At 36.5% G+C, this 72,089-nt stretch overlaps 1 protein-coding gene and 1 long non-coding RNA gene across 9 annotated transcripts; one reads left to right on the top strand and one right to left on the bottom strand.

Annotated features, from left to right (window-relative positions):
* Positions 1-14,955: 14,955 nt before the first annotated feature.
* LOC106090733 (brain tumor protein) lies at positions 14,956-70,735 on the top strand. 7 transcript variants are annotated; one of them, XM_059365958.1, is made up of 3 exons: positions 14,956-15,119; positions 49,083-49,677; positions 62,754-70,735. In XM_059365958.1, exon 3 carries the CDS (start codon positions 62,884-62,886, stop codon positions 66,040-66,042), a length of 3,159 nt encoding a protein of 1,052 aa, XP_059221941.1. In that variant the 5' UTR covers positions 14,956-15,119; positions 49,083-49,677; positions 62,754-62,883; the 3' UTR covers positions 66,043-70,735. The 7 variants fall into 7 exon arrangements, with proteins under 7 accessions (XP_059221941.1, XP_013112470.2, XP_013112474.2 ...); XM_013257016.2 differs by lacking the exon at positions 14,956-15,119 and adding an exon at positions 19,136-19,491; XM_013257020.2 differs by lacking the exons at positions 14,956-15,119; positions 62,754-70,735 and adding exons at positions 19,136-19,491; positions 56,068-59,278.
* LOC106090735 (uncharacterized) lies at positions 39,478-42,297 on the bottom strand. 2 transcript variants are annotated; one of them, XR_001221882.2, is made up of 2 exons: positions 41,578-42,297; positions 39,478-41,500 (listed from the first exon to the last, which is right to left on the bottom strand). It is a non-coding gene; the product is annotated as an uncharacterized LOC106090735 (long non-coding RNA). The 2 variants fall into 2 exon arrangements; XR_001221883.2 differs by having other exon boundaries at positions 41,597-42,297.
* Positions 70,736-72,089: the final 1,354 nt, after the last annotated feature.

Raw genomic sequence — 72,089 nt, 5'->3', positions numbered from 1 at the left:
TCATTCCTTGAGCCTCTAGTGAGAGCAATTCTTATCCGATTTGGGTGAAATTTTGCACCCTATCTTTTGCAATGACCTCCAACATATGTGCTAAATATGATCTGAATCGGTCTAATACCTGATATAGCTTCCATACAAACCGATCTCCCGATTCTACTTATTGAGCCCCAAAAGGGCGCATTTATAATCCATCCAGAAATTTTACCGGAAGACTTTTCATCTGACTTCAATGTACGTGCCAAGTATGATATGAATCGGTCTATAATCTGATAGAGCTCCCATATAAACCTATATCCCGATTTTACTTCTTGAGTTCACAGAGGTCACAATTCTTAACCGGTTTTGCTAAAATTTTCCACAATGACTTCTACTATGACCTTCAACATTCGCTACACGTATGGTCTGAATCGGTCAGAGTTAACTTCTGGAGCCCCTAGAGGGCGCAATTCTTATACAAATTGGCAGACATTTTCCAAAATGACTTCTCCCATGACGCCCAACATAGTGGCAAGAAAGAGAACATGCTTACTTCAAGCAGTAGGATAAGAATCTACACCGAACGAAAACTTGATACCAACGGTATTGGTGGAAAAGAAATAACAAAACAATACCGTATGGAATGGATGATGTAAAGCATTATAAATATCATACGGTATTGTTTTGGTATTAATTCACGGTGATGCTTTACTACCAATACCATTGAGACCATTCGGTGTACCTAGTGCCCTTATTCAGAATAGTGATGTAAATACCTTAAACGGGAGGCGGTCATATTCTCCCTCCACAATAGCCATGTCCATCTGTCGACCAACTTGAAATTTTGCACATATACTTCTTACTACTTTAGAACAAAGACTTGAGTTAGGACTTTCAACTTCCATGACAAGTATAAACCGAATCGGTCTACAAACAGATATGGCCCCATATACAGCGATCCCCGGATTTGAATTATTGAGTCCTTAGAAGCCTCAATTTTCACCCGATTTGTCTGAAATTCAGACCTAAAACTTGAGTTATGACTTCCAACATGCACGCCAAGTATGGTACGAAACGGTCTGTAAGCAGATATAGCCCCATATAAACCGATCCCTGGATTTGAATTCTTGAGTCTATAGGAGCCTAAATGTTCACCCGATTTGGCTGATATTGGGAATAAAGACTTGAGTTAAGACTTTCAACATCCGTGACAAGTATAATCTGAATCGGTCTACAAACAGATATAGTCCCCATATAAACCGATCCCCGGATTTGAATTCTTGAGCCCTTAGAAGCTTCAATTATCATCCGATTTAGTTGACATTGGAACAAAAACTTGTATTATGGCTTTGAACATCCATGCCAGGTATGATCCGAATCGGCCTATGAACTGATATAGCCCCCATATAAATGGATCCCCGGATTTGAATTCCTGAGCCCTTAGAAACCTCAATTTTCATTCGATTTGGCTGATATTGGGAACAAAGACTTGAGTTACGACTTTCGACATCCATGCCAAGTATGATCCTAATCCGTCTACAAACAGATAAAGCTCCCATGTAAAGCGATCCTCGGATTTTACTTCTTGAGCCCTTAGAAGCCTCAATTTTCATCCTATTTGACTGAATTTTGGAACAAAGTCTTGAGTTGTGACTTCCAAAATCCATGCCAAGTATGATCGAAATCGGTCGATAAACAGACGTAGCCTCTATATAAACCGGTACCCGGATTTGAGTTCTTGAGCCCATAGAAGCCTCAATTTTCATCCGATTTGGTTGATATTTGGAACTAAGTCTTGAGTTATGACTTCCAACAGCCATGCCTAGTATGATCCGAATCGATGTATCCCCCATATTAACCGGTCCCCAGATTTGCCTGATTTTACTGAAATTTGGCCCAAAAACCCCTCTTATGACTTACAACATAAGTGCCAAGTTATATCCGAATCGCTCAATATGGTGATATAGGCCCCCCTAAGTACCGATATACCCATATGACTTCTTGAGACCAAAATAATTTAAATACAAACTCAGTTAATAAGGGTAAAATTTTAGCGGAATCCATAGAGGTGGGTATCCAATATCCGGCCCGGCCGAACTTTGAACACTTTTACTTTTTAAATTTCTATATTTGCGCTACCTAGGATTGAAATTACAAATATTCAGTGCAGGAGATCAAATGTTGTGATCTTATTTCCACTTTTTGACATTTGGAGCACTGAGTATACTTTATGTTCTATCATAAATGAGTGTCCTTCGATACTTTCACAAATAATTAAATGGCGATACTTTACGAATTAACTTAATTGTAAATACATTAACTGTACTAGTATTAGACTAAGAGTGTTTGAAGTGAAAAGTCGATTTCATCATCTCTCGGCTTTTATTTTGATGTTGTCCCTTTTTTCTTAAAAACTTCATTCGACATATACATCTCACATATTTATATTTTTACAGCGATCGGTATTTTCACATTCCTTCCAAGCGTACGGGCTCTTGTTCTTTTCTTCGTCCACAGTATAAAAAAAGTAAGATTCAATATTTGCTGTGTTTTATTTTAGTACTACTGTACAGGGCAATTTCCATTAATCGGTTATTGTTATCTGTTATCGCATGATATCGATATTTTTCCATTGCAACTTTGCACCGCAATTCTATCCAGAACATCTGACTTGCTCCAGATAGGCATTTGTGTGTCTGCTCATTCCGATTTTAAAGTCTTCGTATGTGTGGGTTTCACAGTATTAAATTGCATACATAACGGTACAAAACACAAAAAAAAAACCCCGTATGTAAACAAATCCTTTGTTTGAAATTTCATAATGGCAAAAGTAAATATTGTGGCTGCTACCCACTGACTGATTGGACGTCGTTATTCTTATGTTGATATTATTTGTTCTAGACGACAGACGCTTTTGTTTCATTGTCTTTTCTTTATTTTCAAGTTCAAATCCAAGACTAAACACAGATACTGATGATTGTGCAGGTTGGCGCTTCTGAACGTTTCCCATTGGTAGTGTGTGATAGTGCAATGAGCATAACAAAGAGAATTTTTGAAGGCGTTTACGTTTAGCACCATGGCAAAATCAGGGAGGTAGCACCATATATTTAAACCTCTGTGCACATGCCACAAAGAGAAAGTCCATGTCCATATAATATATATTTTTCCAAAGCGCCCGGATAGAACATAGGAATGATTTCCCCATATTGATATTTGAATTTGATTATGGTAGGATATGTTTATGACAAAATAGGAAAAATAGTCCGCCTGTGTTCTCTCTAGAGTCTGCTGTACCTCCAACGATATAGAACTAAAACGTGCACTCCCCAATTAGAACCGGGCTAAAGAGTAAAATAATAACAAATAAAAGCGTGCTAACGTCGCCTGGCTCGAATTTTATATACCCTCCACCATGGATCGCATTTGTCAAGTTCTTTGACCGATATCTCTTTGTAGGCAAACAAAGGATAATGGATAAGAAATGCTATGCTATTTGAGCTATACCAAGTTATGAACCTATTGGGGCCATACGTGGAATTCATTGTGCAAAATTTCGGCCAAATCGATGAGAATTGTGCCCTATAGTGGCTCAAGAAAGGAAATCGGGAGATCAGTTCATACGGGCACTGTAACAGATTATGGACCGATTCGAACCATATTTAACACGTATGGTAAAGGGCAAAGGAGAAGTCTTTATACAAAAATTTCATAAGAATTGATCCCTCTAGGGCAGTGAGGGGCAAATACACACACACCTATTTTTGAGTTCTGTATAAGAGTTCTGTAAAGAGCAAAAGGCTTGGAAATATAACGCACATTAGCACATGTGACCAACGCTGCTCTAGAGGCTCAAGAAGTATAATCGGGAGACCGGTTTATATGGGAGCTATATCAGAAACCGGGTTTGACCATTCTTGGCACAGTTATTGGAAGACAAAACAAACTACTTCACCCAAATCTCAGCCAAATCAGTTAATAATTGTGCCCTCTAGCGACTCAAGAAGACAAGATCCGAAATCGGTTTATATGGGAGCTAATGCAGGTTATGAACCGATTTAGACCGTACTAATCACAGTGGTTGATGGTCAAACCAAAACACTTGGTGCAAAATTTCAGCCAAACCGGATAATAATTGCGCCCGCTAGAGGCTCAAGAAGTCAAGATCCGAAATCGGTTTATATGGGAGCTATATCAGGTTAGGAACCGAATTGGAACACACTAAGCACAGTTATTGATGGTCAAACTAAAAAACTTCATGCTAAAGTTCAACCAAATCGGATCATAAATGCGCCCTCTAGCGGCTCAAGAAGTCAAGATCCGAAACCGGTTTATATGGGAGATATATTAGGTAATGAACCGTTTTGAGCCATACTTGGCCCATTAAAACAAAATAAGCAAACTTCGCGCAAAATTTGAGCCAAATCAGATAATAATTGCGCCTTCTAGCGGCTCAAGAAGTCAGTTCTGAAATCGGTTTATATGGCAGCTATATCAGGATAAGAACCGATTTGGAACATACTAAGCACAGTTATTGATGATCAAACCAAAACACTTCATGCAAAATTTCAGTCACATCGGGTATTAATAGCGCCCTCTTGAGGCTGAATAAGTCAATATCCGAAATTGGTTTATATGGCCACTTGGCGTATTTTATCCAAATCGGATAATAATTGAGCCCTATAGCGGCTCAAGAAATCAAGATCTGAGATAGGTTTAATCGGTTTGGACCATTAAAATAAAACACTTCATGCAAAGTTTCAGCAAATCCGATAAGAATTGCGCCCTCTAGAGCCTCAAGAAGCCACGATCCAAGATCGGTTTATATGGGAGCTATATTAAAACATGGCCCGATATAGCCTATTTACAATCCCAACCGACAAACATTAATAGGAAGTATTCGTGCAAATTTCAAGTGGCTAGCTTTATTCCTTCGAAAGTTATCGTGCTTTCGACAGACGGACAGACAGAGCTAAATCGACTTGAAATATCAAGACGATCAGGAATATATATATACTTTATTGGGTCAGTGATCAATATATATCGATGTGTTACATATGGAATGGCGAAACTAGTACACCCCCATCCTATGGTAGATGGGTGTAAAAAGGCACCAGGAACCAATGCGTTGCCAGCTTAGCAATTAATGAGCGGAGAGTATGCATCAGCTTGTTTGTAACATCAGGCAAAAAGTATGAACCAAGTACAGGGGAATGGATGCCAACGTAGCGCAGAGGTTAGCTTGTCCGCCTATGACGCTGAACACATGGTTTCGAATCCTGGCGAAAATATCAGAGAACAAATTTCAGCGGAGATTATCCCCTCCTAATGCTAGCGACATTTGTGAGGTACTTTGCCATGTAGAACCTTCTCCCCGAAGAGGCGTTGCATTGCGGCACAGACCCCTTATCATTGGGCCTAAAACTTGAATCGAACAGCACTCAGTGATATGTGAGAAGTTTGCCCCTTATCTTTAATGGAATGTTCATGGGCAAAGTTGCAATTAGCACTACAGGAGAATTGGCAAAGGTTTTTTGTATCCATGTCTAACTATGGCATCTCTAGATAAATTGGAAAATTTTTCAGGATGACCCTATCTGGTACTCCTATCTTAGAGCCATACAATATCAAAACTAGGTTTCTGGAGACAGTTTATAAATTTTTAGCGAGATCGAGGTCTTATCGTCGGGAAAATTATGATAAAGGGAGACCAAAAAGAATCCATTCGTTTAGCGATTAGCTGGAAAGTCTGATAGGGAGGCAAGGGTATTGTTTGAAACCAAACCCTTGATAAAGAGTAAGACATTCGCTAAATTTCACAGACACAACCTGTGTGGCTATTTCAAATGGCAATCGGTGGAGACTGCCCAGCACGAGGTTCTGCATAGGATAGAAGAATCCTTTTATGCCGTGATGTATACTTTGTCAGTCAGTACATCGAACGAGGATGGACACTGTTTTACCATCCTTAATGGTTTAAGGATTAAATTAGGTTCTTATGTTAGGTAAGGTTAAAGGAAACGCTCCTGGCAATCTTATTTGCCAGCCACTTCACTCGGATACCCTTGGCCCATTGTGTTCGTCCTAGATAGATATGAAATAAGAGACAGTTAAACGAAAATAAAGGTGGGAATACTTTGACACATGGACCAAGCATGTAGATGAAGAAGAGAGAAACGAAAGTTTTTCAGAAAGTGAAAAACCTCATGGACCGTTGCTCCGCCCTGCCAGCCACACTAGACCCTTACAGCAGTCCAGATTGACGAGGTCAATTGTCTGTATAGAGCTTAGAAAGGAAACAAGTCATGAACTTCATCCAACGCCTTCTTCCCACCATCGCGGGGAATTGGCACGACAGATGCTCGACCGTCTCCAACTCCTCCTCATCCACACAGACCCTACAGAAATTCTCCTCTTTTCGAGCTCAACGCGATGTCAGATTGCTGACATCGCAGTGGCCGGTCAGGACTCCCACCAACAGTCCACAGTTGCAGACTATTGGCTCCAGGTCAATCGACGTCCTCGTTCCCAATAACCTCGGCTACAGGGTGTTTGCTACCATGCATCCCACAGCGTCAGCGCACCTCAAGTTTGCACGATCGCCATAACACTAGCATAGTTCATCCGCGATACTTAACTAGCCAACCACCCTGGCCCGTGAAGCTGCACAATCTGACAGTAGCCCCAAACCTCCGAGACGCTCCTTGTATCTCCCGACAGGCCTCGACCGCAGTCAGGGCCTTCAGCGCTGCCGCTCACATTCCAAGGCCCTAAGGATCGCAAAAACCTCAGCCTGAAAGACACTGCACTCGTTCAGAATCTAAGTGACTCTCTAACACCTAGAAACCTAACAAACACCCCTGTGCCCCCATCCAGTTTGGACCCATCTGTATAAACAGAGGGACCCGAGAAGATCGGGATGCCTCCAGCCCAAAATTACCTCTCCGGGAGGACAACCTCCAAATCACCATCGAAGAAGGATACGCCAGGCGCATAGTCCGTCGAGTCGTTTATGCTACATAGTCGTTCCACGCCAGTGGCCTTCCGCAGAACAGGCAGATGCCCGAAATCCAAAGAACGCAATGTTCCTGGCGCCCTTACTCTAAGGGCGGTCCTCATTGCTGCTCACTCCACGTATAAGTGCAAAGGTCTCAGATCAGGGATCGCACTCAAGGTCTCCCTCGGAACAATACTCTTCGACCCCGATATCAGCAACGCCGCGATGTCCCACCAGGCACCTTTAGGTCAGAATCGGTCTAACCACAGCAGTTTAAATTCTGTGGACCGTTCCTGGTCTAAGTCCCCAACTCCTGCAAATCAAAATGCGACAAGAGTAGAGCACATTCAGCCAGTTCTACAGTTCAATTTCTCGCCTATTATAACGCACACCTCCACAACATCTACCGGACCCTTATCTCGCCATACTTCCCCTTTCTGGTACACAGCACCAGCTCAGTCTTTCTCAGGTTTATTACAATCGGGCGCCTTGATAATGAAGCATTGATTATTCTGCCCTTTAGCGTTGCAATTCAATAGAAGAGGTTGGACCTTCATATAAATCAGAGAACCATGCATGAACCCCAACTTCACGTCCCTTGAACACGTCACACTTTCTCTTTTTGGTGAATAGTACCAGCTCAGTCTACCTCGGGCTTATTATAATCGGGCTCTCAGCTAGTGAAGCATTGATTATTCTGCCTTTTTGCATGTCAGTTCATCAGGAGAGTGGGAACCTCATATCAATCAGATAACCATGTATGAACCCCAACTTAACGTTATAAAAAGCCCGTTTTATATCCAAGAAGTTCGCCAAAGTAAAGTCGGCTGTCTCTAGGATCCCTCAATGTCGATCGAACCTAGTTGCTGCCTACCAACGACGGGTTAAGAAAACGCTCTTGTAACGTTTCAGGGCCTTATATTGGTCCTAATCCGTACTCAGCCTGGTACGACTGGTAGAGATGGTAAACTATTAATATTTGCAACATTCGACAACAACAAATCATTTGATCGGCTTATATAGAAGCCATATCATTGCATGGACCAATTAATCATAAGAGAAATCATTGTACAAAATTTTAGTAAAATCTGATGAAATTTGCGCCCTCTATAGGCTTCAATAGTAAAATCCGTAAATTTAATAAGAAAGCTATATCAAGTTATGGGCAAATTCGAACGACACTTGAAATACTCAACAAGGACAAGGACGATCGAAAAATAAATGATTGGGATACATTCAGGATCGGATTGAAAAGTTTTTGTTCAATTTTGCAAAAAGTGGAACTTTGCCGATAGTATCGATAAGAAAATTATTCATCGATATTCAGCCAAAAACTAAAATATCAATAATATCGTTAGTACCGTCGATATTTTGCCTTTAATCCTCCTCAGCTTACTCAGTTTCCCATTCCAAAAAATTGGCTGTGGATAGTTGAGAGGGCAGTTCTATGCCGGGTTCTTAGAGACTGGATAAGCCATATACAAAGCAACAGGGGTCCCATAACATCAAACAGGTATGGAGTGGCACAGTGCAAGCCTGTTAGCTTAAAGACGTCACATTCACAGTGCTATAAGGGCAGCCCTATACTGGAAATGGGGCCTGAATTCCAAGAAAGCCCACTGGAGCGCGGTTAGACCAATACCAACTTACGCCTCGGGTAGTGTGGTGGACGGCGATGGAGAAAAGAGTGCAATGCAGGGACATTAGAACAGGTTTAGATAATGTGGAGTCTTGGTATAGGTCAGGCGATATAAACCCGTACTGCTACCGCACTGAAGCTAATTCCAGATTGCTGGCCGATTAACATACAGGTTAAATACAGTAAAATCACTGCGGCTATAGGAGCAGATCATACTCTCGTAGAATAATCGAGACGATGCTAGAAACCTAGCCGGGTTGGAAGAGATTTCAGATCGTTTACCTGAGGTTGAGCGACAATGTTGCCAGCGCCACTATCTTGGATTGGGGGTACTTTGATATTGCCCTCTGTTAGTTCATTAATGAATGGGCTTTCTCTTTCATTAAATTCCCAGAATCAATCAAATGGTAACAGGACTCGGAAACCGGAACAATCACTCAATGCCTGAGGTGGTACAATTGCTGTATTTTATTTTAGTACTGGTTAGACAAGACGAGCAAGTTTTCAGTACAAGTCTATTTGTTTGCCACTTCAGGAAAAAAGTGAAATTAATAGTAAAATTTATAAATACAATAAAATTAATAAAGCATGTCTGGACATAGAAGTCAAATAAAATGTATCAACATTTGTGCACGCAATTTTATAAATAATTAGTTTTAATTTAATTTTGCCATTCACAATAGAGGATTTCTGAGGGTGGACTTACTTACTTTAATTGGCTATGACAGAATATTTCTTCCACTAGCCGAACGTAGAATAGCGTTCCAAGCGCCTGGATCTTCTGCGCTCATTCTAAAATCTCTGACACCAAGTTTCAAGGTGTCTCCCACAACTTGATCTTTCCATCGGGCTTTTGGTCTTCCCGGTTTGCGTGTACCACCGTGTTTGCCTTCAAAAGACTTCTTTGCTGGAGCTTCTTCATCCATTCATCCAACATGACCTAGCCAACGCAGCCGTTGTATTTTGATGCGTGTAACTAAACTATCGTCGTCATACAGCTCATACAGCTCGTGGTTCATACGTCGCCTATATGCTCCGTTAACGCAAACTGGTCCATATATTTTACGAAGAATCTTTCTCTCAAATACTCCAAGCACTGCCTCATCTGCTTTCACAAGTACCCATGCTTCAGAACCATATAACAGCACGGGTAGTATCAGTGTCTTGTTTAGTGTAGTCTTCGTCTGTCGAGAGGTGGCCTTGTTTCTAAACTGCTTACTTAGTCCAAAGTAGCATCTGTTTGCCAGTATTATTCTTCCCTCAATCTCAAAACTGGTGTCATTCGTTTCGATTACGGCGGTGCCGAGGTAGATAAAGTTACTGACAATCTCAAAGTTGTGGTTCCCAACTTTCTCCATGTTCTTTATCTGCTCGGTTGTACAAGGCTTTTTGGGAGTGGAAACCAACCATTTCGTCTTATCTCCATTTACTGCCAGACCCATTTTCACTGACTCTCTTTCGATTCTTTCAAAGGCTGCAGTTACTACTTCAGGTGACCGACCTATCGACGATATCGTCGGCATAGGCGAGTAGCATGTGCTCTCTTGTGATTAGTGTGCCATATCTATTCACTTCTGCATCTCGTATAATCTTCTCTAGCAGGATATTAAAGAGATCACACGAAAGGCTGTCTCCTTGTCTGAAACCTCGTTTGGTATTAAATGGTTCGGAGAGATTCTTTCCTATTCTTACTGAGGTACGCATATCAGCAAGTGTCATCCTGCAGAGTCTTATTAATTTTGCAGGGATACCAAACCCAGACATGGCTTGAAATACCTTTGAACGTAAAGGAGTATCAAAGGCGGCTTTGAAGTCAACAAAGAGGTGGTAGGTGTTCATTTGTCCTTCTCCGGTCTTTTCCAGGATTTGGCGCAGTGTGAATATCTGGTCTAGGGTGGATTTACCTAGTCTAAAGCCGCATTGATAGGGCCCTATTATCTCACTGACTTTAGGTTTTAATCTTTCACACAGTACGCTCGAGAGTATCTTGTATGCGATGGGGAGGAGACTTATTCATCTGTAGTTGGCACATTCCGTCTTGTCTCCTTTCTTGTGTACGGGACATAGAATGCTGAGGTTCCAATCATCGGGTATGCGTTCTTCTAGCCCGATTGCGCAGATAAGCTGATGCATACGCCTTATCAGCGTGTCGCCTCCGGTCTTAAATAGTTCAGCGGGTAACCCGTCGGCTCCTGCTGCCTTGTTGTTCTTTAGTCGGGTTACTGCTACTTGGACATCATTCTGACTAGGAGGTAAACATTCTATACCATCATCAGGGATTGGTTCTGCGGTATCCTCTTCGCCGCCAACATCGGACACTAGCAGTTGGGTAAAATGTTCTTTCCATATCCTCAGCATGTTGTCTGTGTCAGTTACCAGATTTCCTTCTTTGTCTCTGCAGGAGGATGTGCCTGCACCAAAGCCATCGGTTTGGTGTTTAATTCTGAGGGTGGACACATTTGTGAAAAACATATCATGACAATCATGACAACAGATTTACTGCATAAGCCTGCACTGGTATTTTATCCAGAACTTCGTTGTTCTATATAGATGTAATTTTCATATAAATTTCATTGCACTGCACTATATAGTACTAAAATAAAACACAACTAATGTTAACGCTTCAAGTGTGAACATCTTAACGGACCTTAATTATCAACCCAGCGGGAAAACTAGTAAAGCCTGTTTATATCAAGACTGATAACAGCGCTTCAAAGATTTCCAATTAAAGCACCGTATGTCTTTTAAAATGAAGCTTCTAAAAGAACTACATTGCAACTTCTAAAAGTTTGGCAAGGGATATCACTGCCGTCTTTTTCTATTCCTTCTAAAGTACCCCTTAAACTAAATGAAGCACCTGTAGGCTTGCCAGGTCCTCAAAGTATGAAGTCGGGAAACTCTAGACAAGTCGGGATTCTCTAAAAACGAAAGACCTAAGTCAAAATTTAATTTTTATTTATAAAAAAAAAAAACTAAAAACTGACTAACTTCGACCGTGCCGAATATTGGACACCCATCATCAAGGATTCGTCTGAAAAATATTGGAACTTTATCTGTGACTTATTTTTAAAAAATACAATAGGATACTGCCGAGAGAGAACGGTTTATTAGGAATTATATGGTGTGTTTGTGGGATGGTATAAGTTTGATTCACGTACCAAATTTTAGCCAAATCAGATGAAACTTGACGCTTTTAGGGGCTCAAGAAGTAAAATATGGGAATCGGTTAATAGGAGGGCCCTACCTATGTGGGTGGAGATTCGTGAGAGTATTGTAGGTTATATATGTACGTTACGTATCGAATATCTTCCAAATCGGATGAAAATTAAGACATCTACGAGCTCAGTTAATCAAATAAGAGGATCGGTTTATATGGGCGCTATATCTATTTTTGGATTTATCTAGGGCATAAAAATACTTTATATACCACATTTCAACCAAATCGGATAAAAATGAATGTTTCTACAGACTCATTCCATCAAGTCCATTTTATATAGGAGCTATATCCATATCTCCCAGTGACCCACATCAAGAAGAAGTAACTTTTCGAACGTTTAAGAGGATACCTTCATTTGTAGAAACGCTGTCGTATTTTCGATGAAAGAGCTTTGTTCGAAAAAGGCTTCTACAACTTATAGTTCTAAGCTCCAACGAAAACGGATAAAAAATGGGACTAGCCTAAATAAAATAAAACGGGACCAAAAATAGACCTGTAACAAGTTTCAATCCGATAGCACAATCTGTAAAAACAGTAACCTGCTTAAGACAAACAGATAGACACCCATGGACAAGCGGATGTAACTGAAGTGCTTCGAATATATAGAATTGATTGATCAAAACGCCCTAGTAGTTATACTTCAGATTGGTTCAATATTTGTGTTGGGTGCAAATGACGGGATTTACCCACATTTTTTGTCGAATAGTCGAGAGTGGGTACAGCCCCAGAAAGTCGGGATAATGCCGACCATTTGGCAAGCTTAGACACATGTCAGTGTCTATTGAACTTCTGATGTTTGTAAGCAGCAATTCTGTCCAAGCCTCGCGGATGCAACAATGAATGATATCAAGCCTCGTAGTCGTCGATTTTTTCCGCTGGGTGTAACTCAAACGGCTTCGATGAGTATGGCACAATCCGCATCGTTTCGGTACGGGCTAGACAAATGTATACAAGATTAAGTCATTAGCCCAACAACATCGAAATCAACCATACAACCCTGTGGGGACGGTGGCGCAAATTTCCGCTAGGCTTCCAAATTTCTGGACACTTCCTAATTGACATTTGCATTATCATGTGTAGCAGCCACGATATCAAATGATTTATGATTTAAACATGTAAATTATAAATTGAAACAATAAAATGTGATAAAAGAAACAAAATGTGAAAACCTTAAAAACCAAACAAACCATTTCACGTTGTAGTGGGATTTGAATACAACTCTGAAATTGGAAAATTCTATCGGCTGGGCTAATGACTTTACGTTGTATAAATTTGCCTAGAGTACCGGATATAGCAAAATAAGGGGGAACAAAAACCGCAGATGACAGCTGTAGAGACCGGAGGATTACCAACAAGCAAAGTAATATTGGAAAAGAGCGTGGGCATGTAGCACTGTAAAACGGTCGGAAGGACGACGAAAATCCTATGGGAATTTATGGATCGTAGCAAGACTTTTGGTATCATTACCGGTCAACAAAAATACAGGCATACTTATGGAGAATATGTCACATTGCAGCGTGATCAGGACATGGGAGGAAGACAAAGAGATACTGGGAGCATTTTTTTGCCAATGCGGTGCTTACAAATCCCGACGATAAATTTCTGACAATTTGGCAGTTGAAAAGCTGCAAATTTTCACACGAGTTTTTTCCCAGTAGCAATTGGAACACTTGGAACAAATTTTCTTAAAAAGCAAGTGAAGTGCTTTCAGAGCAATTCCGTGAATGCAGCCATACATACATACATGCATAAATTAATTACCAGATAAAAATTTCAACGCTTTTTTCATACAAAGTCCTTCCACACGTAGCCATTTTAATTTATACATGCGTGTGTATGCCATTCTTGCATTTGTATACACCATAAATCTTACATTGTAAAGTTATCCTGTTTTGCTTCCCATTTGCCCCACACCCAATGAAATGGGAATTTATCCCTTTCTATTTTATTGTTAGCACAATAGGGCTGCATGTCCATGGGATGCACTCCCACCAACTTCGATACTCAACTAAGCACTAAATACAACAGAAAACAACAACAACCAAATTATTTAAAACCAGCCAGCCAGCCCTCCCGTAAACCATACTACCTATGAAGCAACGACTTCACCATCCCCCTCATGATATAGAATCAAGGAATAATTCGTAAGGAAAAAGGCAAAAATGCAAAAATAAAAGCATTGACAACAAAAACTTCAACTCCAATACGAAGGAACAAAAACATAATTTCACAACCCTGCAATCAAATTCTCCACAACCATACAACCTGGCAACCTTAAGTTTAACGACCTAGGAAATTGTTGTTGAGAACATATGCATAAAAGACAGGGTGTGTGTACGTGTGTATGTTTGTTTACAGAATGGCATCAGCGGCGACGGCGGGAGTGTGTATGTGTTTGCCATGGAGAATTTAAGTGAGTGTTGGTGTTTTGTCGTCATGTTGTTGCTGTTGCGGTTGAAGTTTTATGTTGTGCACAATAATGCCTGTCGTCCATTCGTTTCTTTTATTTGTTTTGCACACCAGTGCATGTGCACACTGCTGCTTGTTTGTTTGCCTGCCCGGTTTCGCTGTTACTGCCTTATTTAAACCCTTCATGTTGTTCAGTTCTCTAGTTTTGTCTGCACCATACACATACATGAAATATATTTTTGCGCTCCAACGAAAATCTGCACAACAAGGACCCCTGGCTTGGCTTTAACCCGGGATAGCAAAGCCAGTCAGCCATCCAACAATGCGACGAAGGAAAAAAAAACAACTGAGTCATCAACAGAGACATGCTCTCTAATTCTCATTCATGCTCTTTGGTATCGGGCAACTACTATTCTCGCATCTTGTTTTCCTTAACAGCAAACATACATACAACCACATACATATACATTTAGAAACATATATACTTACCAACAATGCCAACAGAAAATCAGGGGTTTAAGCCTTGAGGTGATGGATTTTTTTCTCAGATTGGCTAAGTGTATATGTACGTGTGTTCATGAGGCTTGACTTGGAATCTTTCTTCTTAGCCATGGCTTAAAAATGACTGATGATTTTTCGTTACTCTTTCTTAAATTCTTGTTCTTTAATTTTTTTCATGATTGTTGCTGGTGCTGTCTACATCGTCTTCTTCTTCTTCCACTTAATGATCTCTGCAGTTCACTGGTAACAATGATTATGATGACGGAGATGTTGTTGTTGTTCTTGTATATACATATAAGGTTGACTGAAGACGCAGACCGCTGGAAGGATGGATGGATGACCTGTTGTTAGTGATGATGATGATGGGGATGGTTGGTTGGCAGGTAAAAAAAATGGTTCATTTGGTTTCCTCTTATAACAATTTCTTTGTTCTTTGCTCGTTCTTAAGCGGACCAGTGTATCATGTGAACATGCACTCATCTATATGTACATACATAGGTTCATTTATAACTACACAGACAATCCAAACTCAAATAAAAAGTTTAGTTTTTGTTTTATTACATTTTTGCTACCAAAACCGTTGAACTCCCTTCATTTCCTTTAGGCCTTTAAATACTTTATACATTCATGCATACACATCCATTCCCTATATACGTTTGTAAGTCTGTATGTAGGTATATATGCTGTGTGTAATGAATGACAATCCCGCTTTTTGTTTGGTTTGGAAGGAAAGAAGTTTTCTCTCCATCTTTCTAACGCAACAGTGTTGCCAACTTTACTAAAAATGGTGAATTGCGAAATGACGATATTTAATTAAAATGTTTAATATGTGCAAATAAAAAAAATTAAAAACTGTTGGGTTGGGCTGAAGCTTATACACCCTCCACCATAGATTTCATTTGCCAATTCCTTTGAACTAATTCTCATTAACATTGCATTAAGGAACAGGGAATTATTCTCTTTTATAAATTAGTGCTGTTCGACTAAGTTTTAGCCGAGTCCGAATGGAGTGTTAATAGAGGAGGTATTTGGCTTAGATTTTGAAAAGACGTCATTCGAATTACGGTATTTAAGGGTTTCAAACCTCAAATCGGTTAATGTGTAATCTAAATCAGGGCATGGACTGATTGGTATTCTATTAGCCGAGGATGTTGGAGCCTCAACGGATTGGAATTGCGTTGAGCTTTGTTTTTGCAGAATGGAACTATGCTAACAATGTAAAAAAGCAACGCGTATTGCTTTTGTGGAATTTGTTTACCGAGTTGCATTTCTACAACGCAAAGCTCAAAAACAAAGCTCAACGCGCTCATTCTATTTTGGGCTAAAGAAATCCAAACGTCAAATCGGTAGACCGGCTTATATGAAAGCGTTATCTGGTTATGAACGGATTCGGCTCATACAAGGTGTGAATGTTGCAGTTAGCAAATCGGTAGATTGGTTTATATGAGAGATTCATTATGAACTGGCAGATTGTTTACATAGAAGCTGTAGCATACACCAAGTATGACCTGAATCGGTTCATAACGCAAGTTCTCTTTCAAACGATGTTCAAACCCACCACAGAAGTTTTCGTGTAAAATTTCAAACAAATCGGATTATAATTGCACCCAATAGGGAATAGAGAAGTGAAATCGTTAAGTTGGTGTAACCGGGGGCTATGAAGTCTTCATGCAAAATTTCGGGCAAATCGGATTAGAATTTTACCATTGACAGGTTCAAGAAATCAAATCGGAACATTGGCGAAGCTTTATCTAAACACGGTCTAATATTGTCCACGCGCGTTTGGAGACCCATCACCATAGATATCTTCAAAAAATTTTACAATTAAGATCTACATTGTTTTTTTGAGGATCAGCCCGACGGATTAGTAGGAAACTCGAAAGGGAAATCGAATAATTTTGAGGTTATAACAGCTAATGGGCGCGTCTGTGTGGTGTGGGTGTATGTGATCATAGCTCTCAATAGCCAAATATCTACCAAGTGGGCAAAAATCAAGTTTTCAAGGGGTTAAAAAATTCTCACAATGGGGAGTCAGTAAATTAAGAGGATTTTCTGCTTGTGAATATATCTAAGCCGTATTTGATGAGGTTATTCTAGGGGGTATACTCCAGATGCCAAATTAGCAAAAAAGAAAACAGTTCTAAGCACAGATCGCTTTACATGGAGCTATATCTGCTTATTAACCTAATTAGTGCTTTTTACTGTGGTATTGGGTCCGTTTATAAATTTCACATGCTAAATTCTTGGCAAAAATTGGGTCCATCGGGGAGAAGAAGTCATATTTAAGGTCTGTTTATGTGAAGATTATGTTTTAATTCTTATCTAAACCGTAATTGGTGTACCAAATTTCCAATTCCAATGCTTAAGACCAATGATAAGCTATCTGCTTTTTATAGCCTAAATCGAAAGTTTTGCAGATGGGAGAAACATCTTTGGTAAGAGGCTTTTTACTTTCTATCTAGTACTTCACAAGTTTCCCCAGCATTTGCAAGGGATAACAATCGCTGAAAACTTTTTGATTTTGCTAGGATTTGAACCCAGGCGCTCAGTGTCATAGGGACGTGCTAACCTCTGTGCGGCAGTGGACGTCAGAACAAGTTTAATCAATAAAAAGTTGGTTAGGTTAAGTTGAAAGTCCATACCATTCTACGCCCCTAAGTCGTTTCAAGTCTGGTATTTTGTTCCCAACTCATTTCTGGAGTCTACTAGCCGCAAAAGTCGGGCAATGACATAATAAATGTTCCAACGTCTCATCGTGTTTCCCACCTGTCACACATGGTATCACTTGGCGCATCTATTCTGCACAAGTCTGCTCGTAGTCCTATGTGTCCCGTTATTATACAGAATGCTATACTGATCTCCTTCTTACTCCCTTTCAGTAATAGCCTCAAATTTGACACTTCCAAATCAGTTTCCTCTCCAAGATAATTCCTAAATATTTGACCTATTCGTGTATCGACATCTTTCTTTTGAGGAAACATGGCGCGTCAATTTGAACCACATTCGTTTTTATCCAGAACAGGCAGATTTCTGTCAGGGTTAACATCCAGACCCGCTCATATGCCATCTCGGAGACCTTTTGGGCCTTTCTGCATAGTTAATTCGGATACCTAACCCTAAGTATTATAACAGACTGGTCTGCCTAACAGACTGATTAAAATTCCTTGCCCCTGAGTACGACTTTCTGCCTTATCTTAATCTCATGGGACACACAAACCATCCACCTGCTTCTGGTTTACACAGTCTCTAAGGACTAGGTCCAAACTGTGCTGGACTAACGATCAGTATGTCGGTCCTTATATTGTTAAAATTAACAAAATTTTCAATCTAAAAAGGAAATCGTGAAAATATGGATTTCTCGATTATTTTTTTTTTTGTAAATAGTAGATTGTGAAGCGAAAAAATTGCCGATGTTATTCTTTAGAGCAAAATTTTAAAATAAAAATAACTTAGTCCCGAAAACTAAAATTTTGCGGATTTTTTCACTATTTCTTTTATATGGGGTTTCACTGTGAAATCTGAACTTAATACTCACCATTATAGTGGGTACTATGTTCGCTTTTCCCGAAATTTCATGATTACTTTTCTTAGATAATAGATTTTGAAGCTAGAAAACTTGCTGATGTAGGACATTTTCCAACAACTTATGAACAATTTTTTATAAAAGTGTTATGTTATCATTGAGATTTGTGTAGTGTTTCAAAAAGTAACCGCGAAAAATATGTGTTTTCAATTGTGAAAAACGAACATAGTACCATTCATTACGCACGTAGAGAGCAATCTGTTTCATTTGCCTTTGAGCTACCACCATGTTCCCTAGTTTACCTAATAAAACACAAAAGTTTACTGTGTTCAAATTTGTCAGTGAAATTCAAAGCAAATACTAAAAAACTCTTAATGATAATATAATAACTTTTTTAAAATTTCATCATATATGACGAGGGAATGTCCCACTTTATGAAATTAGCATGCTTTTGCTTCGATATTTATTATCTTAAAAAGTAATCATGTACAAATGTTTATTTTCACTGTAAAACACGTTCATTATACTGGCCATTCATTTTAAACGTTTTTTCATTTCTATAACGCCAGATAGTAATAGAAAAGCAAGTAGTTGGCATCCCTGCTGGAAATAGTTCTTGTTTCTTTATTTCTCTCCCTCTTTGTTGTTATTTTTTTACTTCTGCTTTATTTTGGCTTGTTTTTGCCGCTTGGCTTTTTGTTATCATTGTTGTTGTTGCAAAGGAAGTCTGCTTTTCTCTCCGTAAGTCTGTTCTCTGGTTCTCTTCTTGGGAGAGCGTCTGGTTGATTTTGTGTGAGTGAGATGCGCGCTTATGAGTGTGTGCGGGTTTCTGGCTGTACAACAAATTTTTACCATTTTCTATATCATTCTGTTGTCGTTCTTCGTCGTCGTCGCGCGTATATTTCGTTTGTACGCCCGTTGTCCGTTGAATTTGTAGTTTTACTCTTTATTTTTTGTTGTTCAATCGGCGTCACCCCTTGGAAAAAGAATAAATGCCTAACTAACTTTAAAAAGAAATAAAAATTTTAACACCGAAAAAATTAAAACAGAAAAGTTAACAGTAAAACAAACATAAGCAAAATTTTTATTGAAAACAACGCAAAAAAGTTTAAACAAAAAGAGTAAAATTTGTTGATAAAACACATTCATATGTATATACATATGTATATGCATTTGTAACAATATTTGTGGTGAAACAAGAGCAAAAAAAGAAATAATCTTTACAAAAAAAGGTGAATAATAATATTTTTGATATGTATGTAATCGAATATGTAATTTTAAAATAGAAATTAAGGTAGAGTAAGTGTGAAATTTGAAAAAGAATATTAACACACAATGTGGTGGAAAGAAAGAAGTGTTTAAAACTGTGGTGCAAATTTCGCTTTGAAACTACATGATGAAACAAGCAAACCAAAAAAAAGCGCTTGTATATCTGTCAGTTGTTCTAAAAATTGGTGGCGATAACAACGCGCCGCGCGCTTACTGCTGCTGCCATTGTGAGTGAACCATACTTCTGCTTTTTTTTTTGTTTTGTTTAACCAAGCAACAGCGAACATCAACAACATCGTGCCTGCTCACATTAATCATGGATTAAAATTAAAAAAAAAAACCAGAAAAAAGTTCTCAAGAATTTTGTGATTTCAAAACGACTTGAACCAAGAAAACAAAACACAAAAAACCAAAAAAAAGACTTCAAACAATTTATGAGTGAAAAATCGCCGTCAAATGATGATGGCGGCGTTGTAGAAGAGAAGGTTGGATTATACAAAAGAATGCTGGATCAGCATAAATATACGTGTGTGTATGTGTGCATGGATAAAATTGTGAAATTTCTTATTGAGAATTAAAAAAGTATGCAAAATTAAACATGTATAGAACAGAAAAAAAATGTTCATACAAAATTTAATAAAATTATGTTTTATTAGAGTATAAACTAAAAACAATATCAAGAGGATTCTGCTGCCAGTAAAGGTGTTCTTTTTTAGCGATTTACCTAAATTGCCTAATGGTATTATTTGCTTTGTCCCCGTTTTGGATAAAATCCCAAAAATTTCCCGTTTGCTGAAATATGTCAATGCAGCGTTTTTTTTTTCGCCACAGTTAAGCTGAAATAACGAACAGTGAAAACAAAAACCATTTTCTTCGCTTATTTCATATGGTGCAATGAATATCAAATTTTAACAGATGGTAAAGGGAAATATGAGCTGCTCTTATTGTTGAACGAGAAAATGTATTGGTTAAGATGAATTATGTGGTAAACGTATCCATTTGGACAGTGTAAAGACTTAGATTGAGCAATTGCGGGGGTCAATAAACTTGGGATAGTGTTGTGCATGAACTTTTTGGTAATTGTCAAAAGAAGAATGAATCTATAACAAAGAAATGTTGTTAACAATTGCAGTCTTCTTTTTTAAAGAAATGCAAGGAAAAATTGCTTATTAATTGCAATATTTTTATTAAATAATTAATACAAAAGATTTTTTTTACCAAATTGTTTACAAACATCACAGTGAACATGCAACTACACTTGGTTTCCCTTTATCTGGAGAAAAAATATTTTTTATTTTTATGCTGCACATATTTTTATCTATTTGATTGAAAGAAAGTGTTATTGTGAACGAGTATAATAAACTTGCCGAAACGCTTATTTCTAATAATTGCATCCAAAATTGAGTTTTTGGTCGATACCGTATTTTTTTCATATATATATTTTTTTATTTATTACCATTCCCGTTAAACGGAAAATTTGCTAAAGTTTTTACCAGAACATTTGTTGAATTTGCAGTTACAAGGTTACTAAGCTTGTATGCAACATGGATCATAGATTACGCCATAATGTTTATAATTGTTTTCATAGCAAAATAACGAAGACGGTATCGATAGACCAAAACATGGAAAGGTCCCCATTAACATTTTGTCTTTAATAAATTTGTAGAACCCCACTTACAATTCTCCAAATTGTATTCAAAAGTTCAAATTGGCGTGGTTCAAGAAATGTGTTAAGTTTGTTAACAATACCTAAATTTATTTTGATTCGTTTATAAAATTCATCAAATGCATAAGCTCTTTTTAATGTTATCACCTCGCGCCAAATGCTTTATCGCATGATATGGATAACTATCCGTTGCAGCTTATAACGGAAAATTATCCATGACGTCAGGCTTGCGGAAATTGCACAAATACATTATTGTTATAAAAGATTTTGCTGTACCATTCACAATAGATGAATTCTTAACCTATTATTTTTTTTAACGTAGAGTGGAAATCATAGAAAAAGATTTGATACATCAAGGTCTGTACATCATTGATACATCAAGTAAAATCGATCGAAATCTCTATTGTGAATTATGCAGTTCTTTATTGAACAAATATTTTTGAATTAAAATTTAAAAATCGTAAAAATTTGACATTAAAGTGACTATAAAAGTGGTAAAACATCCATTAAATACGAGACGCATTCTCCTTCGCTACGAAAGCACAATCGATCACCTTTGCTTTAATTCGGCCCCTGGTTAGGAAAAAATGTTTATACCATGCGAACTTTACGCTGTAGATCATAAAGATAAGAGCTGGCATACTATTGATACTCCTCCCATTCCAAATTTTTCTTCAAAACTATCGATAGTAACGACACACTCTTTAATTTTAAAATATGCATATTTTCAAAGAAAACACATAAAAACTATTAAATTTGACTGGGCCGAGCTTTGATTAGCCCCATTCCTGAATACCTGTACACTGCCAATAAGCTATATATTGAGGTATTGGTTGACCCGTCTTCGATCAAGGATAAGTTATTGGGTTGCCCAAAAAGTAATTGCGGATTTTTCATATAGTCGGCGTTGACAAATTTTTTCACAGCTTTTGTCTCTGTAATTGCATTCTTTCTTCTGTCAGTTATCAGCTGTTACTTTAAGCTTGCTTTAGAAAAAAGTGTAAAAAAATATATATGAATAAAGTTCATTCTAAGTTATATTAAAAATGCATATACTTTTAAAAAATCCACAATTACTTTTTGGGCAACCCAATAAAACCCCTTCTGGTTTTTGCCCTTCTGACTCACTTAAAGTTCGAATTTCTCACACCTAAGGCTATGACCCACTATCTGTTCCGCAGTGTTATTAGCTCACAAAAAAATAAATTTGCCTTAAATTGGAAGAATTTCTACTAAAAAACATGCGTTTGACTTATGAGTTAAAAAGTTGTGAGCTAACCATTATTTTTTTTACGACAAAAGGGGGTGCAATTTTGACAAAAGAGTTATATTTTAACGATAGTATCGATAGTACAAAAAGTAATCAATATTAACGCAATAATTATCTCGATACTATCGGTAGTGCCATCGATAGTTTGCCAGCTCTTTTATATACTCGTTTATAAACAGGTCCTTTCCCACTGACTAAAACCTGAATCGGACAACACTCACTTATATGAGAGAAGTGTCCTCTGTTCCTTAATGGTTTATTTGTGGGCACGTTTTCAACATCTACAACAGGAAGTGTACATTAAATTCGACATTCCATTTGCAACAATGAAATATTGATCTAAGCCAGCATAAAGTATATTTCCTTGATCGCCATGACATACGTGCTAGAGGTTGTCACTCGAAACACACATATATTTTAGATTGATGTAGCATCATTTTGTATATAACTTCTTTTATGACTTTATTTAGTTTCCATATAAAGCAATTCCACGATTTCTTTTTAGTCTGAATCGGGGGAACAACCTGATATAGCTTCCATATTAATCGAGAATCTTGAGGGAGAATTGCAGTCGTAATTTTACAAGAAATTCATTTACACTGGTATTCACCAAGCTTAATGCAGCATTGAAGTAGGCTTATTTGACAGTTCTATAAAAAAATCCGTCAATAAACCTATTTTAAAGCTGCATACAATTTTCTGAATATGGGGACTAATGTTTATTTCGCAATTCACAATACAGTACCCCTGCAAAATGTTTGCTTCCAAAGATGTTGAAAATGTAGTTTTTGGGGATCTGCACCAAATCTTGTGATTTTAACATAGGAATATCGCACGAAAAATGGAACGTAAAGTCGGCGTAGAAAATTTGGCCATAGAAACACATTTTGTAAGGGTGTGGCGAAACTCATTTTTAAAGTCTATAATCGCACAATATATTTTTTTCTTATGACAGTTGCTATTGTTAAAGTTGTACACATAGTATGTATGTAATGAATGAAACTAATATTTGAAAATCACTATATCAAAATAGCGCTTTTAGTTTTTCGATTAGATCGGTGCTCTGTTCCTTCTGACAAAAACAAAAAGAGACCAGCTGTTGAATAAAAGCAACAACAAATTAAACTGTTTTCAAAACTATAGCAATTTGTGTGCATAAAATAATAAAATTTGTTCACATTTTTAGGTTATGTCATACAAAAATAACATACTATTGTGATAGCAAAAATGATGAATCAGGAGCCGAATTACGCATATGTGGTCGAGTGCGCATTAGTAGTGAATGAAATTTTATGTCAAATTTAATGTGTTTTATACCACTTTTATACTCACTGTAATATAAAATTTGTTATAAATTATAAACAATTAAAAAATTCACGTTCAATAAAAAAATTCACAATGGAGAGATTTCGAACAAATTTACTCGTTCACGTAAGCGGCCCCAGGCTTAAGCAGAATGTCAGTGTACGGGTTTGCCATGATATGTTTTTCACACTTAAGTGTGGCCACCTGCAGAAATACCTCTATTGTGAATGGCTAAAAAATGTATACCAATGATTTACAAAATTACATTCACAAATTTAGTTTGACTTCGAAAAAATAATTAGTACCGTTTTGTACTAGCCTTATTTCTGAACTGGTATTTATTTTAAAACCAATCTGTTATTAGTTAATTAGTACCAAACCGTTATTGATTATTCCCTAATGAACCAAAAAGAAAAACATTGAAAATAATTTTAATCTAATTTTATTTCGATTATTTATGTTAATAATAACAAAGAGTTATGTTACACCGTGTCCAAACTCAAACTATCGTGTTTTGATGTAGAATGACTTTAGAATATGTACTAATGCAATTTTCACCTCTTTCGAGTATTTGACAAGGTTTTTACGCATTCAAATTTTATTAAAACATTTTATTTATTTGTTTTACAAATATTATAAAATATTTTATATTTTATAATATATTTTTCAATATTCTAAGAACAAAGCACAAAAACATTTCTGGCGCGATGACAATCCATACGTATGTGACGCCGCCAATTCTAAATAGCCTCCTTTGGTATTGAATTAATACCAAATAATATTAAAAATCAAATTACCGTCATTTTTCTATCAGTGTTCGTTAACCCTTGTACTATCATCCGCAGGAAAATTGTCCAATAATTGGTTACGAAATATTTGGCGTTTTATTGGACTACGTATCAGAAATCAAAGTCATACAAAGACCAGGCATGGTAACGTCAATACTTTAGTACTGTCCGATTCATGGTGTCCCGTAGTACACCTCGACCCGTTTAGTATTTTTCCAAGACCAAAGAATTGTTTGAAAAATTTGGATGTTTTTCAAGCCTTTTTTATCTTTACAGGCGAGTAGTTCTAACTTTACGAAATCCACTACTGCAAAATATATTTCTTTATTCTTATTCGATTTGGTTATGATCGTTCGTCGCACTATCGAATTTGCATTATTAATGACGTTTGGGGATTGAAAGTGGGCAAATATCGACTTATGCTTAGATAAAGATACCATATACTATTATTATCGGCATTTCCATTGAAATTCATAGGTTGTTGTTGTTGTAGCAGTGTATTGTATACTGAGGCGGCAGCCCCAACCGAAGAAGAACTTCATCGGGTCAATCCGGTACATACAACCGGCTGCCATGGAATTGAAAATTCATAGGTGAAATCTTTAAGTGAGTTCCCACATTCACCCTCAATAGGATACCGATATATTCAGTAGAAGCTTGAAAATTGTTAAGAACATGTTATTGGTACACCTAACTTCGGTTCAAAATTCCTGTCAACATTTCTAAGGGGGAAAAAAGACCGTATTGTAACGTTTGAACAATTTTTCACGTCAAATAATAAGATTTTTTACAAAGCAGACTTTCTTTCTCCACTCGAATATTTTTGAAACCTTTATGCAAAACTTAATGTACTTATTCGGCCAACAAAGTACATTTTTAATACCACTTGAAAATGTGTATGTTCCATCCCTGCAAACGACACACAACAAAGGTAACTCCTATGAAACAGAGTTGCTTGTGACCCAGTTTTTAATTAGCAATTAACTGAAGCGTAATTTGTATTGACGCGGCGACATGTCGCTACTATTTTAACATATTTTTTTGTAAACAGACAAACATAATGACAAATTCTTCTCCTGAAAAAAGTCCTTCATTTCTTTTGATGCTCGTTTCCTTGGTCAAATTGGCTAGACTCTTTCCCTCTTTGGAAGAATAAATAACATACATGAAAATATATATTTTTTAAATATTTATATAAAATTACTTAAAATGGAAACTCTTTTTACACAAATATCTTAAAAAAGATTAACATTGGCCCCTTTGATTTTTATTCTATAACGTAATCTAAGCTCTTCAGCATAAAAGATTGTAGTCTTTAAACAGTCTCTACAACATTCTTATACTTTCTCTTATTTCCCCAAGGGGTTGACCGTATGCCTTGTTTTCAATATTTATGGCAACTCTTGCAAAGCCAAAGCTACGACGCACCAACACGTATAAACTGTACATATGAATGTGTGTGCGTTGCGTACGCTGCATGGAGAATATTCTAAATTTTCTGGAAATGAAGAGAAACAAACTCAGTTCTCTTACTGAGGCAAACGAAAACTCTTGTTTACTCACTCGGTCATAGCGCACTGCGCTTTTGCATAGGGTCTTGTTTCTATTTAACAATGATGTCAATTGATAGTACTGAAATTTTTCACCGCAAGTAGTAACACTAAAGGCATATTGTGTGTGTGTTCTTCTTAAAATACAGAAAACAATAATTTTATTATGTTGTATTAAGAGCTCTCCTCATAGTGCACCAAGCGGTTTATATATAATTTTCAGAATTTTCTATACCTATTGTGAAAAACGCGTCTTTCCAATACTTAAGAGTATGCATTACTCAAAGCCCTGAACATGCCATGCTGCTTTGTTGTCTTGTTTTGTTTGAATATTCGCTTTGCTACTTTTTTCTCGTTGGTAAAATTTCTTTTTTTTTTGTTTTGTTAAATATTTCGCGCAAAAACAAAAAAACTGCACGACTGCGAATAACAAACAGAAAAAAGAATGGGCAAAAAATTGTGTATGGACAAACAGACACACACACTCACGCCCATACACTGCGAATTATTCACAAACGTTGAGGAATAACTAACTTGAAAATAAACTCTGGCTGTGAGAAAACCTACACAATTTTTTTCCATCAACGTTCTTTCATTTGTTCTGTGTGGTGTACATTTTATACGTTGGCGGAGCTGGTGATGATGATGATGGTTGGTTATGAACTCTGTTTGAACTTTTTCCATGGTGTGTTGTTCAAGCAGCCGTGGCGGCTCTATGGCGAGCCTGTGAACGTCTCAGAGTATGTATGTATGACTATGCCTGTGTGCATGGCTTCAAGTGATGTGAACTCGACTTAAAAAAAGTACAACAAAAAAACAATGGAACAGAATTAAAGTGTTTCTTTTTTGTGTTCTAGCTACACTTTTTTTAATATACATGATTTTTGTTTGTGTTGATGGAGATGAATTTGGTTATTATTATTACTTTTTCTTTTCCTGTTTCTTCGATTGCATTGGAAGTTATGTTGGATTTATGGCCGTGATATTAAAATGCATCTTGGTCACTAATGGGAGAAAAAACACCTAAGTTAATATTTACTTGAATGCATTTCTGGAATAAGAAAATCAGAGTTGCCATCAGTTAATTAAACAAGTCCAATAAAAGGTATTCCAGAAAAAAAACTACCAAGATCAAATGTTTCCAGTTTTAGGATGGTTTTTATCCACCAAATTCATAAACGTAGGGTTGGAATTCTGTTGTAGCCACATATTTGCATGTGGAGGTAGCGATCCTCGAAAATCTTCTATAGGAGGTGAGCAAATTGTTCCAGCCCATAGGACCGATCGCAGCGGGAACGTCAGTGTCATTAGTTAGGTTAGGTAAGCCAAGTGATCAGCCGACATACAATTTTTTTAATTTTTGGCAGTACTTGGCATTAAGGATATCAACTTGTTCTCTTTTTACATTCATTCTTTATTTACGTTTTCTTCTATTTATAGACATCTTCATTCGGTAGACTTGACATCCTAAATGATGTTCATGAAACTATCCACTTTATGTATTCTTTCGCAAGTGACCTTACCTTCTATTAGTGTATCCTGGCTAAATAGGAATTGTCGTCACACTACCAGATGTTTCTCATTTTTACTGTTGCCAGATCTACAGTAAGAAGCAGATTCTTCGGCCAAGCTTAAGGAGTCTATTACTGATTGAAACTCAACTGAATATAGTTGCGTTGCCAGAAGATAAAACTATGAAATAAAAACTAGTATAAAATTGGCAATTTTTTTGGTCAGTTCATTCAATATCGGTTCGTTGAATGTTCAGCTGCTAAGTAAATTGTAAAAAAATGTGTAATTCAATACATAAATTGAAATTTCTATTACAAATATGCCCGTTGGCAACTCAACTGAAAGTGGTTTACAATACATAATCGATCCATAAATAATTGTATAAACAAAACTATCGACATAAGACAATAATAGACAAAAACACAAATATCATTATAATTTTAGTGTTTTCGTTTTTTACTATGAAAATTAAGTAGCTCCAGATCATTGGGCAAAAATTGTGTAGGGATATCAAAGTTGATCATGAAAATGTCTTTAACCCTTGACAGTCACCCTTCGTCGAAACGATGACGCGCGACGGTTATTATAATTGTAAACAAAATAAGGATGGCTTTTCAGGGTTAAGGAAAAATGGTGCTTTGCTGCACACCTTTCGGTCTCGGCAATTGGTGTCCAATTGAAGTTTAAAACTAAATGAAAACGGATCGACCTCTCTTTTATTGCCGAGACCGAAAGGTGTGCAGCAAAGCGTAGAGAAGTTTTATACGACCGGATACATCGCAAACTTCCGCTGTATTAGTGAGGGGATAGCCATCGCCGAAGTTTTCTTATATTTCTACCAGTGTCCCAACCTAATTCTTCAGCGTAATAGGCGGAGATGCTTACCATTTTATAGAGAAGTTTTATACGACCAGATACATCACAAAAATCCCCTGTATTAGTGAGAAGATAATTATCGCAGAAATTTTCTTATATTTCCAACAATGTTCCAAACTAAGTCTTCTGCATAATAGGCGGACATCGTAACGTCTTCGACACGGTGGAGTAGCACTTTGGCTTCATACGGCGAAAAACTTAAATATTTGCACATCTGTCAGGTTTGGTAGGGTAAACTTTGCCTACGGTGTGACTAAAAACAATTGGTATACCTAAATGCTAGTACCTAGCAAAGAATTCGTATTTATTGTTCCAAAAACTTATTCAGGGATTTTCGTTTTATTCAATTTGCCATAAAAGATTTTACCGATATGGCAACATACTTGACTGATACATGATTGTTTTTTTTTTACCGTTATATATAAAAAATAATCCAAATAAGAAGAGCGAATCTTTTTGAGATAAACTTAACTTTTTGATTAAATGAACCAGAAGCTTGTACGTACCGGACTGACTCGATGGAGTCCTTCATTGCAAAATTAGTATTTATTTTCACAATGATGGTATGACTTTTCCGGAGATTGGAGAAATGGTAGATAGATGTAGGCAAATCATATACACAAATATGTATAATTATAATTATCATACACAGATTTGCAAAGAGAACAGAATTTAGAATTTCATAAACGCCCCGATTGTCCACAAGCTTTGACTGACCAAGAACGCCAGCAAATTATTCGTAAAGTCATTTTGGACACCCAATAACAACATCAACTCTGGTGTCTCTAGAGAGGTGAGTTTTTGATTTGGAAGATTTTGCGAAGAAGCAATGACAATCAGAAGCGTACCTTATGATTTTAAAAACAGCGTGGATGTAATCCACTTTTTTCAAATATCAACCAATTGTTAATCGCTATATTTTTATTAAGAACTCTTCAGCGATAAGAGTGGATTGGCCATTTCTCCATCAGATGGATGACTAACCAGCAACCAAACACAACATATGAAAGACAGAAACTTGCACCAACTGCAAGTTGGCGAGTTGCAAGACCTAAAGCCCACTCACTCTCGGGTTAGAGATGGTATGGGGCTGGAGATCTTCTTCTGCCGATGATGGGAACACAATATGTATAAATAGCATAAAAGACAAAACTAAAGTTTAAAGGAAAATGCAAAGAGAAATGCCAAAAAGTTAAACCCGCCCACTTCATTTGACTTTAAGCTTGATAATGACCCCAATCATACGTCTAATATCACAAGAATGTGGTTTTTTATAACACATCATATTTGGTATGACACCCACTTAAGTCCCCAGACCTCAATCCATTGATCATACATAGGAAGTGAAGTGAAAACAGAACTAAATGAAGTTTTAGTGAAGAAAGGTAAAAGTCTGGATTGCCTCTTTCTGAGACGCACTTTTAAGTCGAATTGATATATATTGAATACGCATTTGACTCCAGTTCTAAAGGGGATACTCGTATTTCAATGATATTACACCGTGTGAAAGGTTGGACACAGTTTTTCTGAATGCCAAATTATCAAGACTTCAAAAAAGACTGTCGAATTCCATTACTAAATTTCAAACTTCTAATGAAACTATCTACTCCTCTCAGACATTAAAATTTCACACACCAAGTACGAATAACATTCACATAATTAAATAAAAGTGTGAAACATGCTTTTCGGACTGAGTAATTAAAATGAGTATCGCTGATGAAGAAAACATTCTTTTGCCACATTAAAATGTTATGGTCTGTCAGCTTTTCACTGAATTTTATTTGCCTCTCAAAAGGACTAAACCCCTTTTAAATGCTGTTTTGTAATCTTGGGGATTTTTATTGTTTTGTCCCTTTTTAATGGGTTAAACCGTGTCGCCTTTATTTTTAATAATACCATAGTCGTTGACTCATTAGATTTTGGGATTCATTTTGAAGAATGTCTAATGGTCCCCTTGCCCTTTATCCTTTACCTCACCAACCATACACAAAACCCTTAAGGATTATTTTCTTGTGAGAAACTTACGTACTCAGGTATGTACATATGTAACTGTATGGTGGATGTCAATGTGCACATCCTCACAAGATTATGTCTAACTTGCAAAGGTAACAAAAACGTATCATATGGAGGGACTACTTGCCTCTATTCATCTATTCTATGCTCTTACTAGAAATAAGGCATCGAGAATAATCTTGGCATAGAATAATGGCTGTATGTGTGTACGTGATAGGCCTTGTGGGGTTTGGAAAACCTAAAGGAATCTATTTATGAAACAAATTTTCTTTGAACCCTATTCTAGGTATTACTTTAGCTCAAGGCAGTAGAAAAAAGAAATTCAGGTAATAGTTAAGCAAGACGAATGTGTGGATAAGAACACACACTGGGAGATTGATAGTTGAAAATTTGTGTTGTTTCCTAAATGACAAAAGTAATGAAAAATTCACTGGAATTCACATTAAACAAAAAAACATGTTCCTAGAAAACTTGCCGCCACTTCATTATGGAGAAGAAAACCATAGTTTTACTCTTCTGCTGATAAAAGAAAAGGCGGTAAAAATAGTATCTTGGGGTTTCATTTCAAATACCTTTCTTGTTAGTTGCTGGCGAAGGGAAGAAAAGACAAAAAAAAAAAAAAAATAACCAAACGAAACAAATATTCAGTTGATAAAGTTCTTGAATAATGTTTTTGGTTGTATTTTGCAAAGTACCATTTAGGCAATGAGACAAATTCTGGGAATACAAGTAGGCCGAAATACCATATACAATCGAAGCTGTTTAATTGAAAACTGAAAAATTCATTAAATTTATTTCAATTGTCCGATGTTTTCAGTTATGCAAAGTCCGAATAATTGAAATGCTTTTCATTTAACCAACGTTGCTAGTATACATAATGTTTTCCATAAGCAGAACTACAGATAAATTAAAGATCTGTAATTATAAAAACTGTGAGGAAGAGATGATGTGAAGCTTGTTAGAAATTGTGCAATTAGTTAAATAACTTTCACCAAACGTAAAAATTTTATATTAAATGTTTAAAATTAAGCGGATTTGATATTCTTAAATTGGGACTTTTTGGCATACATTTGTATCTATTTCAATTAAGCGATTTTTCAATTAGGCTGAATGAAGTGTCTTTAAAAATCCTTAAAATCAATTAGTTCAAGTAATTTATTTCAATTAATCGATATTTTTTTTAAATGTTTTTAATTAAGCGGAGTTAATATCCTTAAATTGTGGCTTTTTTCAATTAAAGGGTTTTCAATTAAGCGGATCCGACTGTACCACAAAAGTTTCATTGCTATGTGTAAACGACCTATTACAATACTGTTACCGTTATATGGGAATTATAACACTATACACTAGTAAATGTTTTTATGTTTGCTGTTGCCAGATCTGCAAAGAGAAGAAAATTCAAAGTGCATTCAATGAAGAGGGTTTTTTCTGGAACGTAGTATATCGTGGCGGGTAGTATATCAGAAAATGTTTTTATGTTGCTGTTGCCAGATCTGCAAAAAGAAGACAATTCAAAGTGAATTCAATGAAGAGGGTTTTTTTCTGGAACGTAGTATATCGTGGCGGCAGCCATGCTTTGCCTGTAGTTTTAAGCAGATTTTGGAAAATGCCAGGACTCCTGCGGGGCAGGCTGTTTCCAGGAATATTTGAAACTTTGGAAAAAATTAAAAAGTATTACCTCTTTCACTTGTGCGAAAAACTTTTAGTGAATCAGTACCAATAATAATTTATTAATGCTGTTAGTTTAAACATTTTTCTTGATCTATTCAAATCGGTATAACACGCTGCCATTTATAAAGCTCATTGATTAAGCTATTATCAGCTGAAAATATAAAACCATCAAAAAAACTAAAATACAAATAAATTTGATTTGCAATGCGTTTAGAGTCACTTGTGGCAGATTTTATTTTAAAGACCTGTCTTCAGAATGTGCAAAACACACAAGTATGCATACCTCATACCTACCTGTCCACATTTGGGATGCTTCATAGTAGTTTGTATTTGGCAAAAATGAAAAATTAGATTATCAAATAATAGCCATAATGGTCATTATTATTTTTCAGTTTACCTGTCTATCTTATCGCATCATCATTGTGCCGATTTATTTGGAATAGTGAATTTCGTACCTATCGTCAAGAGATTCTCACCCCCTTTGTTATCCAACAAAACTAAACGGGTTTCTTATATTCTTTCAAAGATAAAAACAATTTCAGAAAAAGGCAGCAGATTTGCTTTGTCTTCAATTAAACGTTTAGCATAACAAAGACCATTGACTCCTCTTGACTGTTTTTTGGTGGATATATCACCAAAGATGACGACGACGCTAACGCTGACGGCAACACAATGCGAATGACTTGTGTGGTGGTGGTGTTGTTAGTGAAGAAGTCACTTTTTCTCCCCAAATGAAGAACGTGCATTGTTTTTTTAATTAGGTACAATTCTTTTTTTTCTCTCTCTTCTTCTTCGTCTTCTGTTCTTGTATAAACAAATATTATTGTTGTTTATATATTTGTGTTAAAAATAAAATCTAATTATTGTGATTTCATTCGACCACTAAGACACTATAAGCAAAGGTTTGGGGGGGGTTCTTTTTATTTTCTTGGAATAAATGAAAAGAGGGTTCAGATAGTGAAATGCAGAGGTTCTTGATGGTAAATAAGTTTATTGTGACATTTTTTTTCTTCAGTTGTCAAAATTTGAAAGAAACAAATTTGGGTCTTCAATTTGGCGCCATGACAGTGGCAAACGCAAAACCCAATAATAAATGAATTTGGGTCCCAATATTAAATTGGGATCAAATTGCGAATTAGAATTTGGAGTGTATTTTCACCTCAAAAACCAACATGCAAATAGGCTCCAAAGGCACCTAAATATTTACAAAAATCTGGCGATTTTACGAAAATATTTTTCTATATTTTATAAAGCGCCGTAGGCGCTTTTTTCAAAAATCGCTCGAAATTCACCCTGAAATTCACCAAAATATTTTCAAAAATCGGGCAACGAAAATATTTTTTAAAATTTTTTTAAAAAAAGGAAAAGAACGCACAATGCTCAAAAATTAAAAAAAAAAAAAAAATAGAGGGATTTTTTCTTCTGGAGTTATTTTTTTTGAAAGAGCAAAAAATATTTTTCACATTGCACTATGGGCAGAATGATCGCCAAGTCGGATAGGAATTGTGCTCTCTAGGGGCTCAAGAAGTATAATCGGAAGATCGATTTATATGGGAGCTATATCAGGTTATGAACCGATTTTAACCATATTTGGAGTGACTGTTGGCATAGGAGAAGTCATTTTGTAAAATTTTAGCCAATTCGAATAATGTTATTGTTTTGGCGATCCTTGTCAGCCTCTTATAGGTGGGCAAGCTCGTTCCGGATTATACGACCGATCGCCGCGGGAACATGATGGCCATTGATTATTTAAAGGCGCCAATATCTCGCCTTGCATCGAACACAATAGGCAGTTGCAGCTACTCCGTAGGGAGAATTCCACTATACGCAACCTGTGGACGCGCATGGTAGCTAAGCTTCTTGTGGCAATGATGAACACCACATAGATCGGAGCTCCCGTGCTGTACCGTGTCAATTCGGACTGTAATTGCGCCCTGTAAGGCTCAAGAAATCAAGTTCAACCACTAAGGAAAGACAAAATTCGGGCGGTTCCGACTGTATAATACCCTACACCTACCCTATATATACAAAGTAGGATCTATATCTAGTTCTGAACCCATTTTGATGGACCTCGGCGAATGTTTTTAGATGGGTTATTAAACAATCCGTATCAAATTTCGAGCAAATATGTTCAAACTGTAAAAACTGTGGTTGACAAATCACAGCATTATTGCAAATAACCCAAAATCTGACATACATACATATGGGAGCTATATCAAAAACTGAACCGATTTTGAGCAAACTTCTTAGATATCGTGTTAGTCGCCGAGGAAAGCGTTGATAATAGCACGGTTGGTCGATAAATGAGCCTGCAGTGGCTCTAGAATTGAAAATCGGGCTATATACATATATAACAGCTATATCTAAATCTGAACCGATTTCTATGAAATTCACCATTAATACCAAGAGTCATAACAAAATCCTTCCAGCCAAATTTCAAGAGAATCGTTTAACAAATGAGCACTTAGTGCAATATTTCTCAAAATAGGACGAACATATATATGGGAGCTATATCTAAATCTGAACCGATTTCTATGAAATTCGCCAATAATACTAAGAGTCGTAAGAAAATCCTTCCCGCCAAATTTCTAGAGAATCGGTAAATACTTTTTAAAAACCGGACGAACATATATATGGAAGCTATATCTAAGTCTGAACCGATACTCCAATTTCAATAGGCTTCGTCTCTACGCCGAAAAAATGTATGTGCCAAATTTGAAGCCGATCGAACAGGCAGGCAGACGGACATTTCTAAATCAAATCAGAAAGTGATTCTGAGTCGTTCGCTATACTTATCAATGGGTCTATCTCTAAATGCACTAAGTTATAGTAACCTGAACTTTCCCAATTTAATTGGAAAAGTTCAGATTTACTTGGGGAAACCCCAAATTGACCCCAATAGTTTCATGAAAAAGCCCCCAAACATATGAAAATGAGCCTCAAATGTTTTGTTGTTGTTCTCCATATACCTGTCTGGGGCGTATTTGCATTTTGGGTTTTGGGTGTAGTGGCGTAAATTTTCATCATATCTTGAATTCTGGTAGCAGCCCTTGCCGATGAAGCACTCCATCGGATCAATCCGGTACATACAACCGGCTGCCATGGGATTGGATCGGTCTGTATTTGGATATAGCTGTCCTATACACATACCGATCCCACGATTTAAGCTAGGTCCATAAAAGCTGAATTTTTTTAACAGATGAATTTGTTGTTGTTGGTTGTAGCAGTGTGTTGTACACTGAGGGGGCAGCTGTTGTCGATGAAGGACTACCTCGGGTCAATTCGGTACGTACAACCGCCTGCCATGGGATTGATAATCTATATGAATTTGGTATAATTAGTTGTGTTGGACCCTTACATTGCCTTCCTGAATATGGTGAAGATTGGATCATATTTAGATATAGGTGACAACAAGGTCATCACACTTTTGTTATGCCCTTGTTGTCAGCCCTAGTACAATGAAGAGGTAGCGTCATAAGAACAACAGAAAAAAAATGTTAATTGAAACTGCTTTAATTACGAAAATGATAATATTAATCACAATTTTTTAAAAGGTGATTAAAACATTTTCAATTAAAAAATTGTTTGTTCGATAAAAAAAAAAATTATAGACAATTTTTGCAATTCCAATTAATTTTTTAATTGATCCCAATTAAAATGTCAGAAATTTTCAATTAATTTTTTGATTGGATCAATTAAAAAATTGATTGAAAACGAGATAACTATGAGCATCACACAGACCGGAACTTTGAGCTATCGATCATCATGGACAGTCAATATTTAAGCAAGAGGCGATGCCGCCCGGCCTCTCACTGAGACTCTCCATGGGATACGGCTGAGGTATACACCATTGCGCCTAAACCACTTCATTCTCGTCCCATAGTTATTCGAAGATGTTGTCTTTTTGATGACATTTGTGAGGTATTATGCCGTTTAAAAAAAACTCCGCAAAGAGGTGTAGCACACCCTTCGGACGCGACCATAGCTTGAATCGGACAGCGCTCATTGTTATGTGAGAAATTTTCCCCTGCCCCTTAATGGAGCCATGCAAAGATTTAAAATCGGTATTTCTCTACTAAGAAAATGTTTTCACTTTACAAGTCCTTACTAGTTCGAAGGAATTTGTATCTGGCATAGACTAAAGTTTTGAAGCTGAGTGTTGGCAAGTGTATATACAGTATTTCATAACTATGGTATGATATAACTATGGTAGCTGATGTACTAAATAATAATACAATTACAACCTATTTTGATAATTTGCATGCTTTAGCATTTGTGCCATTAACCGAACATAGAATAGCGTTCCAAGTGCCTCGATCTTTTACGCCCCTTCTAAAATCTCTGACACCAAGCATCGATGTTTTGTACCTATGCCTAAATGTAATGCAAATCCGGTAGCGGACATTACATTAAGGAATAACGCGAAGATTTCTCTCATAAATGTGCGCTGTTCGACTCAAGTTTTAGCTCAGGGCGCGAAAAGAGACCTTTCGTAGTTGAGGCTATACGGCGTAACTATATATGTCGCATGGCTGAAGACTTCGAAAAGATCCCCAACATTAGTGGGGCGATAAGCTCCGCTGTTTTGCTCGTCATGTATCAAGCCCTGGGTTTCAGCATCATATGCGGACATGCTAACCTTTCTATGTTCCACAATGGTCTTCAAATGCTGTACCTATATAGAAATTTGTATTCAACGGACTATTATTAACCTAGTCCTTTTATAGTAACCCAAATTTAAAAAATCATGTTCAAAGTAGAGAGCCACATATTAGAAACAGTTCAGATTTCTTAAATGTTTTTTTTTCTCATTTCAAAAACATTGTTTGCTTCTCTTGCATTTCCTTACTCATTTTCCAAAAAAAAATTAGCTTCAATGTTTTCCCTTCGCAGCAATAACAAGCAAGAATTTTAACGTTTTATTTTCTCTTCCCCCCTAAAAACAAACAGAACGAAAAAAGTAAAGAAAATCATTAAAACTTTTCCCCGATGAACGTGCCCGCTCAATTATTCCGACTTGTTCCACTTCAATGGTCTTTGCCTTTGCCTGGGTGCGTGCGTGTGTGAGTGAATGACATGGTAGGGCATCTTGTCCCGTTTAAATGTTCTCTTGTACCTGACAATAACAAAATACGAGGATTGCGTTTTTGTTCTTCATTTTTATTTGTTAAATATATAAATGTGGTAGCCGCGCCTAGCCTGACGGGCAGGCTACTAATGGAAATAATGCCCAAAAATAGGGGTTACATTTTTTATGATGTCTTGTTACACAAACATGCATAGAAGAAACGAGTATCTCTCAACCCCCCATTAAAGTAACCAGGAGAATGGTTGGCGGCTGGCAAACGTTTTCACACCGACAACAGACTTTGATGTAGAATTTTTGCTACAAGCAAACAAGATTTAAAATTTTGATTTGGTTCTCAATAAAATATGTAAATTATGCATAAAATTACATGCATACATAAATATGTTTATATGTAGGCATGTAGTTGTAAAATGTCCTGGGAAGTTGCAACAACAACGACGGCATTTTGGCAGCAATAACATGGGCAATAACAATTCCACCACAACTTAAAAAGGTGCTTTAGAACCTTTTTAAGTTACCTACCCTTACCATTGCACATAAACATATGTAAATATGCATGTTTATAATACAAATGTATTTTGGGATGTGTATTTCCTTTTACAAACTGCTGGTGTATATTTTTTCGATTCCTTCCAGACTTCCTGTTTCGAGTTTAAAAGTTTCTTCTACCGTATGGGTGAGAGACGTAATTATATATGAATTTGTATACATGTGTGTGTTTGTACATTTTAGCATCTATACATAAATACAAATGCGTATACGTATATATGTATGCCTTTTAAAAGGCACCAAATGTAATTGAACTCTATATTTAGACTGAACCAAACCACCTGCTTTTTCTCTTATAGGACTTCTCTCTTATGTCGCAATCTTCTGCTGCTTCAAAATTGTGTGTGTTCCCGCACAACTTGTGGAAGAGGGGTAGCGACTCCTAACCAGCCTCTGGGAAGGCTGGATCGTTCCGGCACAAAAACCCTATCTCAATAGCAACGACAACTTGTTAAGTAGATGAGTAGTGTTGCCGTTTTTTGGTTATTCTTTTCACATTGCGAAGGATTTGGATAGCTAGCATAATCAGTTGTCAGTTAAGGGAATTACTAATTTTGATGTAATTTTAAAGGGAAACATATTTTCACCAAGTACACCAACATTTCATCTGCATAGACATTAATATTCACAAGTTTATTACAGTTTGCATTATTATTGGGATATAACATTTTTTGTAAGATCAATATAGTCAAATATTAGCGATTTTGTTCACAAACAATAAATTCCACCACCTCGTCACCTACATCTTTTTGGTGGTTAGGGCTTGATATGTTTGAAAATTCTTTTGTAGATAAATCTCCAGACCTAACAGGCAAGAAACTTGAAAATTAAAAAATTCGGCAGAGCCCGGCCGGTATTTGAACCAGGGCACGCAGAGCAACAGCAAGAGCCGTTGCCGTTGTCTAGCGTTCGAAGCCATCAATACAACTTCCAACAGATGCACAAAATCATGTGTACCACGGAACTAGTGTAATTGTCGCAGAAAAAAAGTCTCATTATACAAAAACACATGCATTGGGAAAAATGTTCAGCTAATAGACCAGGTTTTCGAGCGTGGTTATTGTTGTAATTGTATCATCATAGAGGCGTTTTCGCAATTAATATGATTCAAATACAATGAAGAATAGTGTTTGATGTGCGTTGCTATCTCTGGCGTTTTCCATTTGCAAAGAAAATCTCCGATCATTGAGCTCGAAAGAGAAACAAACAAAAATTGCAAAATTTAATGATCTTCGCCCTAACAGGCAAAAAAAAACTATATAGAAAAGAATTTCAAAAAATCTAGTGTTCTTTGTTGAGTATAAATAAATAATGGTCATTCACAATAGTATTTATGCGTTAACGATGTGCGTTCTTTGTTTTATATGCATCAACTAACCAATTTGTGTGTATTTGACCATTTTATCATATAAAGCGTTTTCCGTTCACTATGATAGCGTACTTGATCACGTATTAGGTCATTCGGGCCCAGGTATATATATAGTATAGCTTCTTCCTGAATTTATGCGATATGTTTTTCACACATTAGTATTGCCAACAGAAGAAATACCTCTATTGTGAATGTTTTTCAATTACGTGCACAAATAATAATTATTGCGAAGAAAATATATGTATTTTAGATTCGGCATTAGATCTGAAACAAATGTGTAAAATATATAAATCCTCTTTTGAATTTTTACATCGTATATATTTTGGTATATTTCTACAAAAGTGTAAAATATATAAATCCTTTTTTGAATTTTTACATCGTATATATTTTGGTATATTTCTACAATATCTGTTTAGCGGCGATAATGTTGGTTTGTTACCCGTTAATTTTTTAGTCAAATATTACAAATAAGCGCCTAAAATACAGCAATCATTTGTAGTTGTTTTAAAACAGCACGTGCATAACACCTTGAGCCTGCTATTTAGTCTTATGGCAGAGCTGTTTATTTTACCCATTAAGCGGATTTTCTCTCTTAGTTTGTATGGGGAAAAATGCTATCTCCGATTAGTTAGGCTAATCTTATTGCCGTTTATTAAAACATGTGGTATTATCATTCAATTTGATTTATTCAATGATTTAACGTTCTGGAATGGCAAAATTGCTTTGGATTTTAATAAAAATTTTATTTATGAACTCCGCGAAAAATTAATTTAATTGTAAAATGATTTAATTTGTTGGCTTTATTGATATTTGATTATTTCGGATGTGTGTCAGTGCTGCCAACGTTAAAGTACAAAGCATTTAGCAGGAAGAGCTTTTTATTTATTCATAATAAAACAATCCAAGTGTGTGACTTGTTTTTGGTTATTGCCACTGCTGCTGCTACACATCAACTGTAGGACTTTTTAATACATCCTTTGAAAATGGTCCCTTTGCAGGATGTGGTGGTTTGTTTATATGCGGATGTACCTTATGTACTTGGGTATTATCTCCTCTATTTTCCTCAAACACACATACATACATACATACACTGTCTGTACACTTTTGTTGCCTACATAAATATGCGTAAAAGCAACAGCATTTTTAATGTATTTGGCTTTTAAGCCAATTTCTTCCTTCTTCAGGTTCAGTCTATTAAAATGCTAAACCGTTGGTTCTCCTTTCGGCTGATGCCATTGGAAATACCATAATTGCCGTTGCGCTCTCTGTGAAAATGAAACATTTTTTCTCTCCCCAACACCATTTGGTGGGAGTTGATTTGAGGTCTGCATTTGCAACCTGTAGCTTTGAGGTAAATAGCTTTTCTAGGCTAAAAAGAGTGCCGTATCAAATATCCCAGTAAAGAGTGGAAATTTTACTCTTCGTAGAGCTTATTATTGCGTTTGCGTAGTTGCCCGTTTTTGGGTTCCAAGGTGTTGCATGCTGCTATGGTGTAAAATTGCTTGTCCTTGTTGCTTCTCCTACGACTCACTAATCTCTCGTTTTTCAATATACAAAAGTTTTCCATGGGTTTTGTTGTGTTTTATTATTATTATTCTTTTGAAGTTTCCAAATGCTGCATTCAACAGTTCGGCGGCGGTGGCTGACGTCTGGGCCGCTTAAAACATATTGTTGCTTTAATTCCTCCTTTGGGGGAGCTGAATGGGACCAGGCAGATTTTATTTTTCCCCAAACTGCTAGAAGAAGGGATGAAATAACCGTTAAGGATGATGGTTTGGAATGGGGGGTGTGAGATGGAGTAGTAGTCGTTGTCGTTGTAGTGAGTGACGATAAGAGTTCTTTAACCCAGCGCAACCCCCCGGAATGGATGGGTGGATGGCTATAAAATATGTGTGATTGTTTGTTTTTGCGTTAATAAGGGCGGATTTTTTGCCGTTATCTACAAGTGGTGGTTGGTTGGTTGGCTGAGTTCCCACCACCCACTTTTCCTGCGTTAGCCTTACTGCGTTTTATTCTTCTTCCTTCCTTATGCATTCGTTAACTCTTGTGTTCGGAAGGTGGTGGTAGAAAAGGAAGTTGGGGGGAGTTTGTCTTTGGCGGCGACTGCGGCCTGTGTTATCCATGATGGTTTTTAGTGGCGTACGTGATTGCTGTCGAACGTCGTGCTTGTTCGTTCTCTTTATTCTTTGCATTGCGACAATGGCGACTTCCATATTGTATTTGTACACAATGGCATCGAGGGTGGTGGTCTAAAGTTTAGGACGACGAGAACTTAACGGATTTGCAAAATAATCCCCATGACAGTTCAAAGAATCTATTGGGAATTGTAAGGAGTAGGGGAGAAAAAGTTTTGCAAAACATAAAGACTTAAATTTAGAAAAAGATGTTTACATGTCACATAGTTTTTTACGTTTTAAAATGAGACACAAGTGTCCCATCACAAGCTGTGGTAATTTTTGTCTGGACTCAGGAATTCTTCGGCAGTGGGGTTGTGTCATTTCACGAAGATCCGATAATATAGAAATACAACTTATCCAGTCCAATGAAGTCAGCGCAGGTTTTTGTAGACATCTGTTTCAGGGATTACCATTCACACTAGATGCATTTTTTTTGCTGGCCGTATTAATTTGCGAATAAAATAAATCTTCACTGTGGATACTTGCCTAAAACTTAGTAGAACTTCATTCAAATTCCACAACACTGTACTCAACTTTAATAAAAGAAATCTATATAACTAGACTTTGTTAAAAATATAACCCATGTTAAGCCAAATTGTTATTTTCACAGTTTTGTAGCAGCTTGTGGCGTTGCCAATCATTTATTATCATAAAGCCAATTACAAAAAGAACGTATCGTAACGCAGTGCGGTAGAGGCAGAAGTCCAGCCGTTTTCAGTAAACAAAATGCAAATTTAAACAAATAGTAAAATATAAAATGATATATTTTCAAGTTTAAGATTATTTACATAAATATATCAGTATTGGGCGCACTAACACATGTGCATAAATTTTCCAAGCCCATGGTCTTATGTTCTTGTACACGTGTAAAATGATGTGCAATAGCGTGAGTATATTTGCCCACAAAATTATAAATTTAAAAGAGTGCTCTTTTAGCCACATGTGAGGTAGCGATTTCCGCCAAAGCTCCATGTGTGAGCAAGATTGTTCCAGTCTACGAAACCGATCTCTGAGGGAACGTCATGGCAAAAGGTGCCAAGTATTAAGGCAAGATCCGGTGCCACTGTACCGTTCACAGTTCTACACTCGATTCGCTGATCGTCCGCGACTGCAGTTGCAGATACGCCGTATGGACCATTCAATTAACCGCAGTCTATGGACGCATCCGTTAGCTCTTAGATGAACTGCTCACGATAACAATGAACACTACCCAAACCGGTGCTCAGAGTTCCAGCGCGTTATAATCGCTATAGTTTTCGAATGTTTTAAAACTTTTGGTTAATACCTCTCGCATTCTTTTTGTTTTTAAGAGGGGGCATAAGTAGAACTGTTTGCTTTCGTAAACAACACGTTAGCGAAAACCATGATGCGAACAGCAATATCTACCTACCTTCCCGCCTGCCTCTTGAACCTTTTCAACTATACCAAAACCATGTCACAATCTATTCATTCATTCATAGGGCAACCAACCCCATATCCATTTATTCATCAACAAAAACAAACAACACCTTGGCGGCGGCAGCCGACTGTTGCCAGATACGAGGAGTCACTTTCACGGTAGATTCTCCTCATGGCTCTCCTCGGAAAACACATTTTATTGATTTCTTTTCAAAACTGCTTTCCGCCATGGGTGTGTATGTGTGTGTGTTTTCTTTTTGTGCATTTAATATGGTAGAATGTGTATTGTGGTAATTTGCTGCTGTTATAATAGTAACACCTTTTCTAAAATGCTATCGACAATGACGATTAAAGACAGTACTTATATGCCTATGACTACTGTACAAGTACAACTCTTCTCTTTAAGAAGTATTGTCTTTAGACGAAGGAGCATACATACCGATACCTTTTAGATTCCATGAGTATGCTATGGTAAACTTTTGCTGGTGAGTATCAGTTACATCCTTTTTATTAAATGGCTATGACAGAACATTTGTCCCATTAGCCGAGCTAAGAATAGTTTTCCTAGCGCCTCGATCTTCTGCGCTACTTCTAACTCTGACACCAAGTTTCGAGGAGTTTGTCCCGGTTTGCGTGTACCACTAGGCTTGCCCTCAAAAGACTTCTTCGCTGGAGCTTCTTCATTCATTCTGACAACATGACCTAGCCGACACAATCGTTGTATTTCATACGTTTAACTATTCTGAATTCGTCAATCAGCTGGTACAGTTCGCTACAACCTCATGACAAATAAGCATACAAACATATTCTTCACTGCTTCTCATCAAGCCAAGTAAATCTAAATACATACTTCTTACTGACCGAAAACAAAATATAACCTGTGAATTTCCAGTTTTTTTTTGGAGACCAGCAAATAGTCTGGTATCGATAGATATCGGCAGAACAATACTGATCGTCCCGAAGAAACATTACCTACAAGTGTCTAAATGGCATTTCTTTTTTATTTCAATCCGTCTATGGAACTCTTTACCAACATTAGTACAACTTTAAATCAACGCAAACAGTTTAAAAAATCACTTTTCAATATGTATTAAATAAATATCTGTATGCAACTAATAATTTTTTTGAAATGAGAATAACAAATTTGTATTTGTACTTATAATAATTTAAATTAACTTGTTATTTATCCAAATTGGTTTGACATCAGGTGGTAACAACGTTCCCAAGTCGAACGGTTCACTAATTTGTGCACGTATTTTCTTAAATAATTGGTTTGAATTCTGCTCAGCCATTCACAATAGAAGCATTTCTGAAGGTGGCCACACTTAATTGTGGAAAACATCGTGGCAATCCTGAAGGCAGAGGTTCCAAAGAGGATTGAAATAACAGAAATTGTTGTGCTCTCAAAATTGGACAGCAAATATCAAGCTTATAGGTGTCGGTAATTATTTTACTTTTCTTCAAGGCAAGCAGCTCTTTGGTTCTACATAATCCTACATTGGCAATTTATCGAAAAATTTTCGTACAAATTTCATTGCACTGCACTACATAGTAATAAAATAAAACACAGCTTTTATTTCCTTTCAATTGAAAATTTAATTGAATAATTTTTTTAATTGACTTTTAATTGAATCTGATTTTTTTTTTCAATTACGATCGTGATTAAAATTATTGAAATTTTCTATTAAAAAATTATTTGATTCGATCATTTTTTTAATTGAATCTTAAAAAATTTTAAATTTAAAATGTGACTAAAAATGTTATCTAATGTTACAATACGCGGTCTACACTACTAACTTTTTTCTTTTTGTCATTCGACTCGTTCGCCAATTAATTCAAAACAGTTGATTTGTTTAAGGAAAAACACTTGTTCTCATTGAATTAGCAAACGAATCGAGTAAAAAAAATGGAAAAAATGTTAGTGGTCTCGACAGTAAATTCTTCAAAAATTTTTATTGAATGAAAAACCTAGCCGCTCAAAATTTTAATACCTACTTTAACTAACTACTATATATAGAAGGAACAATCCATCATAAACAGTCTTTAACGACATTTTTAAATTCCTAGACGCAATTCTAATCTTATTAATGATCAAAATATGCATATTAATGACATAACGGCTTCTTTAACATTGATCTAATTATAACATACGAGGGTTGCCTTTTATATTTCGGGAATAGAGAACACAAAAACAAATATTAATCATCGAAAATCGTTTTTCATTAAGATCTATATACTTTTGCATGCGTTTGAACCAATTGTCGTAGCACTTTTGCCACTCTGATTGAGGTATCTTCAAAACATGCATTCTGACACCGCTTCTTCACGTGTCGAAAAACGTTGATCTCTCATTTTATTTTTTATATACAGGAATAAAAAGAAGTCATTCGGTGCCAAGTCAGGACTATACGGCGGATGACTCATCAAATGGATGTTTTGAGTGCTCATAAATGTAGTTGTTTCGTTGTTTGTTTTTGGAGGATTTCTTTCGACCAATCGATTTTGAGCGATTGACAAATTGTGTGGTATCCAACGAGAACAAATTTTTTGATGGTCAAATGTTCATGCAATATTGAATGAATGTATGCTGGTCCCACTAATGCCTAAGGTTGTCTCAATCTCACAATAGGTCACATGACGATCTTGCAATATCAGTTGGCGCACAGCATCAATGGTTTTTGGAACAACAACTGATTTTGGACGATCTTCCCGAAATTCATCTTTGAGTGAATTGCGACCTCGGTTGAATTCACCATACCATCGATAAACACTGGTCCTTGATGGAGCTTCATCGCCAAAAATTGAATTAAGTTCATCGATGAACTATTGTTGAGTTAATCCACGTCGAAAGTTGTAAAAAATAATGACACCAAAAAGTTCACGATTTAATTCCATTTTTTGGGCGAGATGAATCTTTTAGGTTACTGTAAACAACACAAATAGCGCTCGTTCGTCAAAACGTTCTGAGCACGTATAACCTCAAAAATGTCATGCTTTACGATAGAGCTGTCAGTTGGCAGATTGCATCACAAGGGTTGTCTAATCCCGAAATATAAAAGGCAATACTCGTATTCTAAATATTTGTTTTCTGTTGGGTTTATTATTCCAATGCTTGTTATTCATAAAGTTACTGTCTCGTTAACCTCAAATTCGTGTTTCAAAAGTTTTACATATGTGCACCACGTTGTAACGAGGTGCGCACTATACAGCCCGCTATTCGCAAACATGTTAATATTTTAAAATTTTCAAGTACATTTTAAATTGATCCAATTAAAAAATTAATTGGATATTTCGAAAACTTCAATCGTTTTTTTTTATTTGAATCAAATAAAGATTTAATTAAAAATGTAATCATTTTTTTAATTTTTTTTTTATAGAATATGCAATTTTTCTTAATTGAAAATTTTGTCAAAAACTGTTTTTATCAGTCTGCACTGGTAATTTATCCAGATATTTGTAGTACTGGATAGATGTCTTTTTTTTTTTTTTTTTTTGCTGCACTACACTATAGCGTTATAAGCAAAATATAACTTCAAAGATTGTTCAAAATAACGCTCGAAATGAAGGTTCACTTTCGGCTAGAACAAATGTTGCAGTATACTTGAACTTTGTGGATATGGCTGTGGTGAATGTGCTATCTAATTTTTTATATTGTCCAAGTGTCTATAAAGCATTCGCTTTTACGTTTTCCTTAAAATATTCTCCAGTCATTAGTTTTGATTTTTTCTTTGGTTTTCCCCTAATCGACCCATATAACTTAACTTCCTTTGGCACCCCACTCTCTTATTTGGGTACTGCTATTCCCTTTTCACATTATTGTTTATTTAGGTATTTTATTTTGGCTTTTTAGACTTATAAAATGTATGTATGTATGTTTATCATTAAGTACTTGTGGGCTGCCTGTTGTGCTCCCCATTTTTGCTTTATTCTCTTGATTCTGCTCCAACAATTTGTTGCGAACCAGAATATATATAAACATATATACATATATATATGTACCTAGAGTTCTCATCGCAACAGGACAAAACGTGTCTTCACAAAAGTATGGTGGTGATAAAGGTGGTCGTGGGATAAACGTAGAGAGCAACAGATTTGTTGAATGCTATATTGGAGGTTTTGCTCCTCCTTGGAGTGCTTAATTAACCCATTAAAGAGTCATTATAAATGTCTTATGTATGTTTTGTAAATATTACCATGGGTGTCTGCCAGAAACTGAATATGTAATACTTAGAAATTCATTATGACTGTTTAATTTTAGAAATGTACAGTGGAAAAACTAATACAATTATAAAATGATTTGATAGTACAACATATACCCTGGCATAGACTTCTAGTATTGGCCCGTCTGTGACGATGTTATAATACTTCTGAGGGGTAGGGATCCGAATCAGCTATGCAGAAAAACATTGGATAGAGCATACGACTGGATTAGACCTAGGGGTCTGAATGTTAACCGAGAGAAAACTCAACTGAAATCTACGGGTTCACCAGGAAAAGAAAGGTGGGCCAAGTGAATGCGCCACGTTTCCAATTTCGATACCCGACGAAGGGAAGTATCACATTCGGGACTGTACCTAGACGCTCACCGTTGGGCTGTAGGATTTAAATGGGTCCGAATTCGAGGATAGCCCACTGGCTGTACATTAGCGTAAACTGCGTACATTAGTAAACTGCAATAGAGAAAAAGTGCAACATAAGGGTAATGCAACAGCGAGGATGTTGCCTTGGCATGCGGGGACTTCTTGAAATCCGACCCATAGACATTTAGGTTAAGTATGGGGTAGCCACGATGCAGAGGAGCTTGATAGAAAACCTGTATGGAATAGAAGATGTTTCGGATCGGATACATGAGACGATCATAGTTTTAAGTACAGGGTGAGTCAGAGAAACTTACTTATTTGAAAAAACTCCTGGGCGGTGGCAAGAATTTCAAAATGACATCGCCATTTACCCGATGTCATTTTCAAGACTGCACGAAAGAATTGGTATATTTTATTCTCAAATAAAAAAAGAGTTAAAATAATAACTAGAGTACTTTTATTTTCATTGCGCTTTCAAATAATTTTCTCTGGCGCACCCGGTACATTTGCTTGTTCTTGTAAAATAACGACCTATGTCGTGCAAAATTGCACAAATTGTTACTGGAAGTCGTTCCCGTACTTTATTTGCCAGCAAAAGAGTGCGAGAGAATACGTGAGAGTCATTAAGACGCTAAGCTAAATTTTGAGAGTTTGGAAAATCAGAGCTTGCCAATTTCTTCTAGTTGGTTTTTTCTAGAATTTTTTTAATTAATTTTTTTTTATTTTATTTAAATCTTCCGTTCAATTTTTCCATATCTAAAGTCTTCTTTCATTGAAAAACCTAAAACGAACTATATTGCGTTCTACAAATCGAAAATTAAACGCGAAATGTACTTGACTGTCTCTTTGGAAAAATGCTTACCCTGCTTTATTAAAAGTGCACCCTAGTACCAAGTGAAAAGTTACTTTCCTGGCCAGACTGTATATTAACTGCATAGTTGTGTCATAATGCATTTACGCCCAACTACAGTTAATTGTTTTGCATTCGGCGAAAGCACAATTCGAACAACGGACATTATGTTTTTGATTCTTTCTTCGTTATTTTTGCGTTGCTGCTGCTGCCTTTAGTAAGTGGTAGTTCTTTACTCGTTGCGGCTCTATATATTCGTTATTTTTTTTTGTTTTGTTATGATAGTCTCTTTTGTGTGTGGTGAGTTTTTATGGCATATGGATGAAAAGAATTCTCTACGTTTTCCCGGGTCGTTTATTAGTGTATTGGTGCACAAACGAAGCTGCGCATATTTTAAAACGGTATAAAATAGTTTAACGACCGTGTTTCACAAAAAAAAAAACGTAAAAATACTAAAGTGAGAAATAAACCCCATTAGAAGTTGCATATCCTGATATGAATAGATAATTTTTCCACAACACAAAGAACAAACATTGTGCCGGTTATCGTTAAAAGAAACAGATATTGGATTACCTCTGTGCAAAAGGTTTGACGACGGTTCTATACCATGTTTATAAGATTCATATGTACATCCTGTATAACTAGCAAACAGCCATGTTTATGTACTTGTGTCGTTCACTTGTATACCCGTTGTCTGTCGTTTCCAAAAACATATGTTTCATGAATGTAATACAATTTTATTTTTAATTTTATTATCAACTGAGCTTTCTCCCACTACTAACCACCCTAATTTAATATGTACTCTTGTGTATTCCCTTATTTTATTACATGATTTAATTAGTATTAATTGTTTTTAATGTGTTTTCCTTTTGTGTTGTTCTTTTCTTGCAGGATTTCTTTTGGTGTCTCTTCATTTACTTGAGTATTCGTATTCAAGAGAATTGAGATAGTCAAAAACTGAAAACAACAAAACAAACTATAGAGCTAAAACTCACAAGACAACCAACAACAAGCAGAGCGCAACAATAACAAAGCAACAAATTTTATAACTTCATCCAGCAACATCTCATTGCGCGCCGCCAAACATCCGCAGCAGCAGTGTGTGTGTACCGTGTGTTGTGCTTGGTTGCTTGCGTGTGTGTGAGCACGCGAGAGAAAGCCCATCACCTTGACAGCGAGAGAGTGAAAGAGCAAGTAGCAGAACATCAGGACGAGGGAATTCACTTGAACTGTTGTATTCACTTACAAATGGGGATTATCAATTACAAAAAATTCCATCAACAGAAAACACCTAATCAAATCATAACACTAACAAAACAAACAAGCAAGGAATAATAGTATTATTTAAACATTATTAAAATCTTTGGGAGATCATCAAGACGCTGCATAGCAAAAGGACAATTTTAAGACAAAAGTAAATATTGAGCACAAGGACCACAAACCCTACAACAATATAGTTTTTATAACGTAAAACTATAAACTCTAGGTAAGATATTGCTTTCAGAAAATTGATTTTTTTAACAAATCGCTTTAAGTAGTTGTAAAATGTTCTTTGTAAACTTAACATTACATAGCGATTCATAAAATAGAAATGCTGTTATTTTCAATAAGCACTTTTACCGCTATTTTGTGCTTCATTGATTCCATACGGTAGAACGTAAAGCTATAAGCACGTGCTGAAAACGAAGTTTTGTAAAACCAAGAACAAGGTACCAAAATGGTATTTTCATAAGATATAAGCGTCCTTTCCATAATGCGATATACACATCTACAATATGTTTAGGGGGCTTTTTAAATTTTTCTTAAGCAAAAAAATATTAAATTCTAATGGGTGAAGCATAAAGGGGGAATTATGTGTGGAAGATGGTATAGAATTTGAACAAATTGTAAAACGTTTCCTACTATTCCTTAATTCAATGTTTATGAAAATATTTGCATTTCTTCAAGGTTCGAGGGTGGTCAAACTATGTACAATACTATAATCATAAATACAAGCCAAATCTGGTGAATTGAATGTTTTGATTTTGTCCCTCGCAATATAGAACTTATTTTTGTTTTGGTTGTTAGCAAATCCTCTGCAAAGTTCTCTAACCGTTTCATGAGTGCTGAAAACAATGGACGCCTTATAAGTCATGCCTTCTCAGGTAGAGTATCCATCATTTGTCCTGTTTTATTTCAATACTATACACTACAGTGCACACATCACAACGAGGTTCTCGAAAAATTATCAGTGCAGGCTTATGTAGAACATCTGTTTCAGGATTTTCACCAGCAGCTCCGATCTGTGTAATGGTCATATGTAGTTATCACGAGAAGCTCAGCTGAGAGCTACCGGGGTGTCCACATGTTGCAGATAGTTTGATGCTTCGTATAAGGGCTAGCTGCAACTGTAATCGCAAACAATCAGCGGTATCGAGTGGAGGGACTCAGTGAAAGTCATGCGGCATCGGCTATTAACTGAATAGTGGGTGACTATGACGCTCGATATGGCGAGTTTCTTTTGCGCCTTTAAATAACCAATGACCATCTGGACCGGATCGAGCTCACTCATCATTAGGAGTTTGACCAGAATCTACCTCCGCATGCAATGTGACTACAACAACAACACAAACAACCACCTCCGTCACGGGATGACTATGAGCATCACAAAAGCTGGAAATTTGAGCTCCAATCTATGCGTTGTTCTCCGTTATCACGAGAAGCTTAGCGGGGTTGCGGACAATCAGCCGTATCGAGTGGAGAGTCTCAGTGAGAGGTCGGGTGGCATCGCCTCTTGCTTAAATATTGAGTGCCTATGATGCTCGATACGACAAGGTGAGATATTGGCGCCTTTAAGTAATGGATGACCATGTTCTCGCGGTGATCGGTCGTATAAATCGGAACGAGGTTGCTCACCATTAAGAGCTGGACGAAGATTGCCAACTCTACATGAAATGTGGCTACAACAAAAACAACTCAACAGAAACCATACCTCTAACCACATCCTTGATACATTTATTCCACTGCATATTTTCCTTTTTATAAAAATTTAAGAGGTGAAACTGCATGTTGTTTTTATTGTAGCGGTGTGTTGTACACTGAGGCGGCAGCCCTTGCCGATGAACCACTCCATCGGGTCAGTTCGTAACATACAACCGGTTCTATCATTCATCTACTTGATTCTGGTAAATATCCAAATCCACGAACTCTGCAACTAAGGTGGAGTGCGTCCAGACGGATCTGGGCCTGCGTCAAGTGGGTCTGGCTAGGCAGTGGTCCCAGGTCAATTGGTACACATCCAGCACGTTGGCTTCAAGCCTTCCACTGTAGGAGTTGAGGCGGCTACATCTGCCGAATCGAAAATGAGGCAGAACTATTCTGGTTTGCCGTGGGAGGTCAATTTCTTGAGGTGCAATGGGAGGCGTTCGTTCTCCAAGAACCACATTCACCCGGTAGCTATTCGCCGTATCTGAAACCGTGCTTGCATGAATGTTATTTGGACCCGCTTGATATGCCGATTGATCTAGAGGTTCGCTCTTGTAGTGCTGGACCTCATGCTCTAGATCATGCAGATCCACTCTAATGCTTCTGGGCGTTGGACACCTATCCACAAGATGATAATTTGGATCGTCCTGGGATAACAGCCCAGAAGGTATTGCTTGGACAGAATGTAATAATGTCATCGCACGGGTTGGGTCTTTATGTCATGATAGAGTGGCACACGTGAGAACTGGGGAGACAGCCCGTCGCATTTCGTAGATCGGTATGCTGACAGATCTGAATATAATATCACTTAGTTGACGAGACCACTCTGGCGCTGTATAACTTACCGCAGACCGGCGTTTCAGGCCTGATTGGAGGGCGATGTCCTCAAATAGTTTGGCATGGCTGACCGTATCGAATGTTTTCGATGGCTACTGCACCTCCAATAATTCTAGTGAGGGCATCCTCATTCACTGTGTAAAAAATTGGGTATGGGGTGTTGCCGTTGCATATATTGCCGCCGCCAAGGTGATAACGACAACGTTTGCCAACCACTGACAAATCGTCATCATCCCCTTGCAACATGTACTGGGCGATTTTACTTCCGTAATGACATAATACCAAATCAAGGTCGGAAATGCACCCACTCACTTACACCTCACTGACACCGACCGATGATGGAGGCGGTTCTGCCAAACCGAACAGAACCTGGGTCCGGGGCAGTGTTGCCGTTGTGGGCTTTGTCTACATAATTTGGTCGAACAAATTTATAAAAATTTTAGGACGGTCCAAGTATGGTTTGAGTCGGTTTAAAACCTGTATAAAGCGATCTCCTGATTGCACTTCTTGAGCATCTAGAAGGCGTAGTTCTTTTAGCTGCAATTTTGCACAACAACTTCTCCTATGACCTTAAACATACATGCCATATACGCTCTGAATTAGACCATAACCTATATATAGCTCCTATATAAACCCATCTCTTGATTTTATTTCTTGAGCCCCTATAAGGCGCAATTGGCATCCGATCTGTCTGAAATTTTGCACAAAGAATTCTGCAGTGGTCTCCAAAACCTGATATAATTCAAATAATATAGCCTCGCAAAGAACTTGATAAATGCGATTCATGGTGGAGGTTGCAATATTCGACCCGGCCAAACTTAAAAACTTTAAGAAAGCAACGGTCATTAAAATTTCCTACAATACGACTATTCTGCTACGGGTATTTAAAAATGCAGTCAGCTTGCCTAAGACTGTCCTACTTAACATGAGCAGGTTTTTCGTTTGTTTCACGTTCACATCGAGCTTAATAATCGATGATTTTTTGCAATGGAAAAGGAAAGCCAAAGATCACAACACACCAACCATATTAGATGTGGAGGCTTCAAGGGCCTTATATTGGTAGGTTGTACATATATGTAACATACCTTTAAAAAGGTGTCTACGATATAAGCACATCAGTAACTATATAAGACTCCTTCACACTAGCTGGTGAGAGATTTTGTAGATTTTTTGAAAAATGTTGGTCGATATTTTTTTTGTGGCAACACTGGTCCCGGTTTCTTTTAAATCCCGACACGGGCCAGAGGCTTGCGCATGGGTTCTTTTCTTTCAACAATTGGCTTATTTTCCACACGACTACATGGCCTGCATGGCATACACAGGTTAATTGTGCATCTTTTAGAAATTGTATTGATGGCTGGTTCGTTTGTATGTGAAAAACATGGTGATCAATTCGGTTTTTACAAACCAGTTTTTTGACCTGAATATAGAAATCGGTTTCTTCACTAAATCCATTTTCCGATTTTTAAAGAGTCGGTGTGTGCATTGAGGGAATTTCTATAAAATTTTTTGTGGTTTGTCTTTAAAGAGCGTTTTCTCAATATTTTGTTTTTGGAGAAAAGTTTGTGGTTGATTGACATTTTCTCTTTAGAGATTTTTTTTAACAAAATGTTGTCTTTTAAGCAATTTTTCCACATTTAGAATTTCTTTTTTCGAAATTTTTTCTTTAGAGAATATTTTATTGAAAAAATTGGTATTTAGTAAAAATTTTATCAGAAATTTAGTCTTATTGTGAAAATTTATCAGAAATTTTGTCTTATTGTGAAATTTTATCAAAACTTCGGCTAGTTGGAAATTTGGTATGTTTTCAAAAATGTTTGGTCCGAAATTTTTTTGTTGGCCGCTATATGCTTCATGCTGTCATGCTAAGATTTCTGGGAGTCTTTTTAAAACGTGTTTGCGATTTTTTTAAATTGGTAGGTAATTTTCTACCGAACCGGTAGCATAGTTTTTGGGGAGCTCGTATTATCAGTGCGGATGTCGTGGGTTCAAGTCCCAGAAGAGGCTTTGGTCTGTCGCTACTGTGGTATTACAATGTGGACGATTACGACCAGGGACCGCACGATACACGTCACCTGTTTAACTACACTCAGAGTCAGATCCCCCGTCACGGGATAGCTGTGAGCACCACAAAGGCTGCAACATTGAGCTCCAATTTGTGTGGTGTTCATTGCTGTCATGAGAAGCTTTGCTACGAGCTACCGGACGCGTCCGGTCGAGCGCAGAGTCTCAATGAGAGGCCAGGTGGCACCGGCTTTTGAACAAATACTGAGTGCCTATGATGCTCGATATGACACGGCGAGTTATTGGCGCCTTAAAATAACTAATGGCTATCCTGTTCCCGGGGCGATCTGTTCTTTGGACCGGAACGATATTGCTCACCTACAGGAGCTTAACGAGGATCGCCACCTCCATAAAAAAATGTGGCTACAACAACCACAACAGGCCCAAATGGTAGTAGGGTAGTAAGGGTAAGCTGTGTGGGGTTGTGGGTTAAGTAATTTTTGAAATTCTAGGCACTTTTTAAAATTCTGGGTAATTTTTAAATTTAAGGTAGTTTTTAAAATTCAAGGTAATTTTAAAACTTCTTAGAATTTTTTAAACTTTTAGAACAAACAAGATTTATTTTTGCCTTAATATTTGTATATTCAATTTGCAATAATATTACCTTATGTCTGCAGAGGTCTAATTATATTAGAGTGCAGAAGTATTTTTTCCATTTTAATCGGATCCAAACACAATGAAATTTGTCGCAAAAGAAACCCCAAACATTAATGTTTGTAAGCGCCTGGTTGCTGAGTTGGTAGCGTGCTCAGATAACAGTAAAGGCTTGTGGGTTCGATTTCCAACTTTGGAGGGCTTTTGTCTGTAGTTACGGCTGTAACACAATGGACTAAATAAATTGTCTTTGTAAGTCTGTTTAAAAGACCCAACCTCAACCCAATAATTTTTGTAGTTTATTTAATGACTAATACAACTAGAAGTCATCAAATCATTCAAAGGAAAACATTGGACTTTTGAATTCATCTATTGATATTTTGTATTTTGAACGTGTCTTAAATTTAAATAAAGAAATTTTATTAAATTTATAATTATAGTAGTAGTATTTCTTAAGACTTGATTTGAAATAACAGAGACTTGTAGGCCAATTATTTTTTTAAAAATACTTGTAGAATAGCTCTTTTCATAAGCTAAACATTGCTGCGTATACATACATTGTATGTGTTTTATAAATGTTGAATACTGCATGACAGTTAAAAAAAATGATTTTAATTATTGTTGTTGTGTGTTGCAAGTGCTTGCGCCCATCTGCGTATATACGAGGGTGGATTGAAGACTTTTTGACCTCAACCAAAAATAATACAACTCCGTTGCACGTCAAAAGTAATTCCATTCTCGTTTAAAAGCTTTTAATTTGTTTTCGAAAACTATTTGTTTTTTTTTTCAAAATATAACAAAAGTGATTTCTAAAATAAAATTCTGTATAAAAACTTTCTTACCTACATACATATGCTCTAAAGTCAAATCAATGTATTTATTTAGGCAGAATAAACTTTCTAATTATAAATGTTTATTGGCTTCCCATGGGCATTGCGCGTGCTTGTTCATAAGACTAGTATTCTTATTGAGTGATTACGTTTCAATGCGATTACCATCTGATGTCTCTATAAAAAACTACGACTTTATACATGTATGACATAAAAATCTCTTGCAAGAACAGGAGATCCCAAAATTATTTCACTGGATGTATGCACCTTGGTGACAAAAGCCTTAAAATGAAAGTCCGTACATAAACAAGCCGGATAAATTTTGAATTGGAAGGGTGTAATGTGGTTGTTGTTTGGAATAAGTGCATAGCCGGAAGAGGTGTTTAGAGCTTACCTAAAAAAAAGAGGTACAATTTGTTAAATTTAAATTGAAACCCTTTTGGGTTTGAACCTAGATCGGTCAAGAAAGAATAAATTTCAATCCACCCTCGTATGCATACGAAGAACCGGCTTAATTTTACTTAATAATATTAACGTCCAAACATCCTGACTGTGCTTGTGATACCGAAAACATTATGTTATTACAGACACAACACGCTACACTCTTCTACGGCAATGAATCGGCCAACGAATGTACCGCAACCACCGCCACCAAACATGCCGAGGCATTTGACACATGGACATCATAATATGAGGGCGCCGCCAACTACTGCGTTGCAGCAGGTTGCTGCTCATCATGCACTGCCACCACCTCCACCACCCATGGGTTATGCACCCCCTCCTCAAATGGTTCCAAATGTACAGCAGCGTTCTAATAGGACGCAGAACTATCATTCGTTCATGGAAACTCCCAATAGTGGGGCCATACCCCCATATATGCACTATAATCGTATGGGGGGAAATCAGGGAAACAAAAAATACCATTACCCTTCTCTAAATAAGCCAAGAGCCCCAAAACCCACAGCAGAGAGTCATCATCACCAACAACAACAACAGCCAAGGCAACATCATCAAACTCTCCAAAGTCAGCCACAGCAACAACTAACCCATCCTAACTATTCAAATGTTCCTCCATATATATTGGAAGTTCCCACTACTTCTTCAGCAGCCGCCACACATGAGACACGTAGATCTTTGCAACAGAATCAAGTTCAGGATAGTTATACTCCAAGATCTAAAAAGTTTAACGAAAATCCTAGGCACTTTGAAACAAACGTCCAGCAAGCGGCAGTGCCGTCAGTTACTTCTTTGTCATCATCTGTGCCCCGCTCTGCTTCGGTTGAGAGTAATCGAAATGCAACGGTTGAAGATATGCCAGTGAGTTCTACAAAAACCTTGTCTGTTTTGGAAAAAAGTTCCGTGTTATTGCCTCTTGACGAGGAGGAAGCTAAAGCTAAAGGTGATGAAGGCAATCACTCTAGAAATAATGACGGGAATGAAAATGCACACCTGTGCCAAGGTGAAACTGTTCAGGAAAAACCACTTGTCATTGATGAAGCCAACATTCAAAACGAAAATCTCATTGTTGAAAAATCAAATAGCGAGACTAATGATGAAAATGTCGATTTGAAAAGCTCGCGCGAAAAAACTCCCATGTGTTTGGTGAACGACTTGGCTCGCTTTAACAAAATATCATTCCAATATCGCCTAACCGGTGAGAATGGACCAGCTCATTGTAAGCGGTTTACGGTTACTCTTAAATTGGGCGATGAAGAATACATGGCCGAGGGCATGAAAATAAAAGAGGCTCAGCATTTGGCTGCCAAAGAAGCTATACAGAAAACCAAATACAAACATCCCATTCCTAAGACCAATCGCCGTCACGACGATCAAAGTTCTACGCGAGTCAATGTAACGCCCACTGTAGAGCTAAATGCGTTGGCAATGAAGCTGGGACTTCAGACCTACTATATTTTCGATCCCAGGCAGCCAGCTGCAAATGTTGCAGACAACAAGAACGCCGCTGGTCCGGGCGATAAGGGCATGCTGCAACCTCGTTATAGAGTTGCTGGAGGTCTTGGGACGGGTATACAAAACCAAATACCTGGTAGTGCCAAATATGTGAGTGGAGCTGGCACCTTTGTGCCCAGTCTGGCACATCCCCATCAACACAATCCAGGTATTATGCACCACGTACAACAGGCTGCCCATCACCGCGGCGCTGCTAATTATCCACATTGCTACCCAATACTTCCACCTCATATGATGGCGGCTGCTACCCAACATCATGTTGCTGCTGCGCTATTTTCTACTCCCTGTAGAATTACTCTCATAGTTGGCACACAAAAATTCGTGGGAACTGGCCGAACTATACAACAAGCCAAACACGACGCTGCAGCTCAAGCCATAGAATCTCTCAAAGAGGAAATGAATAGCCAACAGAAAGAAAATGCCGATGATAAATCTGAAGACGCCGAAAACAAGTCACCCATATCATTGGTTTTTGAAATTGGCATAAAACGCAATCTTCCAGTCGACTTCAAAATATTGCGAGAAGACGGCCCAGCGCATATGCGCACTTTTACCACAGCCTGTATAGTGGGCCAAATTGAAACTGTAGCCGAAGGAACGGGTAAAAAGATATCAAAGAAAAAGGCAGCACAAAAGATGTTGGAAGAACTCAATAAATTGCCTCCCATTGCTACACCCACCAATTCTCCAACGAAACGGGTTAAATCAAAAGGTGCTGTTGGCTGCCCGAGAAAGTCGGGCGCCTCAGCTCATGGTAAAGGCGGCATTCCAGCGGAAAGCAAGGAGGTCACTCCCAGGACAAGAGATAAGTCCAAGAAACGTTCTTCGACAGTTTCTGTCGATGCCGAGTCTGATCCCTCGAATCCCATAACCAAATTAATCGAATTATTCCAACACAATAAAGAAAAGGAGCCAGTATTTAAATTGATCACTGAGGGTGGAAAAGAAAGGGCACGGCAACGACAGTTTGTTGTGGAGGTTAGTTCAAAGGATATCACTGCTCGTGGAGTGGGTAATAGTAAAAAATCTGCCCGCCGAAATGCGGCTCAAAACTTTTTAATGTCCCTGGGTGCGGATGGGAACGATAAAACTACAACAGAAGTGGATGCTGCGACTTCGCAAGTGGGGCCAACCGCTACAGGGAGAGTTGATACTAATGATGTATTGGAAAAATCTATAATCCTCAACACAGTAGCACCTGTTATTTTAGCAAAGGATACTGCAGAAATAACAGGCGCAAAGAAAAAGGAGCCCAAAATACCTGCAGAAAGTGTTACTGAAATAGAGCTGTCAACGAAACAGGATGATAAAGTCGAAGCTGTGGTTCCTCTTAAGCAGCCGGAGGTTGATAAACCTACGCCAGTTTCCTCTCCTAACACAGATAAATCGCCGTTATCAACAACAACAACAACGGCAACCACTGCTACGACCACAACGACAACCAAACCTGGACTTTATATGAAGGACAAATTGTTATATTTGGCTCGCCTCATGGGTTTTGAAGTTGATTTCTCCGATTATCCCAAAGGCAATCACAATGAATTTTTGTCTATTGTCATGATTTCAACAAATCCCCCACAAATATGCCATGGCATAGGTGCCAACGCTGCGGAATCCCAAGAAGATGCCGCCAGCAACGCCCTGAAAATTCTAAGCGAAATGGGTCTTAGCAAATAAGCCAATCGTACCACTGTCAAAACGCAACATACAAACCTCCTAACTAAATTAACCACTTTCCAAATATATAAAACATATTATAATGAATTCATTCTTTCATGTTGTTATACTGTTTAAAAATAAAGAATTATTATTTGCTTATATATTGTATTTGTATTTGTATTTGTTTTTGAATATGGTTATGTGAGTTGTAAGTAGCAAAAAAAGCCATTATTAGGTCTCCCAATCTCAATGGCTATCGATGGGTTTCTACCGGATAAATACCCCAATGCTTGGGTATTTATTGGGTAAAAACCTTTTTTGGCCATTTATACATTTTCGGATATTTTGGTAATGAAATCATTTTGAGTACAATACTCTATATCGAAAGATTGGTCTATATGGCAGACTCGGATCTGGATCACATTTTACAGGAATGGGAAGGAGTCTGCCAGAGCTCACTGTGCCAATTTTTCATCGAAAACGGGTAATAAATGGATATTTTATGGCCTTAATACCCTTTATCGGGAGATCGAGCGGCCGGTCCAAATATGGTCCTGTCTGGACCACACTTCACAGAAATGGGTAGGGGTCTACCAGAACTCATTGTGCTAAATTTTATCGAAATCGGATGAAAAATGACAAATTAACCGCCTCAGTTCTACCAGAAGTCAATGTGCTAAATTTCATCGAAATCGGATGAAAAATTCAATTTTATAAGCTCAATTCGCTATATCGGGAGATAGGTCTACATGACAGCTATATCCAAATCTGGTCCGATCAGGACCACATTTGTCGAGGGAATAGGTAGGGGTCACTGTGTCAATTTTCATCGAAATCAGGTAATAAATGGATTTTTTTTATGGCCATAATACCCTTTATGGGGAGATTGAGCGGCCGGTCTATAGGGCGGCTATATCCAAATATGTTCCACAGAAATGGGTAGGGGTCTACCAGAACTCATTGTGCCAAATTTCATCGAAATCCGATAAAAAGTGACCAATTTATTGCCTCAAAACTTTAAGTCTGGATATCGGTCTATTTAGCGGCTATGGGATCAGAAGGTCAGGTTTATATACAAAGAATAGGAAATCATCAAAAATTGTTTGGAAAATGTTTTTTTTCCCAAGATATTTGCAAAATTATAAATATATATATGGGTAAATACCCGTGTTACCGGGTAAATACCTTTTGGGTATTAAGCCGTCGCCCATCTCTGTCAATGTACGATTAATGTGTCAGTTAAATTATTGACGCCGAATAAAAAAGGCCAATACTACAGACAAAAACATGCAATATTTTTTTCCAATCCTCGAAACACTTCTGAAACGCGCTTTTTGGTTACACAAAATTTAATACAGTTTCTTTGATGCATTTTTTCGAATAGTAAAAGAACCGAAGGGCACACCAAAACACAACTAACTCTATCTAACAGACCACCTATATCATTGTGCCTTTTTGATTACTAGATGTCATTAGTAAAAATGAGCCCCATCTTTCAGTTGTATTTTAGTTACATGTAGTGGTCAACAGGTGTCGTTGGTCAAATGGATCTAATCTTTTTTAGCGATTTTCCTACCCTCTTTTGAACCTAACCTAACTTATGCCAGACGTGTGTTTACTTAAGTTATTGTTTTCTGTTCTGATCCAATTGACTGCACCTAAATGAATCTTCCCCTTTGACAATAGAGCGTCTATGTTCTGTTTCGAACGTTAGTCGCATAATAGCTTCGTTTGCTCGCATACTTTATCCGCATTCCAGCGATTACACCAACTTTCCTTGTAGCGCTTTTGGAGACCATAAAAAATATGCGAGAGGGAAGGATACACATACATAACCGACACAAGTAGAAGTTTCGCTCTGAAGTTTGCAAGTAAATCGGGCATCACAACAAAATCCCTGCAGCCACAGCCATCGCAAACACCTGTGCCTGAAATATGTTTCACTCATCCGTAAGGAAACGCTGATGTCGAATTAGCTGCAATAGATACCACACCCCTTTCCATTCTCCATCTTCGATCCATCTGTAAGGATGTTGATGTCTGAAAACCTAATCCGCCTTTTGTGTCACCACCTCGTCCAAACCAACCTCGAAGCATTTCTGAGGCCTTGTCGGTGGTCTAAGTACTAAGTAAACTGGAACAGTCTGAGAAGAGTCCTCTCTGCTATCCCCCTTATAAACAGGAACACCCAACATAAGCCCTAATACCCAGTCGAATTTGATCCCATAGCCCCAGACACAAATCTTTAAGCGACCCTTTTCACCCTGCATGCATATGACAAAAAACCTGTTATCGGTCAGCAGACCTTGTTGTTGTTGTTGTTGTTGTAGCAGTATATTGTACACTGCGGCGGCAGCCCTTGCCGATGAAAAACACCATCGGGCCAATCCGGTACGTACAACCGACTGCCATGAGTGGCAACTATAAGCCAGAACTGGTCGTACCACCGCCGAAAACAACCAGTGCTTATGGCTGGGCCTCATCCATATATAATACAGATCGGCCTTGATATTCAGTTTGGTCCCCAGACACTTGCAAATGCAATTTGCCCATCAACATTCCATTAAGGAATAGGGGCAAACCACTCACACATCAATGAGTGTTGCATGATTCAAATTTAACCTCAATGATAAGGGATCTCCTTCTTATGGCCGAGTGCCAACGGCGTGCCGAAATGCGACACTTCTTGGTAGAAATATTTGTACCAGATTCGTAGTCTTTAATTTGAAATCCAATTTGTATCATTGGGGAAAAATTTCCGTTTTGATTGCATTTTCTCACATCCTACTCTCGCATTCCAGTGTTTAAACCAACTTTCCTTGTGTGGGACGGCCCTCTAAACCGCTTGGTCAAAAATTTTATAACAAATTTTTACTCTACTTCCAAATATTTATTATTTGATACCCATATTGCCCCAATCTGTAAATATATCCTGTTAAGGTATTTTTGGGTGTGGGTGGCCCCCCAGACAATCTGATATATGTATATTAATTTATATTCTTCCGAGACTTGGGCCACATTTTTATATTAATTTCGTATCAAATCTAAATCGGTAAATATCCCTGTTGAGAGTATTTGGTGGGTATTATACTAGATTCATACTTTACTCTTAAATACCTTTCATTTGACGTCCATATTGCCCCTATCAGTAAATACTCCTCTTGGGGTTTTTTTTTTAAACTTTGTTAGCTATCACACCACGTTTGTTGTCTTCATGTAGCTTAGCTTTTAGATCAAGAAGTCTAATAGGTATGATGAAGTTAGAGTCATTTGTGGTCTATTATGTTACAAAAGCAAATTTGCCATATAAGGTGATCTATGAAAACGGATGCGTTTAAAATTGGTATTTCCCAATGATTTTCTCTCTATACTTCAACATGACAAATGGTGAAACAATTAATTTTCTTGTCTTATACGAACTCTATGGCATCAATTGCCATAGGTCTTATACTCTATGGCTTCCCACCTAAAATAGTCCAGCGGAGTCATATTTACATATATACTATAAAGGTTAAAGAATCTTCTATAAATGAACAAAAAATGTTTTTAACCATTTTTGGCAATTTTTTTTTTGGGTTTGATAACCTGCACATCAAAGCTCTTAACTTGTCTCTAATTAAACCTCTATTTCATTCTCTTTCAGGTTTTCTTTTTTACATTTATTTTCTTTATCCTGCCGGTAGATCATAAACGGCTTCAAAATTGGAAAACTTAAGGAAAATCTTAACCCACAACATTACCCTCAACAATTTCAAAACGTAGCCATAACAAAAATGGCCACATCTCCAACACCATCGTTGGATTCCATACGTGGTGGTACAAACTCGATCGAATCCTATATTGAACACAATGGTTATCTTTCTGATTCTCCACTCACATTAAGCGGCTCATCGCCACCTGTCTCCGATTCGGCAATGTGCGATGATTTCTCCAGCGTTGTGGGACAAACCGTAGTCGGGGGTCAACATACAATATCAGCATCAGTTTCGTCATCAGCATCTAGCACATCTTCAGCCTCATCATCGGCATCGTCAGCATCGTCCACATCGTCATTGTCAAGCAGTGGTCTCAGTGGTTGTGGAAGTACTTCAAGTAGTGCTTCGAGTACTGCCTCAAATTCTGGAGGTGGTAATGGTGGTGGAGGAAGTGGAAACGGACCCGGCGTTATTGGCAGCGGCAAAGGTAGTCCATCATGTCAGACTCTTTTGGGAAACAACGGCAATGTCATCAATGTAACAACAGCAAATGGAACTGGTGCGGCACCCCGTTGTACTGCCTGTAAAAGTAAACAATCGGATGCTGTAGCCAAGTGTTTCGATTGCATTAGTTTTTTGTGTGGCAACTGTTGTACGGCTCACGAATTTATGCACTGCTTCAATGGTCACAATGTTTGCTTGATTAAAGGATTTGATAGTGGCGCCTCCACGCAGAACAATGCCAACGCACAAATGACAATGGACTTTAAATTCTCCAGTTCGTTAACAATGATGCTGCAACAACAACAACAGCAGCAGCAACAGCAACAACAACAGCAACAGCAACAGCAACAACAACAGCAGCAGCAACAATTGCAAAAGAGCAGCACAACACCGCAACAGCAACCGTTGTCACAATTATCCAAAATCGTATTGAGCTCGGCCGCTGCCGCAGCAGCTGCGGCTGCCGCTGCCTCCTCATATAACCATGATATGGGTTCACCCGACGCTTCAGCGGTTATGGGCCAAGATGACATCTTTTCCAGCATGTTGCCCTCTTCGATGAGAAACCAACAGCATCAACAGCAGCAGCAGCAACAACAACAGCAACAGCTGTTACAAGCAACTCTGCAAAGTCAACAATCTTTGCTTTGCCAACGACACAAAAATGAAGTGCTGAAATTCAGCTGTCGCACTTGCTGCACCTTGGTCTGCAAAGAGTGTGTGGTTCAGGAGCATTCATCTGGTATGCATGAAGTCGAACATGTTCAAGAGAATGGCCTGGGTACGATGAATAGTATAATGAGTGGCCAGCAGTCGACTCCTGAAACGGTACTTCAAACCGTTTTGGCCGATTTACGCGGCAAGGTAGGTGAAATCGTCTCCTTGATTGGCAGCAATAATTCACCGGGTGATAACCAGATTCTTAACGGTTCTAAAATCAAATTGCAATATCAAAAAGCCCATAATGAGGTGAACGAAACGTATCAGTTCTTTTGTTCCATGTTAGACGAACGCAAACAAGAGCTGATGAAAGAGCTTGAGGGTTTGTATAATGCTAAGATGGCCACACATTCCGCATGGATACAACGTTCCAAGGAGTTGATTGAGAAGACTTTGCAAAGCTGCGATGCCATTGAGCGTTCGCCTAAAGCACATACTATCACTGAGGTCCTGATGTTGCGCAAGACATTGGAATTACAATTGCAGGCAGCTATGCAGGAACTTCAAATGCATTTTGAATTGGAATTCATGTCCAACTATCAATCGATACAGGCTGGTGTTAGGAACACCTTTGGTTACATAAGAGCTTCGACGGGTGACATGATGCAACAGCAAACAAAACAACCGCCCATTGCTAGACCCTCACAGAGCACCTCCTCATCTTCGTCACATGGTGGTGGCTCTTCAAATTCCAGTGTTACTGGAGGCTCACACTTGCCCGGCGGCCTGGGTTTGTCGGCCCAGCTTTTAGAGTCTTCGTACTCAAATGCTCTATTAGGCGTCCGCAATCATTTACAGTCCACACATGGCTCAGCGTTTGAAGACCTAATGACAAAACGTTTCAACTCGGCGTCTACAGCACAAGCAGCAACGGCATTTGTGGGTGTGCCCGTAACCAATCCATACGAGAAATGGAGCAATGGCGGTTCCGACAATTTGTTCTCCTCAAATGCCAATGATCCTTTCGGCACCTCAGCAACTCCCACCCAAATGTTAAGCAATGGGCTGACGAACGGATCTGCCTGCACCACCGTAGCTACAACAAACGGTTTATCCAATAACGCTTTGACTGCTTTGAATATGACAAATGGCAGCGGCTGCTCCAGCTCAGATTCCATTATGGACTTGACCTCTAAATTGTTGTCCGCTTCGATTTACCCACCCAAGTCACAAATCAAAAGACAAAAAATGATCTACCACTGCAAATTTGGAGAGTTCGGCGTTATGGAGGGACAATTCACAGAGCCAAGCGGCGTTGCAGTAAATGCTCAAAACGACATCATTGTAGCCGATACGAATAATCATCGCATACAGATTTTCGACAAAGAAGGTCGCTTCAAATTCCAGTTTGGTGAGTGCGGCAAGCGCGACTCACAGCTCTTGTATCCCAACCGTGTGGCAGTGGTACGCAACTCGGGTGACATTATTGTAACCGAACGATCGCCCACACACCAAATACAGATCTACAATCAATACGGACAGTTTGTGCGTAAGTTTGGTGCCAATATTTTGCAACATCCCCGGGGCGTGACTGTGGACAACAAGGGCCGCATTATTGTGGTGGAGTGCAAGGTGATGCGCGTTATCATATTCGATCAGAATGGCAATGTTTTGCATAAATTTGGCTGCAGCAAACATTTGGAGTTCCCCAACGGGGTAGTGGTCAATGACAAACAGGAGATTTTCATTAGTGACAATCGAGCCCATTGCGTCAAAGTATTCAACTACGAGGGCCAGTATTTGCGTCAGATTGGAAGTGAGGGAGTCACCAATTATCCAATCGGAGTGGGCATCAATACGAATGGAGAGATTTTAATAGCAGACAATCATAACAACTTCAACTTGACCATATTCACACAAGACGGCCAGTTGGTATCTGCATTGGAGTCGAAGGTTAAACATGCCCAATGCTTTGATGTGGCACTAATGGACGACGGCAGCGTAGTGTTGGCCAGCAAAGATTATCGTCTCTATATATATCGTTATGTGCAAGTACCGCCAATAGGTTTGTAAATACGACAAACAAATTATCAATAATTTTTGTTTTACTATTGAGTCTATTGCCCTGTGTTCGTTCTATGGAGAAGCAGTCTCTCTCTCTCTCTCTCACTCTCTCCCTACTTCTACAGTCCGAAAATCGTAACCTTCCCCAAACAACTCTTATACTGTAAATGAAAAAAAGAAAAAATAACAGAATGCTATTGAGAATTGTTTGTTTTTAAGATTGATGATATGGACACAAAAACCCATATACATACACACACACACACACGCAAACGCAAAAGTAGTGATTTATTTTTATAAATATTATTATTACTATTACTATTTAGTTACTTGTTTTAGTTATTATTATCATTTTTATACAATTTATATACTATATATTTAAAGGAAAAAACAAAAATTTAAATGATGTTGATGAATATGAGTAAGAACGATGAATTTCCTCTTGAGATGATGACGTTTTGATAATGATGACACATACATACATACAGAAAGGAAACAAAAAAAACGCAGAACTTATAAGGATAAACCTTACATACATAATGAATAGTAATGCAAAACACATAGTAGTGAACATACTACAAACATACATATGTAGGTCGTTAAAAGGTGTAAAGAAAAAAATTTACACAACAGTTGAAGGTTTTTATCTTTTCACTAAAACAAAAACAAACAAAACAAAAAAAAAAGCAAAACAAAAAAAAACGAAAACCTTTTTGCAACAAAAATGGACTGAGCTTTGTTTTGATTTTTCTTAAAAACAAAAAAAAAAAACAAACGAAAACCACAAACACAAGTTAATGATGATGCTTTTTTAATTCTAAACTATATTAAGGAAATATCCCTTATTTAATTGTATGTGTATTCTCCCTTAGGTTAGACATTTTTTTGCGACATTCTTGATCGCTTCACTTTTCCCCTTTTGTTTTTATTTTTATACAGTGTTCTGTTTTTAGTTAATCACACACGACTGAGCTTTTTGATGATTTTAAATTCTCTCACACTTGGAGAGTGTAGAAAAGGCTCTTTGACTATATAAATATCGCTCTATCTCTCGTAGACACTCGTTAATCTCTAGGTTTTTAGGCTTATAAGCTCTCTCCCTCTCTCTCTCTCTCTCTAGACTTTGCTTAGGTTAAAGAAAAGAGGGAAACACAGGAACTATTGAAAATTTTTATTATTTTTTTAAGATTTGAATTGAGAATGGGTAATCTCTTTGTTTTGAGAAGGACATCTTAAAACGTAACAGGTTTTGTTTTGAAAAGCTCAGTTTTTTGACATTTATTTTGATTTTGTATCATGTAAATCTCGCTCCCTGTGTTCTTTGTCAATCATTTTTATTTAATAAATTATTTTTAGGACAAGTTTTGTTATTTTTGTGGGCCCCCTTTTCACACGTATTCAATCAATCACTCACTCACTCACCCACTCGCTCGTCACACCTCTTATTTTCGTTCGCTTGCATCTTGATTCCATGACAAATCTTTTTAGTCCCTTTTTATGTTTTAAATTATTTATTTGAAGAAAAAAAAGAAAAGTACATGTTTTTCTGTTCTCTCTGTTTTTATTGTTGAGGTATGTCTATTGTAAGGTATTTTGTTTTTTATGTTTATGATTTTATTAATTTTTAGCTTATTTTTTAGTGAAACTAATTTGAAAAATTTCACATAATATTTTGTATGTAGCAAACCACATATTTTGTTTATGGTAATATTTTTTTTTTTAAATTAATGTTTTTTTTTATTTTGTATAAAAATTATAAGATTTTTAAATTTGTATAATTCATGTTTAGTTTTTTTTTTTTTTTTTTGACTTGAATTTTTCTTTTGTTATATTTTTTTAGAATTTCTTTCAATGATATTTTTTTTTTTAATTTTTTAAAAGTTTGTTAACATACAAAGAAAAAAATTCACAAAACAACAAAAACCACCAAGAAAGCATATTTTTAATTATTATTTTTTTTACTATTATTATTATTAAATATACTCGCATTGATTTTCTTTGTTAAATGTTTAAGAGAAAAAGTATGAATGGCAAAATGTTTTTAAAATAAACTAAAGCAAAACTATAAAACAATAAAATTAATTTTTTGTTTTTGTGTTGGAAGTATAAACACTGCCAATGTTTTGTTTTAGTTTATTTTGATTTAATTTAAATATTTTTTTAACTATTTTTATTTTTTTCAATAATGTATTAAAAACAAATTTATTTATTTCCATAAAGAAAAAAATTTTTTTAAAATACACTTAGCAACTATTATCTCCCAATCACTCCTCCTTCTCCTTTTCCCTAATACATCCTATAGCCTGCCACCACCGCCACCGCCACCCTCTGCTATGAATTTGTATATTTTAGTTTTTATGTATTTTTGTGTGTTTTTAATATTTTTTATTATTATTTTTTGATTTGATTTGTTTATATAAGAACTGAACAATTTTTGTGCGAAGCGAAATAATATGACGACTTTTGTTAATTTTTTTATTATTATTATTATTAATTATTGAAATTGAAAACCCGAAAAAGTAATAAGAAACTCAAAATATTTTTTTACTATTTAAATACAAAATATAAAAACTGTTGATTTTTTCATATTTTTTAAAATAAAAACAAAAAATTCCAAAAAAAGAGAAAATATATATATTATTGATTTTTATTGCGTACAGCCGCGCACCACGAAAGAAAAACAAGTATAAAAACAATTGTCAAAACATTAAAAAGAAAGAAAGAAAAACAAACAAAAAAACCTTTGGCAATCAGTTGAAAAGACTTGGCATGAAAAACAAAAAGAAATATCACCTTTTTATAGTAGAAAAAAAATGTATTTTCGAATTCTATTCAATGTTTTAAAAATTTTAATACAAAAAAAAACTGAAAAATTATTCACAAATGTATCTCTTGCTTAAAAGCTGATAATATGAAGCATTTTCTTTAAATTTTTTCCAAACACAGCAAAATTAACCATTAGAAGAAAAGAAAACTATAGCATTTGCACAGTAAAGGGGACTTGTAAAATTTATTTTTCATATGTTTGCCGAAACCACTTAAACTTTGTCAATTTGATGTGTGCCAGTACAACCAAAATCTGCTGTTTTCCCTGTATAAAATCTAAGCTAATTTCATTGAATTGCCTTGTGAAATTAGTTAACAAATTTTAATGGTTTTGCCGTATGATTTCTTGAACAATTAATAAATAAGTGAATTTTGCTAAGTAGATTTAATAGAGAATAGGTTTGTCAGTAATTATAACGCTGCGTTATTGTAGGTGAGTGTTTACCCACATGTATTATTGGCATTAAAGGTTGCATTTTAAGGATTTTTTTTGTTTATGTTTTCATTTTCAAGTTTTTTGCCTGTTAGGGCGATGATCATTAAATATCACAATTTTTGTTTGTTTCTCTTTCGAGGCGAGCCTTATGATAGGAGATTTTCTTTGCAAATGGAAAGGAAAGACAGAGATCGTGACACACCAACCAACTATGGGACGCGTTTCGTCTTTGGCTAGAAGAATTTTCAACCATATTGGGTGTGATGGCTTCAAGGGTCGTGCGTTGGTATGTGTTGCCCTTGAAGCCATCACACCTAATATGATTGAAAAGTCTTCTAACCAAAGGCTAACGCGTCCATAGTGGTTGGTGTGTTGCTATCTCTGGCTTTCCTTTCCCATTTTCGAAGAGAATCTCCGATCATAAGCTTTGTCAATTTGATGTGTGCCAGTTCAAATTGACAAAGTCAGAGATGCCAAAGATCGCGACACACCAACCACTATGGGACGCGTTCGCCTTTGGTTGGAAGACTTTTTCAACCATATTAAGTGTGATGGCTTCAAGGGCAACATACCAACGCACTGCCCTTGAAGACATCACACCTAATATGGTTGAAAGTCTTCTAACCAAAGACAAAACGCGTTCCATAGTGGTTGGTGTGTTGCGATCTCTGGCTTTCCTTTCCATATGCAAAGAAAATCTCCAATTTTTTTGTATTTATACTTAAAATGTAGACGAAAACTTATATTTTAGAAATTACATATATTTCCAATATCTAGTAAATGTAATGTATCGCCTTTTTGAGGAGAAAATAAACAGGTAGTGTTTTCATAATGGCAACAATTTTTACAATTTTCTATCCACCCAAAGAATTAATTTTTTTTTTATTTTAAAACTTTGTTTTGGGTTGTTGTCATTACTCTAAAATGTTAAAAGTTTTTGTTCAAGTTTATTTTATTTCTAGGCAAATTTAAATATTTTTTTTTTACTAAACAAAACTTCTGGCTAACGCCGCTTTTAAATGTCTTCAATTGGATATAAAACACCAAATAGAAAGTTTTTATTTCCATTTTTATATATACAGGATTTTTTAGAAATTTATTTTATTTTCCTAGAGTCCATTTTCATAAAATTTTTATAATTTTTAGAACAAACTATTCTTATTACCACAAACTTTAAATTGAAAAAAAATTAACACATAAAAATAAAATTAAAGGAAAAGAATGATATGGAAAATTATTAAAAAAGATACAAGTAAAATTAAAAAAATTTAAATTTACATAATACAAAAATTAAATTACAATAACAACAAAAAATGTATAAATTAAAAAAAGTTTAATAAAAAAAATAAATAAAATTCAATACAAATCAATTAACTAAGAAAAATAACAAAATCAAAAAAAAATAAATTTTAAATGTTAAAAATACCAAAAAAAAAATAAAATTAATAAAAAACATAAAATTAAAATTAAAAAATATAAGGAAAACAATTTAATTTAAATTCAAAAAAGAAATTATAATAGATTATACAATAATTAAAAAAAAAAACTAAAATTATATGAAAGAATTAAAATCAATTTAAAAATATTTAACATTTGATAAAATTTACTTTTGAAAAAATTAGGTTTTTAAGATTTGCAAATTTTTTCATTTAAAGAATATAAAATCAATAAAAATAATAAAATAAATTAAAAAACAATAAATTTAAAATAAAGTCGAAAAAGTAAAGTAAAATCCACTTCATAGGAAAAATTAAATTAACAACATATAAATTGAAGTGATTAAAAAAGCTAAATTAAAAAAAACAATAAATTAAGAAAAATTAAATAAATGAAATTAAGAAAATTAATAAATGATAAAATTTGATGAAAATAAAAATAGTAAAATTATACTTATTAGAAAATAAAATAAAAGAATTAAATAAAAAAATTATATTGTGTATTGTTGACCTTTTTTGATTATAATTTCGTGGATAGTTCGGCTTAAGGACATGTACAATTATTAAAAAACAGATGTCGGTGTTTTTTTATTAATTGTTATTTTAAATTTTGACTGTCATTTCTTGTGTGGCGTGAGAAATAAGTTCACTTGTTTTAAAATTTATCCATTCCCTGATGAAGATTACCGGCGGTAATCGAAATATTGGAAAAATTTAAAATAGAACAATTAAAAAAATTTAAAATAGAACAATAAAAAAACACCGACATCTGTTTTTTAATAATTGTACACGACCTCAAGCCGAACTATCCACGAAATTAAAATAAAATAATAAAATCAAATAAAAAAAAAAATAAAATAAGAATATAAAGTAAAAAAAAATATAGTAAAATAAAATAAAATAACAAATATAAATTGAAATGAAAAAATATTAAATAATAAAATAATAAAATAAAATAAAATAAAAAAAATAATAAAATAAAAAAAAAAATAAAATAAAAAATAAAATAAATAACAAAAATTAAATAAAAAGAATAAAAACATAAAATAAAAAGAATAAAATAAAAAAAAATAGAAATAACATTAAAAAAATTAAAAACATAAAATTAAAAAGTAAAATAAAATAAAATAACAAAAATAAAATAAAATAAAAATAAAAAGAAGAAAATAAAATAAAATAAAGAAATAAAACAAAAAAATAAAATAAAAAACAATATAAAAATTTAAACTAAAACACTAAATTAAAAAATAAAAAAAAAAACAAAAATAAACCAAAAAAAAAAAATTAAAAATAATATATAAAAATAAATCAAATATAAAACAAAAAATAAAATAAAAATAGAAATAGAAAAAAAAAAC

This window comes from Stomoxys calcitrans, chromosome 3 (genome assembly GCF_963082655.1).
Source record: "Stomoxys calcitrans chromosome 3, idStoCalc2.1, whole genome shotgun sequence".
Lineage (NCBI taxonomy): Eukaryota > Metazoa > Arthropoda > Insecta > Diptera > Muscidae > Stomoxys > Stomoxys calcitrans.
The sequence above is the reverse complement of the archived record's forward strand: the minus strand, read 5'-3'. Positions and strand labels throughout refer to the sequence as shown.

What these genes read in the sequence shown, in the direction of transcription:
- LOC106090733 (XM_059365958.1), top strand. Translation starts at nt 62,884, where the DNA reads ATGGCCACATCTCCAACACCATCGTTGGATTCCATACGTGGTGGTACA.